The 64,842-nt window shown below is 35.8% G+C and overlaps 2 protein-coding genes across 3 annotated transcripts; both read right to left on the reverse strand.

Moving 5' to 3' along the window:
- Positions 1-30,813: 30,813 nt before the first annotated feature.
- LOC114388564 (cellulose synthase A catalytic subunit 3 [UDP-forming]-like) lies at positions 30,814-39,760 on the reverse strand. Of its 2 annotated transcripts, XM_028349110.1 has the most exons (15): positions 39,255-39,760; positions 38,743-38,976; positions 38,416-38,611; positions 37,456-37,673; positions 37,196-37,307; positions 36,903-37,080; positions 36,294-36,560; positions 35,822-36,167; positions 35,573-35,710; positions 35,073-35,198; positions 34,776-34,988; positions 34,346-34,610; positions 33,428-33,630; positions 32,379-32,729; positions 31,231-31,815 (listed from the first exon to the last, which is right to left on the reverse strand). In XM_028349110.1, the coding sequence occupies exons 2-15, from the start codon at positions 38,764-38,766 to the stop codon at positions 31,231-31,233; spliced, it is 3,222 nt and encodes a 1,073-aa protein (XP_028204911.1). In that variant the 5' UTR covers positions 38,767-38,976; positions 39,255-39,760. The 2 variants fall into 2 exon arrangements, with proteins under 2 accessions (XP_028204912.1, XP_028204911.1); XM_028349111.1 differs by lacking the exon at positions 39,255-39,760 and having other exon boundaries at positions 30,814-31,815; positions 38,743-38,766.
- Positions 39,761-43,249: 3,489 nt separating this feature from the next.
- On the reverse strand, positions 43,250-50,761 carry LOC114386283 (BRISC and BRCA1-A complex member 2-like). Its single transcript, XM_028346240.1, has 11 exons — positions 50,706-50,761; positions 50,275-50,365; positions 47,579-47,614; positions 47,363-47,461; positions 47,150-47,280; positions 46,993-47,041; positions 46,780-46,869; positions 46,640-46,693; positions 44,285-44,350; positions 43,671-43,768; positions 43,250-43,593 (listed from the first exon to the last, which is right to left on the reverse strand). Exons 1-11 carry the CDS (start codon positions 50,759-50,761, stop codon positions 43,530-43,532), a joined length of 834 nt encoding a protein of 277 aa, XP_028202041.1. The 3' UTR covers positions 43,250-43,529.
- Positions 50,762-64,842: the final 14,081 nt, after the last annotated feature.

The following is a 64,842-nucleotide window of genomic DNA, read 5'->3' on the forward strand; positions in this document are numbered from 1 at the left end:
AAGTAGACACTTAAGTGAGTTGGTTAGGATTTAATTGTTTTAATAAGAAAAGATGTGCCTTGAGTAATTACATATAACTAATAATGAATGGAGTAATTAATGAAAAGAATGGAAATAAAGTAAATAAGTAGTTCTATTGGGAAGATTCGAGAAATACTATTTAGATAAGGAAACATATATGATAGAAGGAGAAGCAAGATATTACGCAAAATTGTTAAGTTTATTACGAATAACAGAATTTACAATGAAAGGATTGAAAACTCTCTCGAGTTCACTGAATCCAAAATATACAGCTCCTTATAATGGAGACAACAACTAAATGTCTAACCAAAAATAGTTACAACAAAAACATAGAAAACAATTATAGTTACAACACAACCTCTGTTAATGAACCACCAGATTGGACACTCCCTTCTACATGACTAAAAGCTTCACCAAATTACAAAAGATTGGACAACCAATATAGAAGACAAGAGTACTAGACCAGACGACCATTGTCGTCCATCCTATCTCTATCGTCCATCATCTAACAATCAACAATCCCCACTTTGGTTTAATAACATTTATGAATTACAAGTAACTTAGCTCATTTCTAGCAATCTATGTTAAGTAGATCCAAATAATGCATGAACATGCTTCTTGGAATAGGCTCTGTGAACATATCAACTAGATTTTCCCTTGTATTAACTTCTGGACTTCGACCCTCTTCTCAGAATGGATGAAGTGATATCTAATGTCAATGTGCTTAGTCTTCTCATGATGGACTTAATCCTTGGCTAAATGGTTTGGTAATCAGACCTTTCAGCCAAATCCCTTCCTTTGTTGCTTCTGCCAGAGCCACATACTCTACCTTTGTAGTGTATAAAGCCACTGTGGGCTGAAGTGTTGCCTTCCAACTGACAAGAAAGTTGTTAATCATGAATGCATACCTAGTCACGAATCTCCTAGCATCCAAATCTACAACATAGTCAAAATTTGAGTAATCAGTGAGAGCAAAAGACGTGTCTCCATGGTAGATGAGTCCAATATTAGTTGTACCCTTAAGGTACCTGAGTATACGTTTCATAACTTGTTATTGTTCTTTCATAGGATTACCCATATACTTATTCACAACACTGACTGCTTGTGCTAGGTCCAGTCTGGTGCATACCATAGCATACGTGAGATGAGAGTACCTACATCACTTGCATAAGGAACACAAGACATGTATTCTTTCTTTGATTCTGACTGAGTAGTATTGAGTTCGAATAAACAAATGGACATTGTCAGAGGAGTACATACTGGTTTTGAAAATGTCATCCGAAAATGATTCAACACTTTTTGAATGTATTCTTTCTAACACAAAAAAAAGCTTCTTGTGGATTCGGTCCCTCTTAATCTCCATGCCAATAATCTTTTTAGCAGCTCCCATGTCCTTCATCTCAAATTCACTACTAAGTAGTGACTTTAGCTTCTAAATTACCATCAAATTTTGAGATGCTATGAGCATGTTGTCCACATAGAGTAGTACTCCACCTTGTTATGATAAATAGAGGAGTCATAGGGACTTCTGATGTACCCATTGGAGATAATGAACTTATCGAATCTCTTGTACCACTACCTTGGTTATTGCTTTAGCCCATAAAGAGACCTTTTCAATCTATAGACATAATTTTTGTTTCCTTCCACCTCAAAACCTTCAAGTTGTTGCACCAGAATGTCTTCCTCCAGCCTTCCATGGAAAAAGGAAATTTTGACATCGATTTGCTCTAATTCCATGTCCAGAGTTGTCACTAGGGCCAGCAAAACACGTATGGAGGTGGTTGAACTACTAGAGAGAATATCTCATTTTAGTCATCTCCTTCCTTTTGATTATAGTCCTTAGCTACCATACGTACTTTATAAAGGATGACTTTATTAGTGGACGATCCAAATTTCTTCTTAAAGATCGACTTGCACCCTACTACTCGTCTATCTTCAGGTAGCTCTATTAAATCCTGAGTCTGGTTTTTCTAAAGGGATTCCATCTCTTCATTCATAGCCATCATCCACTCCTTAGCTTTAAAACATGAAATTGCTTCTTGATAAGTGGTTGGTTTGAATGAATCAATTTCTATTGCTACCTGTAGTGCATAAGACATTATATATGCCATATCTTTTAGGAGCTTTGATTTGCCCTTGTGACTTTCTGGGTGTTGTGGTTTTGAGCTGCTTCGGATGGTTGCGACTTGCCCAGTCAATCCTCTCAACAAGTGTTGAATTTTGATGTTAAGGATGCATTTAAAGATCCTAATCAATCTCATAAAGTGCTTCAAACTTCTCATGATCACTAATGTTTCTAATTGTAGAGCTCTAAAATGCCACCTGCTTAGTGACATCCTTAGCCATGCCCAAATCTTCATGAAATTTAGAATGCAACATAGAGTGTTCATCGATGATGACACTATACTCAGAATGACCTTTCTTTCATATGGAGACCAGACTCAGAATCCTCTAGCTTACCTTCACTAAGAACATATAGTCCATTTCTTGTAGGCGCACTAGCATAGAAAACATCATTGATATGAATAGAACAACATTTGTCCTTTATTAAAAATATGAAAACCCTTCTTGTCCAAACAAGAAATATGAATTATGTTTCTTTTAATAGCTAGAATATAGTAACAATTATTTAATTCCAAAATAAGCCCAGACAACAAAGTCAAACAAAAAACCTTACAACTAATATCACAACATTTTGCTCCATTTCTTTACTCATAGGTCCACTTCGCCTTTGGTTAATTTCACCACTATCCTTTACTCTCTCCATATTTGTAAAAATGTGAGAATCACATCTGGTATCCAATACCCATGATGCTGAAGTAGACAAATCAACCTCAATAACATAAATACCAAAAGCAAAAGTCTTACTTCCGCTTCATACTTTTGCACTCTCTAGGTATATCAGACATTTCCTCTTGCAATGCCTAATCTTACCAGATTAGAAGCAAGTTCCATTCTTAACTACACTGCCATCATTCTTCTGGTCAAAAGTGCTAGGCTTTGAGCTTTATATGCCTTTACACTTTCGCACAAAAGGGTGTTACTTCTTGCCCTTGATTTCTTCCAGATTCTACCATCATAATGGCTCTGGATGTGTTAAATTTCTCTTGCCTTGCTTACTCATAAAATTACAACTTGAAGTGTTTGATCATATCAAATGCCTCCATGTTCTTGTGGTGCTTTCACAGCTTTGAGCTCATAGTAGTAAGCATGAGACATTCGAGACTTTTCTCATTTAGCATAATCCTCAAGTTTCTTGTTTGAAGAAAATCCTCAAGTTTCTATACCAATATAGAAAGTTATTTCTAGATAACTTGTCCTTTTCAAGTACCGATCACAATCATAGTGTGTTTGAAGACATGGTAATTTTGAAACATTAAATATGCATATTTTAAGTATCATGACATATGACATGTTTAATAAATACTTTTATTAAATATAATCCCACTATTTTACTCAAATCAATTAATAACCCTCAATTATTGACTCAAAAAATCCCATTGGAAGATTTTTTATTGGACCAAGATCCATATTCTACTTCATCCTTAGTCAGCTTTGGCTAATCACCCAAAACTTAGTTATTTAGGTAGGAAACTCCTTTCCTATTGCATCTTTATACAACTCTTGCATTAGTTGGGTGAATAACTCCTTATTCTAATTTATCTTATAAATTGATGCCTAACTAATGCCTCCAAGCCATCTTATTCCTATTAAAAGACCTGGTTAAGTCAAACCCAATGGTTGGCAATTGGATATTACAATTATCTAACCGCACCTTACCAATATTGATGAAGGTGCCCAACTTTAACATGAGCCACACTTATACAATCCTAGCCTTGACGAGTAGCACATGCTGGGGAGACATTTAAAACGTAATATTAATTGAGGAATTTTACTAAGCGATCTCACTAGCTTTTGTGTAAACATACAATGACGTCTCTCAACATACATGACATATGTATCATACATAACATACATAAGACACACATCTATACATTTCAAAAATTGCATATATAAGAGATACAACCTATATATTTCATACATCACACATATAAAACATACAAGTCACGATGATATCATTATGAATCTTAAGAAATAAAATTAAATCACGACACACAAGCCGTATTTACAACTAATTACGACTCATAAGTCGCCCAAGATAAATTGCGATAGGCAGGCCACAAAAGGAGAATAAAATAAATCATGACATGCAATCTATATTTAAAGTAAACCAAAACAAAACTGAGGTCGCAACCAAACATCATTGAAAAACATATAAACCAATTTTATATATAAATGAAACAAAACACACAGCCATTATACACATAGCATATATGTACTCAAAATAACATGGTTGTGCTCCCAGCCAGAACAACCATTCTTAATGTACAAATGATTGTTCTCTTAATGCATTCCCATAAAACGTGTTCTCATCTAGAACACGATTAAGGAGAGTAAAAAGTAAAAAGAAAACAATTTTATGCGTAGGAAAGCATACGAAATTAGCATAAATCAAATATTTAATGCCAAACAACATGATATCAAATAACACATCAAATATATGAAAAAAATCATGCCAACATGTTTTCTCATACAAAGGAAACCTCCTACGAATTCATGGTAATCTCATGACCAGGCTTTCATACCACTGTTGGGTTTCATGGTCTATATTTCAAAATATTTCTAAGAGATCATGAGCGGAAAGTAAACCCTATCACATGGACAACACATTACACATGAATCACTACTAGAATGTACCTTTGTAGTATACTTTCAAAGAATGTGTTGCCCTTGATCACCAAGCATTGAAAGTAAGACACCTTTACTCAGTCCATGTGAGCAACTAGCGGAGTATGGTCTTGATGCTAGCTGATGGGAGAGCATAGGGATTTGGTGTGACAAACATTTCTCTCTCAAATATTTTTGCGTGGCCACGCATATAGCGTGTCCCCCTTTATCAAGAGGCCTATAGACATAACTCTGACTTTGTAGTAGGGACGAATCCTATCTACATCACTCACATCCCTCAACATGATTCATTGTAGGTCTAGGTACTACCTTTATGATCACCATATTACCGATGACGTTTGATGGCACTAAAGCCTACAACTCTTACATTTAGGAATCATAGTGACTTTAAGTCAAAAGACTACTATCACCTTATGATTACCATGAGAAGCACATATGACACTTATATAACTATTGTGAAGCCTTCTCATAGTGGGTCTATCTAGTATAAATATTACTCCTAAAATTTATACCTGCATGCTGATTTGATATCTCATATCCATGACGTACGAGACGTGGTCATCAGTCTACTCACACAATAGCCTCAATGAATTATTATTGCCCTAGTCAACAATAATACTTGACTACAAATGCTTTTAGAATAACATTTCATTATTCAATGAATCTCACAATCAAGTCTCACTCAATTTGCCATCAAACAAATTGCCCATTTGAGGACATTACTACGCTATAAAACTAATAACAAAATAATTGACATGTCTTACCAAAATCAAGATACAAATACAATATGAAATGGATTGCCCACTAGGGCTAACTCCAACATTCAGGTGATCCCCAATTTGGGAGACTTGTCTTTCTTTGTCACCTAGCTGAAAGGTACACGATTCTTCAACTGGTTTTACCTTATTGTCCTTATGAGTTCTGGGGTCAAGGTCTAGGTCATCCAAGATCATGGGAGCTAACATCTTTATGTAGTTGATAGATTTGTAGTAGTCTTGGTCGAGGGTATTATGTCTAAGTTTTCCATATAGCATTCTTGAGCAGCCTTTTGGTCAGCATGGATTGTAATTATAGTTCTACTGTCTGAAGGGAATTTCATATATAGCAAGGTGCAAGGTAGACACCACGACCAATGTTATAAAAACCGGTTCGATCATTAATTCGGTCGAGGTAGTAGGTCAATGAATCAGTAGTTCAATTGGTTGACCAGTAATTGGCCCGGTTGACCTGGTATATATTAAAAATTCAAAATTATATATGTATCTATTATATATAAGTATATAAATAACATTGTTTGATTAAGAAAAGTCCATTCATACTTCAAAATCCAAAATAACAATTGATAATAATGAAACATCAAAATGGCGTCGTAGAGGTGGTCTATTTTTTTTTGTGCATAGCCTAGTCTGGGTTTGTAAAACCGGGCCAGGTCATCGGGTTCCCTCAAAACCGGTCGGATCTTCCCAAGTCACATGTATGAACGGTCCAATAGCAAAACCGGTCCGGTTAGGCCACCAGGTCCCGGTTGGACGGATATGACCGACCAAGCCGAACCGGGTTTCATAACACTAACTATGACACCTAGCACATTCAAGGAAGGGTGTTTGAGAAGTATATTGTAGGAAGTGTTGGCATGTACCACTATTTAGCGAATCTTGATGGCTTTTTTATTAGGTTCTCCATGACCAAACTTATTATACAACTCGATCCATCCTCCTATGCTTTCCCTTTTGCCAGAAAATCCTACTAAGGGTTTGTCGTAAGGTAAAAACTCTACCTTAGGGATCTCTAGTTGATTGAAGGTGTTCCAATAAAGGACGTCGGTTGAGCTTCCTTGGTTGACAAGTGTTTTTCTAACCATACAATTTACAATTCTCACACTGATTACCACTTGGTCATCTTGAACTGGGTCTATTTACTTAGGTGCTTTATGTGGGGATGCCATGCTTACAGATCTAACAATCTAAAAATGCTTCCTTCTTGCTGAAGTAGTTTCCCCTCCCCAAACGAATCCTTCTAAAATCTTGTTGATTACACGTCTCAATTGGTCTTGGGGCTTTTCTCCCCCTCTCTCTTGACTTGCTTTTGTGCCATTCTGACCAAGAACCACAATCCTGGTCCCGATCTCTGCCCCTATCGACCACTTGATGGTGTGAGCCATATGACCAAATGGCTTATGGTTTGTGGATAAAATCTTTCTGGTGTCCTAACTTGATGAGGTTTTTGATCTTGTCTTTCAAAATGTCACACTTTTCCGTTGAATGACCTTGGTTCCTATGGCATCAACATTGTTTGAAAAAATCCTCCTTTGGCGGAGTATTGGCTCTTTTGAGCATTGCCAAGATTTTGGTGGCTAAAGCTTGCTCGAGGACCCTGACTCTACTTGTATTTGGAAGTGTGTAAAGTGTGTATCGAGGTTCACTGGGCGGGTCTCTACACCCATCATCTTTTGCTCTAATGAAATTCATTTTTTCTAGGTCCTTTTTCATTGAGGTTGCCATGGTTATGACCCAATTTTTGTACTCAGCTAGTTCCTCTATTTGCATGTATTTTGTTGCCCTTTAGCAAAGGTAATCTATATCAGACATAGGCTTCTTGCACAAGTTATTGACAAAAGGGCCAAGCTTGAGGGCGGTCACTAGGTGATGCATTGTGACCGTGGGGTTAAGGTTTTAGATGTTCAACACCACCCTTTTTAATTGTTCCATGAACATCTAAAGAGGTTCCTTTTTCTTTTGTCGAATATTGACAAGGGCCACCAAAGTCAAATGGTAAGGCCGACTGGTTGCGAACTGGATACTGAAGCTTATTGCTAGAGTCTCAAACGAGTTGATCGTGTTTAGGGTAGTCGGGTAAACCAATTGAGGGGTTGCCCTTTCAACAAAGTGAGGAAAAGCCGACACAAGATGACATCATTCGTGGTACACAAACTAACTTGGGTGACATACACGTCGATATGTTCATTCGAATCACTAATGCCACTGTACTTTTCTATAGTTAGGCTTTTCTAGTTTGAGGGTAACGTGGCTTCCATGATGCCAGGGATGAAAATGTTTTTGTATTGTTGCAATTATTTTCCTAAGGCATTCGTAAACAGACTCTGCGTATCTTTCCTGACACTAACATCTGTGGTCCGGGGGCCTACTTATGCAATGGACTCGTCTTCGTTCTTGACCTACATCTCATCTTCTGGTTTCCATGTTCTATCAAGACTTCAAAGTTGCACGTTTTCCTGCTAAAGAAATGACATCTCTTGGGCATGCTGACGACACATCTCAAAAAGTTGTGTTTGCAGCTGCCTCACGATAAATGATAATTCACTTTGGTCTTCAACTTGCACTTCTTCCTCATGTTGTTGTTGTTGTTGTTCTGGTTGTACCATTGTTGTTGTGTCCATCCTTATCTGAGTAATAACCATAACACTTGGGATCAGGAAGTTGTTTTACCAGACCCCATGGTCGACGCCAAAAGTTCCTACCTAAAGATGTTCGGATACCCTTTTTTTGTAGCCACGTTCTTCATCTCAGTCTATTCTACTCCAGTGCTTGAAATGGTGCTTATTTGAAGGGTGGAGTACATGCAAAAGGAACTGCTCAACTAAGGTCTCGACTTTGAACAATAAATAAAGATAATAAATGTGAACGAACGGTATCTTTACCTCGAGAGTCTCATTTCTATTTATATAAACCTTTTTGGAATTTGGACCTTGGGCGTGGTGATTACCATTTAGGTAATTTGACTCTAAGCATGATTAAGGGAGTTAATTTCTCTTGCCTCTTACTAATGACATTTATGTCTTATAAAGGGCCAAATAAGTATTCGACTATCTGGCTTAATACCTATTCGGTATAGAAATAAATTATTTAGGACACAACAATCTAAATTCTCATAGCATCTCAACTTTTCATAATTTTTGTTTTTAGTCCTTCAACTAATATTTGACCCTTCACAATTTCTTAACTATTTTTTATTTGATTTTTTTGTCTCTATCATCAAATATCTCTATTAAATGATGATGTCTCAATTTTTTTAAAATTGTTTTAAAATATTTTGTGATGACTTTAATTTTTCTGACGGCTAATAATGGGGTATAAAAAAAACTCATCAAAGAAAAACCTGTATGTGTGAAGGTTTCATAAAAGAAACAAATTATCATCACTCTTCAATTCAGGTTTTTAAATATTTAAACTAATATCCATAAAATATTCACAACTCTAGCCTCTTTCGAACAATTGATAGTAATTTCACGTGGATCAATTGATTCAATACACGTATTCAAACATGCATAAAATATTCACAACTCTAGCCTCTTTCGAACACGTAAGGACGGCTTCATGCATATTTGAATGAAGCCTCTAGTAAGCAAAAGGTTTGGGGGCAGTTGTCATGTTACAATGATGTCATAAATGAAGATAAAATATATGAAAATATTATAGCAAAAAAAATATGAAAAGAAACATATTTTTAATCAAATGTGGTAATAAATATTTTGTATTTTTATATTGATGAATTTAATTTTTAAACTTTAAAAAATATGTGAATTTAATTTTTCTTAATTTTGAAAATGTCATGAAAATTCTTATATAGGAAGACTAAATTCACATTTTTTTAAAATTTGAAGGTGAAATTTATTAATATAAAAATATAAGAATCTTAAGCTCATTTAACAAAAAAAAATAAAAAATAGCAACTATAAAACACAATTTCCCCCTCTAAATGACTCGGGTTCTAGCACTTCTCTTTATTTTTCTTTTCCTTAACGTGGCCAACACATCCAACCTTCAACTAGTTGCAAACCTGAAATTAAGAATTCCAACATGTGTTTTGCTTCGTGTATGATTTTTATTGTTCCAAATATAATAAAACTACTATTCTGATAAATGATTCATGTTTATTTGGTAGTTTGCTCAATCACTCATTTTTTATGGCCGTTAGGTATATATCATAAAATTAAAAAAAAAGAACATTATTTTAATCATTCCTCATATACTATATTAATCTATTTCTAGTAACTATCTATCAATTGGAATGTGCAATCCCTAAAGCAGATAATGTATTGTAGCTTATCCAGCACGGCTAAGTGGGCTCCTTGCATTTCTCATCAATCTAAATTTTCTTGTACATTGTATATACCCCACTATTGCACTCTTAATGTAGAATAGGGCCTCAATTGGAGTATGTACTAAGATCTTAATTTCTCTTTTTAAAAAATAATCTTAATTTCACCAAATGCTGTTTTTTTAATGAATTATTGAGTTGTTATAAACTCTTTTAATAAAACATTTTCATATATAAAATTAAGAATCAAATTTTGATCAATATATTTAAGAAGGGACACAATTATTTATTATTTGAGTCGGATTCTATTAATAAAAAACCAATCCTTAAAAAAAGCATAATCTGTTAAACTTAATTGATAAATTAATTAGAAACAGGTAGTGTGATAATGAAATTTTTTTACGCTTGTACTATACAAGTTCAAACTAAATATTTACACAAATTATCCCTTTCTCCCACTATAAACATTTTCCTAGATTATTTTATACAGACAAAAAAAAATTAATAAATAGAGGGAAGATAATAACAATTTTATAAAACATCAATGTTATATATTACAAAAAGTGGTTGCAGCAAAACGAAAACAATATGAATCCATTTGTTGTAATTTCATTGGCCAAATATTAAATTAAAATAAAATAAAAACTAAAACATTGCTAGAAATCAGAAGTGGTGGTATCATATAACTGCTTCGTACTACACAAATTCGCGGTAACAAGCATTTCCTTTTACAAAATTAACCCATCATCATTTATCATTTTTTGTTTTGGAGCTCAAATCATTAACATCATAAGGGATATAAGTGAAAAAACAATTGATGTTACATTGAAAAATTAAAATGACAATTATTTTATAATAATTTTTTTTCTTTGATGATGATTATTGAGACAAAGAGGGAGTATATGATTTTTTTAATTGTAAAAGGGGTTGAATAGATTCTTTTAGAAGTATTAGTCAAATCGTTGTTTAAATCCAATTAAATAATACCCCTCATGGTACTCAAGGTTTTCTCAAAAACTTGTTGTAAAAGATTTTCAATTAAAGAAAACAATGAATACACAATTCAATAAAAAAAAATAGAGTTTTATGACCCTTTCATATCAATTCCATTATCAAGGTTGATTAACAACACAAAGGTTTAGAGAAAGACAAAATCACACTTAGAATTTATACTGGTTCAGTTCTCAAGAGAACCTACATCTAAATGTTCTAAGACCCCTTAAAATTTCTACTGATAGAGAACTAAGTACAAATACTATGCATATGTAATTCCCTAAAATTCTACTCTTCCCTTGAACCTTACAAGAGAAGGATCAAGAGTTGAAACCCCATCAACTCACACAAACCCTTGATAACCCTAATCAAGGTAAGAACCCATAAAGAATTCAAAATAAGATTGAATGCACTTGAATGTTTAGATCCCAATATCTCCAAGCTCTTCCTTTCTTTCTCAAACCATGATGAAGAATGAATGAATCTTGATCATCATGAAACTCTTGTTGAAATGAAGAGTGGTTCCCTTAGATGACTCTCATAAAGTATTTTTCAAAAGAGAAGATCGAATCAAGAGTCATTAATAAGAAAAAACAAGTGAGGGTATTTATAGTTTTAACAGATAAAACATATTTAATGAATTAGCAAATTGGGTAATTGATTAACTCGTTCAAATCCCTCTTTGTTTTGCATTTCTAGAAATAGGGTAATCAATTACAGACTTGGGTAATCGATTATCTCGTTACACAAAGAGCTTCTCAAGCTTCTATGGTTTTGGAATAATTGATTATCAAATGTGATAATTGATTATTTCATTACACAGAGAGCTCCTAAAGTTGTTAGGCGCAATGTAATCTGTTATGAAATGTGGTAATCTATTATCTCGAACCTAGAGACTTCTTTATGATGAAATTGGCTTAGGTAATCAATTAATTCGATAAAACTTATCAATATTTCAAGAGAAGTGAGTTTTGATGCTTGTTTTAACACTTTGTAATTGATTGCTAAACTTGGTAATCAATTACACAATGTCGAACTCATTGCTTCTAAGAAACTTTGAGATCAATAAATTTATCTTGTCATGTTTGATTACCACTAAGCATGGATAATAAAAGTCTAAAACACTCAACATGCCTAGTCTAAAAACATATAATACAAATGTCACATCTTTACAGACATGTTTGGCATTGTAAGATTATTAAGACCAAAAGATCCTAAGACTAGTCTTCATGTCTTCCATCTCTTTGATTCAACATTGTAAAATGTGTTGTGAAATTCTGAATTATATGCTTCTATTCATAGAAAATTGTGAATGATACACTTCATCCGTCTTAAAATAAGTGTTATCCTAAGTTGTTTTACAAAGATAAAGAAAAGCTAATAAATAAATGAAATAGAGTAGTAGTTTTACAAAACTAAATTTATTAAATAGATGAAAGAGTAGCACTAATATTGGATTCAAAAACTAAAATGACATTTATTAGAGATATTTATGGTAAATAAGAATTAATATTACATTGAAAAGTCAAATGAGACACTTATTTTGGGATCCAAAGAGTACTTATTATGAATTATATGCTTTCTTAAGAAATTGTGAATTACATGCATTACTATTTTTGGTATGACAAAAACTAGAACACCGAAAACAAAATTAATTTCCAACAAAAATAATATTTCCTCTATTCCAGATCATATGACGTTTAAGGTTTTGATACATGTATTTAGGAATGTAATTAATTTATTGAATTTTAAAGAAAATATTAGATAACTTCCTAATATATCCTTTATCTATCTAATTAATGTCTCATTTACTTTTCCTATACATTACTTTCTCTATTCCATATTGTATTTAATGGAGCATTAATTTTGTAAAATGACATATATTTTGGAACATTTTTTCTCTAAAACATCATATAAATTGGAAGGGAGGAAGTATTAACCACCATAAACACAATTAACCAACTCACCTTTAATATTAAACCAAATTAGTGAAAAATTAAGCCCGATACACATATGAAAGAAAAATAGCCCAAATTAGAAGTTATTATAAATTATTGTTGGTATGAAGATTGTGATTGGTCAGTCATTGCTTCAACTAATTACTAGCGAGTGATTCTCTTTACGTGATGACTAAAGAAAGTGATTCTATTTTTTAATTGGTTCCTAGTCCACTTCAAAGAGTTTTCTAGTAGTGGTTGAACCAAAGTTTCTATACTATGTCGCTCCTATGAAATTATGGTAAAGGAAAGTTGTAAATGGGTTGAAAGCGGTAAAGAAAAGAGATAAAGAAAATTTTAAATAAAAAATAAATGATTGAAAAAGATAAAGTTAATTTATTTTTGTTGGGGAACCTGGTCTATATCGTGTTTTCTACTATTTATTTTGTCTTATAAGTAAGTTAATTTATTTTTGTCTTATGAGTATGCAAGCAGATGTGCATGTGTGTTCGGGATGTGTCGAGGGTTCAATGGAATCTGGTATTTATAGGAGAGGAGTGGAGCTATGCATCCTATTTTATAGGACAGTACATAAGCCCCCAAGCTCTGAGTCGACTTACGGGCAAAAGATGTTGTCTAGTGTTGAAGATTGTCTAATGTTTGGGGTAGTAGCCTTGACAAGTAGGAGGGTGACGAGTTTGTCAAGCCCCCAAGCATGGATGAATGTTTGTCCGATGTCGGGTGTGGTAACCTTGATAGGTGAGATAATTGTAGGTCGACGTGGCTTGTCAAGCCCCCAAGCCTGGACAAGTGTTGTCCAAGCTGCTTCTATCAAGTTGTCTAGGATGGACATGCCTTCGATCGTGCAGACTAAGTCTGACGTGTTAGGTGAGGGTATTCTTTAGATTTGACAATTCTATCATTTTCTGACCATTGGAGGGTGCATTGAAGACAAATGTTACATTCTATCTGTTGTTGTAGGTGTGTGCAACGCACACGTAGTAGTCTTGCATATGTGTCACTAGTTGAATGGCTACATATTGGAGACGCGGTTCATGTGTGAGTGGGACTGCATTGTGGTGCGAAATTTTAGGGCATCACTTCAACTCCCGCCAGTTATCGAAGAGTCTACCTCCTCTTTAAATGGAGGGGACATTTGATTTCGAGTGATTTCCTGTCTGTTGAATCGTCTTACTTTCATGTTTGCTTCTTGGGAGTCCACCATACCAGGTCAATGTCACCCTTTTGAGGGACGTTGGGAAGATACGACATAGGATCACATCATCATTGGTATATAGATTCGCTTGAGTCAGGAAGACGTCCAAATACTCATTTGGATTTGTGGTCTCATTATACCACTCCAGGTTAAGTGGTTTCCACCCCAAGGGTATGTTAGCTTCCATAATGCTATCGACGAAGGGATGCTGACGAGTAGTTCGCCCTGTTGGACAGTTGCATGTGGGAGAGACTTAAGTCATCTAGAGTGTTGACCGTGTGTCGGGGGTGTGATTCCCCTTGGTTCACTCAGGCAATGTGTGAGCGGAAAGTTCGTTGTCCTGGGGGCGTCTGACATGAGCCTCCAGCCGATCATGGCCTTTAGCTTTCTCAGATCCTTCTCATGGCGTCACTTCATCTTTGCAATGCGGTTTTGGAGTTGCTAAAGTGTATTTGTGTCTGTCATAACTATTGGTGGAGGGTTGAAGCCTTCAAAAGGGGTCTCGAGTCTGAGGCCAAACCGAGTGCTAACAATGGATGAACAAGAGAGAGAGATGACAAGAGATCGTGGGTTATGTTTTACTGCGGCCCCACGGTGGGCGCCAAATGTACTTACCAAAATTTGGAACTGGCACACGTCAAGGTGGACGTGGCTAAGATGAGTCCCTGGACTTCACACATCAGCTTTGAGAGTTGCCTTTGTTCAGAGGACAAGAGGGGTCTGTAAAATAAAGGACTTTGACACTCAAGTATACAAGTTAGGAGGATAAGAGAGAGAATATGAATACACGAGTATGCAAGCATGTGTACATGTGTGTTCAAGATGTGTTGATGGTTCGATGAAACTTGATATTTATAGGAGATGAGTGGAGTTGCTAGTCCTTGTTTGTAGGGATTGTTATAACCTTTGCAGATAATTTCCGGCTTATAGATAAAAGCTGGTAGCTTATAGATAATGTTAGAGATAATACGTTGCTTAAAGATAAAAGCTAGTAGATAATTGTACCTTATAGATAATGTGTAGCTTGTAGATAATTGAATATCTGTCAAGAGATAAAAAGATTCAAATATTAAGATGTTAGATATAATTTGTTAGTTATAGAGCCCATCGACTAAGGGTCGGACATTCGTGCTCCTATGCCGGAGCTGACATGAAGAGTTGACACTAGTCTCGGAGTGCCACATATGATTTCACGTGTATTTTGTGAACCTTGAACAATACATCAGCTATAAAAAAAAATATTAAGTTAACCATTGTCTATACCAACATGAATTGGTAGCTTTGGACTCCTTTGCATATAGGATGAACTTAGAATAATAATATTATTTAGTTTTATCGCAATCCTACTTTAAAAATTTAAATAAAATTTTAAATTTATTAAATAATATAATTATATTTATTAATATAAATATAAATATTTTTATGTTATCACTACATCAAAATTTATTTTTCTTTATTATTTTATTTCTTGACGATGTACTTCTTAATCCAACAACGCAGAAACAATTATCAAAATTATTACCCCAATATAGTCCATCACGACAAATCCACACTTATTTTTCTATCGAGGACAAAAAGATCAACTCGATGTGTCAACCCTAATTACTTTTCCTAATTTCAATAATTATTAAATTTAGATTTATTATGTTTCAACACCTTTTATGCATGAGCACTAACTTTTATAATTTGAAAGTTTTATTTTATAATAAATACTTTTAAGTATCCTTAGGATATTAAGTAAGAAAGTAAAAAGTGAAATATTTTTATTGAATTGCATAAAATTATATTATTTATGATTTTTGTGTTTTCTTATATTTTTTATAATAAATATTTTTAAAATTTTTTAATGTAACTCTTATGACATTGATTAACAAGATTCTTACTTTATTTAGTTTAAATTTTTATTTTTCAGGTTTATTAAATCAGAATCCTTTATAATAATAATTTTTTTAAAAATGTCCATATAACTCACAGAATCCTGAGTTAAAAAAGTCTATAACTATAATAATTTGGTTGGTTCTTATTATAAGACATAGTTTAAAGGAATTAATGGTCCTTTTTATAAGACATTTTAAAATTTTATTAAGCATTTAATCTTTTTTCATTGGTTGTCCTTATTAAATATTTTAAGTATTTTTTTTTATTGATAGGGGTGCATCATCTATCCTTATTTATAAGACATAGTCAATAAATTTTTTTCCTTATTATAAGACTTTATTATATCTCTCTTATGTATTAATTTTTTTACTAAAATACCCTCAATTATCTTTTTTCTCTCTCTTATAGATTGGAAAAGATGAGTAGATTCCTAATAAAGTTAAGGATAAATTTAGAAAACTATTATAATTATAGACAAATTTAATATTAATAATTAAATTAATTAATTTTCTTAATAAACACAAATTAATCAACTATATATCTTATAACTAGGGATGAAGGTAGTACTCTTAACTTTAATATTTTCACATTATTCATAACAAGTTAATGATTATTAATAAAGACATAATTGGTACACTCATGACATTTTATAAAAAAAATATAATCAACTGAATTAATTACTTTTGTTGGTATGTGTGGTTAATGTCTAAGTGCCTTATAATAAGGAATAGATGAAGTATTTGTTAACATCATCATTTTTTTTTTGTAAAAAAATGATCTTTGATGAAGCATTAAGAAATATTTTGTTATTAAGAAATAGTTTTTTTTCAATAAACTATTTTATCAAAATATAGTCTTTCCACTAATTGTATAGTGGTAGAAAAAATGAAAATCGAGAAAGCATATCAACGATAAAAATTAAAAATACAAGTTATCAATGGTAAAGATGAAAGGTAAAAGTCATCAACGATAAAGATGGAAGACATAAATGATCAATGGTGAAGATTATTGGAAGTTATTAAAAGTTATGGATAATTAGGAATCTTTGTCTATAAATATTATTCCCTTTGTCTCATTATAATTGTTGTGTAAGAAAAAAAATTGTCTCAAAATAATTGTTATTTTAACTTTTCAATATAATATGGATAATTCTTTTCTAGTTTTCTTTTATAAGATCAATGATGAACTACACAATTTATTAATGTATTAATAAATATATAAGGTTCATTTTATAAAATTATTACTGTTTTTCATCTACCTATGACTTTTTTATTGGACCGTGTGAAATAATCAATGACTACAATTATTTTGAGATAGAGAAGGAGTAGTTTGTTTTCACAAAAAAGAAGTGAGTAATTTGTTTTATTAATAAAACTTATAAACACTCACATATCCTTTAATGTCTCGGTGAGCTTATGGAACACGAGCTATTCCAATGTTCTCACCTACCCTTTAAATTCCAGTTTTTTACTTTTATTGCATTTTCTTTAAATTCTTTATTTTTTTAATTTTCATTTCTTTTCAAAACTCACCACTCGTTTAATTTTTTGCACTCTTTTATTTATAATTTTTTTCTATGTTCGATCTTCAATTTTGATTAAAAAAAATAATCATAAACCCACGGTGAAGGACCTGCTAGAAGGTTAAAAAGTTTTCAAAAGAAGAATTGATTTCTTCCTTAAGTATACTTATGAAATTATATTTATTAACGGAAACAAGAACAAATTTCATTGTTAACGCTATTCATTTTAAAATTACTAATATATTTATTCCATTAAATAAATAAATAAAATCCATACTCATCAAGTGGTGCATGCAACAAAATTTCCTTAAATTTAGTTATTTGAAATGGTGGAGTTGCAGTACAGAAAAAGTCAGAATCAGACCGAAACTGATGCTTAAGCATGCACAACATGATTAAACCCAAGTCTCAGTCAGAGGCTTGGAAGTAATTGAATCTAATGAAAAAGACGCACGAAGAGTTGCATTGCCTTCGTAAAACGACAAAATAGGCATCTTTCATCCTGTGCAGGCGGGAACCAAGAACGCATTGTGTTTTAGGTTAATGAATCATGCTTAAGAATATAATATTATGATAATAATAATAATATTTTTTTTCCTAATTATAATATTGATACGAGTTTGTCTCATTAAAAGTAATGAGTATCAAAGGTCATAAATACATATAAAATAAGTATTCTCTTTCTAACTTAATTTATTTTATATCTAAAAATTAATAAAAATTAAATCCTGAATCACTTAGTTAATATAACAATAATATAATAACAAACAGGTAGACAACCTAACTGGGTTCCTATCTTGAATTTCAATTAATGGTACTTGTATTTATTTATAATAATGGTGTTTCACTCTATGTATCTGGGTAGATTTGTGATTGGAGGCAGAAAGAAGCATCTCAATGGGCATAGGAAAATGACCTTACATTTTTGGACTATTTCAGTTTAGCACCCTCTTAAGGGGTTACATTCCAATGTGGGGCAGCTACACCACCTTTCATGCTTCTATTGTTATCATCAATGTCCTAATCTACTTGAAGCTTCCAAATGAGATTATGCTATGTATCTCACTTCAGACGGTTTTGAAATAGACAAAAGAAGCGATGAAATTGTGTGAAACATGAATAATTTAAATAAGTTCTCTCAACTTCAAGTTTAATTTTAAAAAATAAAAAAAAACTGATATAGAGGGGAGTGCTTCTCGATATAATCAACGCAAATACCTGACCATATGTAAACTTGGAGATAGTAGTAATCCAATTTACACAACACACATTGAGATCAAATTGCGTGAGAGTAAAAAATTATGACACGGTCTCATTAACGCAAAATAATTTAGATATTTTTCGTCTTTTTAAAATACTTAATTAGAGTGTGTTACTGTGTGTGCTGTGTATTTGATGATAAACTTGTGTTCTGATAATGTACTCAGTCAGTTTGGCTCAAACGGCAATATTGAAAGGAGTTGCACGAGTTCTCTTAAAAACTTTAGATTCTTATTCTTGCAATCTTCAACCCTTCAAAAAATGACGGAAGGTTTGATGTTGTTTGGTTCCCTTTTTTGTTTTTCAATATATTCTCTCCTCATTTTCCGTGATGTTATTACTCCAATTCAATAATCTTTCGTATGCTGATGTTAGATCATAAAGACGATGAAAAGTCTTCATGAGGTATTTGATGATGTATGTATTCTGCAGCATTTTCTGGCTTCCCTATCATTCAATTGTAGTCAAATATTTTAGTATATCTCTTATTTGATTACTTTCTATCTTCTTTTTGCCTGCAATGCTACCCAAAAAGACATTATTTTTTTAAAACGAATGAGTGATGCCAACGATGTTGGCGCTAGAGATACTACTCAAGACCTACAACAAACACTAAATTTAATAATAAAAAGTACAAATAATCTCATGGGAAGAACAACCCATGCAAAAGAAAATACAACTGCTATGGCTGAAAACCAACCAAGCTAAAAACAACAATCAAAAGGCAAGCTAACATAATCTATAATTAGGAAGACTAAGCCTATCTCTCCAAAAACTGTCTCTAATAAAGGATGGGGGCTATATCCACCAAGTGAAGCCATTTTCATGAATAGCATAATTGGCCAAAGTATCAGTGCATCCATTACCTTCCCTGAAGATATGGGAAACCCGAAAAGACATAGAATGCGTAAGAACTAAACAATTTTTCCAGCGAGATCTAAGTTTCCAAGGAACCATAGACACTGAATTGACCCGAATCTGTTTGGCATCAAACTTGAACATCATCAACATCCACCAAGGGAATGGTAACAACTTTGATTTCCTGGACTATTCGAGGAAAATGTTGCACTACCAAGGGAGGAAAAACCCATTGTTTATTTATGATAACATCAGCCACCGAGGTTTGCAAGTCACACCAAACCTCCTTGGGGATATTTAAAACTTCAGATAATGGTTTGAAAGCCAGGAATCATTCCATAAGGAGATATGCTTCCCATTACCAAGCTGCCATGCTGAATTGTTTAGAATGATTGGAATAAATGACTTTAGACCAATTCAAATAAAAGAAGGAACATAGGATGTTCTAGGTGCACCATTTTTAAAATATCGACTCCTACCTAAGAAGGTCCAGTGGTCATATAAAGTTAAAAGGGACCAACCAAGCTTGAGCATAGCAGCTTTGTTAATTACCTTGTGAGAGTGAACACCAAGGCCACCCAAATCCGTAGGCAAACAAACCTTTTTCCAAAAAACAATAACAAGTTTTGATCAGTTATCCCTTTCCCCTGTCCAGATGAAGTTTTGAATCCAAGAGTCAATTATGTTCAATAATGTAATCGGCCATGCATAAATGTGAAACGAATAAAGCAACAAGCTCTAAATAACAAATTTGATGAGAAAGCTATTGGGTGATCAACGCTCTTACAAACAAAATTATCCACACTCACAACGGATCGTGAGAATACAACAAAGATTATACCATAGAAAAATAATAACAAATAAAAATTTAACATGATTCGATACATCTTGCCTATATCTACGGAGCTGTTTCAAAAATATTTTTTTATCATAAAAATAATTATAAGATTATAATTCATCCTAAATAGTGTATCACTCTACAAATTCGAGTATCGCATTCAATGGTTACAAGAAATGATAACACTCTCACACAAAGACACTTTTCTCTCAACAAAGTGACTTTGTTTCACAATCTCTCTTCTCACACACTCTCTCTTCATGTGTATCTTCTCCACTAATTCTATTCTCTATTTATAGTGAAGATTGTCACCAATTATAGTAAATAAGTTCTCTTGAAAGTTGAAACAAAAACAACTTCCAATGCATCCATTCAAATAAGTTTCATCTAGTAAAATGCAATATTCTACTTTACATTTAAACTACCTAAACCTTAGTGATAACTGCTAATTATGAGTATATTTTGGGGTTAAATTATATAGAAATTTATAATTTTTCTCTCCTAATTCTTCCTTTTTGAGCAAATAATCGTTAAATTAACATCATTTAAGTTTTTGTGTAGAGAATATTAAAATTGATGAATTTATGATGTTTAGTGAGTACAATAAAGTCCAAAAAAGCAGGATAATTTAGGAAAGCAGACATAATTAAGGAAAACAGAACTAATTTAGGAAAACAAACTAATTAAGAAAAGCAGAGCTAATTAAGGAAAACAGACTAATTAAGAAAAATAGACTAATTAAGGAAAGTAGAACTAATTAAGGAAAGTAGGACTAATTAAGGAAAGTAGGCTAATTAAGAAAAGGAGACTTATTAAGGAAAGCAAGCTAATTCAAGAAAGTAAAGGCGAACTTAGCGTGAGAAGTCCACTTAGCGTGAAGGTTGCGTGAAAACGAAGCTAATCTACACCTATAAAAGAAGAAAAGAGAAGAAAGAAGAAACACACAAAAATTTCAAGAGAATACAGTTTTTTTATAAAAGGCAAAGGCTAGAAGAAAGAGAAGTAAACATTGAGAGTCATTCCTTCCCTCCATTTTTTTTCTTATCTTTTCCCCCTTTACTAAATATTCCCCTCTTGCAATTGTAAAGCTTCTATGACAATGAGAGACTAAACCCTCTTTGTTGGGAACTTGGCAGCCAACTACTCTTTGATGTAATTTCTCTTCCTATCTATTTATGAATATTATATTTGCATTATCTTTTCCTGTGCTTAATATTATTGTTTGTGGCTTTATCACTCATTTGCATGGTAAGTTTTAGGGATAACATTGGAAAACATTATTTTATAATAGAACTGAGAAATGGTATCTAAATAAAGTCATCACTAGGGATATGTTGATTTTTGTTTAGTCTATTATACATCTATATTCTTAACACAATTTACTATTTTAACTCTATAAAGGGATTTGAGAGAGAAAATAGATAAATTAGGTTCTTTCATGTGGGGGACCAAAGTTAGAGTATACTAGTAGATGCAGGTGTAAATTGAAAAAATTATAAATAGAGAAAAATCATTAACATTACAAGCTTTGGTAGGCTAAGTTCTCAACATTTTCATCTTTTGAATTTACTTCTACAATATTATTGGATTCTCTAATTTTCTGTCTTTAATTAATTAATTTAAATTCTTATTTAATTTCTCCTCTTGTTTGATTTAATTTTCTGTCAATTTAAATTATTGTTTTTTTCTCATAACCTTTTCAAATTAATTTTCTTTAACTTCTTTTACTAATCAAATATTCATCTACATAAGTACAAATAAAGTCCTTGTGGACACGATACTCGAACTTTCGTTTTAACTTTATTATTTAGGACGAATTGGTGTACTTGCCAATCGATCAACACTTAGTGATAAAAATTCAATTCCCACTATGAATTAAATGCACCTTATCTTTTGGCTTAGAACTCTAACAAATGATGAGAAAGCTAAACTAGTAAAGTATTATTGATTTTATAAGTTTTGTTTAGTCAAATATTCTAGTATATCTCTTTCTTGTTTGTATTTAATTAATTTTTTTTTCTTTTTTCCTACAATGCTATCCAAAAAGTTTTTCTCTTATTTTTGATGTTTTTATAAAGTAACTTGTTTTGTATGTTTCTTAGGTGTCAGGAATAGAAGAGGAGGATAATCCGATTCATGTAAGTATAATTTTGTTATGACCTAGTTCCTACTAGTTGAGCCCAAAAGAAAAGTTATTAGTCTCCTTTATTAAAAATAGGAAACAATAATAGAAAATAGGTTCTAGAATGAGTTTGTTAGGACTTTTTAGGAATCCGTTTTGCTTACTGCAATTTGTGCATTAGCATATTGGTTAGCAGGTTTGCGCGCACGTGTCTCTCTCTCTCTCTCTCTCTCTCTCTCTCTCTCTCTCTCTATATATATATATATATATATATATATATTCAATTTAACTTTCTATTTTCCTTTCTCTTTCATAAGTATTCTGTGGAGTTCTCCCTTACTCGGAAAGGGTTTTACCGATGGTGCTTTCATTGTACTGTGACTTCTTTCTTTGTTTATTATTAACTAGCCTCTTCCGATTTTGATCTCATATGACTTATTTCTTTAATATACTATGGCTTTAACTCGGCCAGTTTTGGACATCATCCTTTGGTTTAGTATTCTTTAAACTTAGTGATCCAAAAACTATATTATAATCTGAATTTGTCTATTAAAGATGTTTTGCCCTTTTGTTCAACTTGTTGTTTAAATGGTACCTAATTACAACTGTTTTTTGAAGGTGTACTACTCAAACTCAGCAAGTCTCGGTACTCAGTGGTCGATCGAGTAGTCTACTCAAAATCTAGAGAATCTAGTAGATCTATTTAAGGTAAGAGGGAAAATTTATCTTTTGCTAGAAAGATAAAGATATCACCTAAAACCGGAAGTTATATATTATTAGAGAAAAGATAAAGATAGAATAATATCTTTCCCACTATTTATACTATCTTATGAGGAAAATTAAGGAGTGTCTTCGCAAGTACACCCACCACCGTATGCGGAGGAACTCACAGAGGAGCAACATTATGAGGAGGTTTTGCCAAATTCAGAAAGAACATTTGGCACCCATCGTGGGGCTAAAAGAAAACTTTCCTTTTGACCACTACATCATCAATGGCTATAACAATGGCGACACCAATGCCATCAACCAAGGAAAGTGACCATGTGAATAGGAATCCACCGTGTCGGGGATGCCTGTCATAGGAGTTACTATAAAGGAGAACCCAACAAACGTGGTGAGTCCCTCACGTCAAGAGCTTGATGATCACTTGTTGATCATTTGCCTTGCAAAGAGAGATGAACACCTTGAAGCAAAGAAACACGCAGGAGATGGAAAACCTTCGAAAGGAAAATGCCACTCTTAGGGAGAAGTACTTGAGTTTCAAGAGGATTAGAATCCAAATTCAGTCGTGGAGGCTATAACTAGCAGACCCATCCAGCAAGGACTAACAAGGCTTATACGATATGGTGAGAAGGGACTCCCTTTGTCATGCAACCAGTTCAGAGAGCAGCAAATGATGACACTTGGATACACCTCTTTGTTGATGGGATTATGGAGGCATAGCTCCCGCCTAGATGGAAGACGCTGACCATCGATTATTATGGTGGGCTCTCAGACCTAGATGAGCACATGGACGCATTCGTCACACAGATGAGTCTATTTATGAATGACGTCGTGATTATGTGTCAAGTGTTCCACGTTAAAAGGCGCAATGCTTCATTAGTATACCTGCTTGCCAAGAAACTCCATCGACTCATTTGCAATTATGAGGGCAAGTTTCAGAGCGTAGTATGCAACGAGTATACCACATCACTCAACAGCAGTGGCATTTACTAACATTTGACAAGACGAGGATGAATCCTTAAGAGACTTCATGGAGAGGTTCTCATCAATTTCAGTTCAAATTCAAGACTTGAGTCTAGAAGTAGTACTTACCTCAATGCTCATGGCTCTGAAATTTGGTCCCTTCTCAGATAGCCTATGCAAGAAATCTCCTACAACATTGGATGAGTTTAGATCAAGAGTTGTCGGGTTCATCCAAATGGAAGAGATAATTAGATTTAAAGAGAAAGTGTGTGGAGAATCATCAAGTAAACCAACAGAACAAGAGATTAAGACCGAGAGCAATCGTAGAAGAGGATAGTCCAGAGTAGATAGATTGCCTTAGTCCAAATTCAGCCACTACACTTTGCTGATGGAGAGTCAAAGCTGAGTACTAGAGGAAGCATGCAATGTAGAGCTAATTCAGTTGTCGACTAAAAATTGATCTCCACTAGGAGCAAACAAGTCCAAGTATTGTCGTTATCGTCGAGTCGCTGCTCATAACAAGGAAGAATGAACTACCCTCAAGGAAAAGATAGAAAAATTGATCTAGAAGGGACAATTGTAGAGATTTGTTAAGGATAAGGAACCTTCATGAGAGTAAGAAAGGGAACGTGATAGAAGCTGAGAGTTCAGTCAGAACAAAAGCGTAACACCTTGACGAGACTTCCCTACCCGAAACTTGGATTCAAGGTGTGATCAACATGATAACAGGAGATGGAAGCTTGAACTTGGCTTGCAAACACTATGTCCACAACCTTAAGACTACCCCCATCACTTTCACGGATGAGGCTTTTGTGGGGATAGAGTAGATGCACAATGATCCCATGGTAGTCAAACTAGATATTTCTAACTTCTTTGTGTGAAATTTCTTGATTAACCGGGGGAGCTCGACCATTATCCTTTATTGGTCTTCCTTCAAACAATTGGATATTCCAGAAAGTCAGAATGAGTCATTCTCGAAACAACTCATATGCTTCCCAAGGGAGACAACTGATACAATGGGACATATCAACTTGCTAACCACTTTTGGAGACAAGAAGGGTTCCAAAACCATTATGATCAGGTACCTCCTAGTCATTGTTTTCACTTCTTATAATATATTATTTGGGTGGCCTACATTTAATGAATTGGGGGATATTATTTCAACTCCCCATCTGACAATGAAATTCCTAAGTACAAGTGGCAAGATTATCACTGTTAGAGCTGACCAAGCGACGACAAGGGAATGCTACGCTGCAAGTCTCAAGATTGCCAAGGGAAAGAAAGGTGGTAGAGCCCAAAGTACAATTGTAGCATGCACCTCTCTCACCAACAATCTAGGAGAAGCAGAGCTTGACCCTAGAGAAGAAGAGTTGAGAGTAGAACCCACAGAAGAAGTGAAACCATTCCAACTCAGCAATGAACCATCTTATTGCACTAAACTAGGATGCCAAATGAGTAGAGAAGTAAAGGAATCCATAGCCCAAGTGCTAACCGAGAATGTCAACCTCTTTCCATGGTCAACATAATACGTGCTTAGAATTGACCTTGAGTTTCACTGTCATCGGCTAGTCATCTATCTTGAGGCTAGACCAGTTTCATAAGAAAGAGAAAACTCGACTTGGAAAGAGGAAAAATTGTTGATGAAAAGGCAAAGAAACTCTTGAATGCAGGATTCATCAAAGAGGTACAGTACCCCACATGGTTGGCCAATGAGGTAATGGCAAAGAAGTCTAATGGAAAGTGGAGGATGTGCACCAATTACACATACATGAACAAAGCTTGCCTTAAAGACTTGTACCCGCTTTCGAGTATAGATCGTCTAGTCGATGGATCATCCAAATTTCTCATCCTCATCTTTTTAGATGCTTATTTCTAGTACAACCAAATCCTAATGTTCAAGCCGGATGAGGAAAAGATTGTATTCATGACGGATACAACTAACTATTGTTACTCGGTTATGCCAGTCAGGCATAAAAAATGTCGAAGCAACATATCAAAGAACGATGGATAAGATATTCGTCGAGCAGAATCTAGAAGTCTATGTTAATGAAATGATGGTCAAAAGCACGAGCACCACCTGTCAAGCAAAAGACTTAGTAGAGATCTTTACGAAATAAGAAAATACAACATGAGGCTAAACCTTGAGAAATGTATATTCAGTGTACAAGGCGGGAAATTCCTTGGATTCATGCTTACTCATAGAGGAATCGAAGCCAACCCTAAGAAGTGTGTGACCATCATTGAGATGAGAAGCCCAAACACTTGGAAGGAATTCCAAAGGCTTACATGCCAATTAGCAACATTATCCATATTCTCGACGAGAGCATATGACATGGCCAGACCTTTCTTCAAACTGCTGACGAAAAAAGAATGGGTAGAGTGGAATGAAGAGTGTGAAGCTAACTTTTTGAAGCTCAAATAGTTCCTTGCCTCACCACCTATCCTCACAAGACCTCAACCAAGAAAAGATTTGATTTTTCTCTTGGCAGTGTCAAAACACGCCATAAATTCAGTAATCATGGTAGAAGATTGTAAAAATTAAACCATTATTTACTATGTTAGTCAAGTCTTGAAAGATGTAGAGACTCGATATCAGATGATTGAGTAGTTAGCCTTAGCTCTAGTCACTCCTAGTAGATGAGTAAGGTTGTATTTCTAGAGTTATCGGATAGTGGTTCAAACTGATCATCTTATTCAAATGGTGCTGAAGAAACCAGAACTTGTATGCCAAAAGATAGCTTGGTCAGTCGAGATGTCGGAATTAGGAATCAAGTACGAATCGAGGGGGCCTATGAAGGCTCAGTGCCTAGCAGACCTCATGGCCAAGTTAGCAACCACTATAGAGGCAAAGTCATTCAGGTGGAAGCTATATGTAGATGGATTATCAAACACAAAAGGCAGCGGGATAAGAGTGATTTTAGAAAGCCCAGAAGGAGTAATCCTAGAGCAATCCCTTCAGTTCGAGTTTGAAACAACAAACAACCAAGCCGAGTTTGAAGCCTTCTTAGTCATGCAAAAGAAGTAGGAGTCAAGCACTTAAACTGTTGCAATGACTCCAAACTCATCACTAGACAATTGAATGGAGACTTTTAGACTAAGGACCCACAGATGGCAAGATACTTCCACTTAGTTACCTAACTTAAAGAGGCATTCGCTAAGTTCAAGCTCAGACATGTTGTAAGAGAAAACAATGAAAGAGCCATCTTGCTATCAAAACTTGCTAGCACAAAGAAGAAAAGGCAACATAGAACAATTATCCAGGAAACCATCTCAGACCCAAGCCTTAACAAGATGGTGCCGAGTGTAACCTTTGTTGACTAAGAATGGATGGTCGAGAGCTGGGATTTCCAAGAAAAAGGTTCATTCTCGAAGGACACAATAATGGCAAGAAAGCTCAAAAGAAATGTCAGTTATTATGTTATTGAAGGCGGATACTTATATAGAAGAGGCTTCACATCCCCTTTGTTAAAGTGCCTAACTTGAGAGAAGGCCGAGTATATGCTGAACGAGATGCATAGAGGAGTATGTGGAATGCACTCAAGATCATCATCAATGGGCGCCTGACTGCTTAGAGTAGGATACTACTGGTTGACAATAAGAAGAGATTGCATGGACTATATGAAGTAATGTGAAGAATGTCAGAAATTTAGTAACATATCTCGCCTACCAGCTGAGGAGTTACACAGCATAGCAGCTCCATGGTCTTTGCAACTTAAGGAGTAGACACCCTTGGAACTTTTCCTTTAGCAAAAGCACAAGTAAAGTTTCTCCTGGTAGGCATAGATCATTTCACAAAATGGATCGAGGCCGAGCCTGTGGCAACTTTTTCAGCGGCCAATGTTCAAAAGTTCATTTGGAAGAAGACTGTGTGCAGATTTAGAATTCCCAACACTTTGGTATTCGACAAAAAAAAGAAATTCATCGACAAAGGAGTTGAGGAATTCCTTAAAAATTAAGGGATTAAGCACCAAGCGACTTCAATAGAACATCCATAGAGTAATTGACAAACTGAACCACCCAATAAGGTCATACTCAGAGAAGTTAAAAAGCGAGTCAGAAAGGCTAAAGGCAACTGGGTCGAAGATCTTCTAACCATCTTATGGGCTTACTCCTTTACTCCACAGTCGATACTTCCTTCCGATTGTCATATGGATAAGATGCCATGATACCTATAGAAGTTTGAGAACCCTCTATTCGAAAACAAAATTTCGTAGAGAAAGAGAATGATGAGATACTCTATCTGGCACTCGACTTGGCTGAAGAGACTATTAAAGAATTCCACATGAGAGCCAAGACATACCAAAAAAGAGATGATAAAAGATACAACAATTGGATTAAAGTGAGAAACTTTCAAGCAAGTGACTTGGTATGGAGAAAGTGTGGGAAATCCCGGAAAGATGCTAAGGAAGGCAAACTTGCCGCAAATTGGAAAGGCCCTTTCAAATTTGTTAAAGCACTTAGGAATGTAGCCTACTGACTATAGCACTTATCCGGTAAGGCAATTCCAAGAACTTGGAATGCCTCACATCAAGTTCTATTACAGTTAATGTTGTAAGTGGTGATGTACTATTTTTCCTATTGTAGCATTTTTCCCATGATGATTTTTGTTAGAGAGGTTTTAATGAGGCACACTTGAACTTTACATTTATTAAAAGTCTCTTTATTACTATATCATTTGTTTAATAGATTCAAGTAGACCAATAGGTTTCTCTGACTAAAAAATCCAATTTGGCGCATAGATAAGACTAAAATATTTGGCTTACTATAGACCGACAACCATAGTCGGCTAAGTATAGTCTGTAGATAACTTAGCTTTTTGGCTAAAGAAGGACCAAAGAAACTAAGATACTTGGCTAAATATGGATGGTAGATAACTTAACTACTTGGACAAAGAAAGACTAAAGAAGCTAAGTTACTCGACCAAGAATAGATCATAAATAACTAAATTATTTGGCAAAACACTGACCAAAATAGACGAAGTTACTTGACTAAAAATAGACTAAAACTTAAGTCATTTGGCTAAAATATAGATAAAAAACCTAAAGCATTCAGCAAGAACTAGACTAAGTTATTTAGCTAATCGAAAGACGAGACCGAAATCAAGCAATAAGATTTGGTTAAGAATTAATAGAACAGATAAAAATTGGCTAACATGTTTAAGTGGATGTTTCACCAAGTAATTCCTAGTTAAAAATTAGAGAATGAAAAGCAATAAAGCCAAATACAACACTTGGAATAAAAAAGTATTGATTCATTAAATGGTGAAATCAAAGGGACCCCATTCGTTAGGCCGGGTCCCAAGCCTTTACAAAAAAATAAATTAAAAAACTCTAAGCTATAGGTGGAGTAGGCTCTTCAATGGCACCCTCTACTTGAGCTTCAGGAATCAACCCCAATTTGTGGTTCACGTCCTAGTCGATATTGAAGAGAAAAAGGTCAGCTTCCTTGAAGAAGTATATGGCTTATCGAGTAGCCTTGAAATAGTCGATTTCATGAGTCTTAAGGATCTCAACCACAACTTCGTCAAGATCACTCTTCAGTTTCTCCACATTCACCTTGAAGAGAGCAAACTCCTTGTTAAGGCGTTCAATCTCCTCTTGGAGGTCTTTAGCATAATTCTTGACTAAAGTAAGCCTGGCCTACAAAGCCTCCTCTTGAGTTTTTGCCTCTTTTAACTTAGCCTATGTACCTTCAAGAGACTTCTAAGATTTATCGGTCAATTGTAGCAGTGTCGCATTCGCCTTAGTGGCTTTTACCAAAGCTTGCTCGGCTTTGGCAAGTTCAATCTAAGCCTTCCTAGACTCAGCACCAGCCTTCTCGAATCAATTTTTTTAATAATATTTAATAAATTAAGAAATAATTATTAATATGTATTAATGAGTGAAAATTTGGATGTATTTCACTCTAACATATATCTATATCTATATATATATAAATCTATTCTTTAATTTAATTAATTTACAATATATAATGTTAAAATTTGAATTTTCTAATTAAAAATAATATATTTTATAATTTCAACTCATGATAAGAAAATTGACTATTGACATAAAAAAGTTTACCATTAACAATTAATATATGCTAAATTATAAATTATTAAAATTCAATTTATTATTTTTTTTATTAAAAATAGTTTTTTCTCTAAAATTCTATATGCTACACATAAAGAAGACTTAAAAAAAATTTAGCGATTGGATCGAGATTTAATTTTGATAACAACCCTAATTTGATTTAATCATATTTAGTAACTGATTGAAATTTACAATTGACAATAACAGTTTATTTAAATTGAATATTAATGAGTGATTAAATTCATCACATTAATGCTTTTTAAAATAATTTATAATATTTCACTTTAACACAACACAAAAACACGCACACACACACACACATACATATATATATATATATATATATATATATATATATATATTGCCTTTACAAATTTAATCACCAGTTTAGTTTTGAAAACATTGACTCAATTCAAAAACCATTAATTTGGAAAATTTTACAAGTGTTTTTTTCATTATTCCAAAACCTTACAAAAGTTGATGAGGCGAGAGAATTTCATATAATTTATGAAGGTATACTTTCTGTTATTTTTTTAATGAAGGTCATATAAACGCATATCTACAGATGTAGAAGTTACTTATATTTTGTATTGCAAAGAAAACATAAGAAAAACTCATGATAGCAAAGATGTATACAAGGATGTGGACAGTCAGTCTTCTGATGAAAAGTTTATAAATAAAACAAACAGCTTCTTCAAAAGAATGGAAGGTATGTTCATAGTATTACAAAAAAATAAGCAACCTTAAATGATTTGATTCTAATTTGATTTCTTCTGTATGGACCATCAACTGCACATAACTTAAACCTGTTTTCTTCTGTATGGACCATTAACTGCACATACTTAAACATGTTTTCCTCTGTATGAACCATTAACTGCACATAACTTAAACAAGCAGAAGCAAATATCAAAATCTGTAAACAAAAGAATTGGAAGACAAACACAACATTCCATCAGGCTTATGTTGTTGGTTGACACAGGTGAGTGGAAAGCTGTTGTTCAATCTGCCAGCTTTTATTTCTCTAGCAGTTGATTCCACACTGCTCAACATCAGGACCAGTGACTCTTGTCGTAAACGGGTCGATTCGGACCCACAGCAGAGAGAAAATGGATGCAAGAAGAATGGACCAGACTACAACAATGGTTGGTGTTCTGTTCTGGCGACCCATGAGACCTTTGAGGAAGGGGTAGAGATGGATGATCACCCAAAATGCAAAGAAAAGCTTACCAAAGAGGGGACCCCATGATTGGTAACCACTGTTGATGGCATAGGAGATGCCTGCAACAACCCCCACCAGGTTTATGATGAGAAGTGTCGTGGGTGGGATGAGAAGGGTTGTCCATTTGAACAAGTAGAGTTCTGCGAAGTCTCCATCCTCATCTGATGCCTTTGAGGTAACGGTGAAGTTAGTGTCAATTCCAGCAAGCACTTTGAGTAAACCTTGGAACACGGCAAAAAGATGGGCCGAAACACCACCAATAACCCAAAATTGTTCATTTCTCCACCACTCATCAATTCCAACACCACTCCACCTCATCTCAAGGATACCGGTTGCAAAGATGGAAAGAAAGAGAGAGATAAACCATATACTTGCAATGTTACTAATCTGCAAACAAGATAAAAGGTACAATATTGTGTTACACACGATTGCATTTTTGAGAAGTTATGTTTGCTTAAAGAGATGCTACAATATACAAGGTCAAGAGTGGCAGTTTCAAATTTTTGCGTTAGTAGTGAAGGCAATTTCTGGGAGGACAACGTAGGATAATAGGATGTCCTCGGTGATATATTTCCAATCAAGAAAACATACTTATGAATCATCTTGAACATTGTTCGTAAGTCATTTGTTTAACCATCCTAAATTGAAGATAAGCTTACTATATCCTGCTATATTGTATTTCTTCCATTAAAGAAATACATAATTTTTCAACATTTTAATAAACATGCTGTCAGTCCTCAACAGTCAACAATCAACATTTTGACAAATCAGAACCAAGAAACATTAATAGCTCTGTATTATTGTTTATTTTGCTTTTAGTAATATACCCCACCCATAAATCATAACCACAGTAAGGTAATGTGGGAATTTGATCAATGAGAACCGTATCCAAATTAAGACTACAAGGAATATGCTATACACTGAATTATATTAATGAAGAAATCACAAACCTGTGGAATAATGAACTTGTTAGTCAGGAGACAGACAGCAGGTAAGGTACAATACATGAGAAGGGGAATGGAAGTGACTGGATAGATTGTGGTGTTCACATATGCGAACCTCTCGAGCCACTTTAGCCTTCCACTATAACCATACCAGATGGGACAGTGTCGACTAAAAAGAATTTCCACCGAACCTAAAGCCCATCGAAGCACTTGGTTCAGACGGTCTGAAAGATTGATAGGAGCAGAACCTTTAAACGCTGGGAGCTTGGGCATGCAGTATATAGACCTCCAACCACGGGCATGCATCTTGAATCCAGTAAGAATATCTTCTGTGACAGAACCATAAATCCATCCAATCTGTGAAACAGAAGACAAAATAATGATTATCTTTGAAGATAATTATATTAATGCATCTTGTTTCTTCTAAATAACACACTCATTATATTACCAGTCTCCATATTTACTGCAGAAATACTAATAACTAAAGCATGGTTGAGACAGAAAAACAAATTTGCTGTTTGTCTGTTAAATCAGCTTTCTAACTTTTATCTAGAGTGAAGAAACCACAAACTGACAAGGTCACTTTCATGCATAGTGGCCATGAGAAGAGTTTAACAAAATAAATTGGTAATGCAGGAAAAGTTCCCCATAGCTATGGTGGAGGTAGATTGTGGATGAGATGTTCATAGTACTCAAGAACTTCGGTGTTTCTAATGGGTGGGTTGCTAAGCCTATAACCCTCATCTCTTGATCTGTTTCATTAAATAAGTCAATAAGAGAAAAGGTTGGAAAAAATTATGCTTCTAGTGAAATCTCACACACCTTACTTAGAAAAGGAAAGGTTTTAAAGCTCCCCTTTTAACTTTGTATAAAGAAGGTAATATATTAGGGAACTCCAACAGGACAGCGCTATACTGTTCATATTTATCATATTTAAGTTTAATTCATTGGATCTTTGGTCTCTGAATGTGCTAATCTGCTACCAATAATCTGATAACTGGATGCGACTGGGAATAAGAAACATAAACGACCAATAAACATAAGGTAACTCATACCTCACTTCCCCATTCTGTTTTATCCTCATAACCACAACTGATAACATGAATAGCCTCCTTAAGAAGAGTTTCTGGAGTTGCAGACTGAGGAACACCACCATTCTCCATGAGTGTAGAGGCAACAAAGACAGCAGACTGACCAAACCTTTTCTCAAGGCTCATTTGTGACATAAGTAGTGATTTCTCATCATCAAATCCAGCACCTAAATAGAAAGGTTGTATAAGAAAATGGTTTATCAATTGAAACAACTGAAAATAAATTGCCATGCTAAGAATACTCCAAGGAAATTTTAAAATAACTAGGAATAATGTACAAGGTTAATAAGGTATATGCAATTTTACAGATAGCCCTGTCAGTTAAAGACATTATGGGAAGTTTAAGTTGAAACTCTTGCAGAACCCCAAAATCAAGCTACCATGCTCTTTTTTTTTTTTGATCAGCGAAGATAACTATATATTAATATAAGTACCAGAGTTACAAAGTGTACAAAATAAAAGAGCAGACAGTTGGTTTCAAAACAGACTTAATGTAGTCTTAGAAGAAACCAAATGCTGAATACAGTAATGAGTATATTTACTACTGCTGTTATATTGTTCTATCCTCCATTAATACATAAATCCTGATCTAAGATTGCTCGACCAGTGGTTGTGGTTTATCCCAAAATCCTTTTCCCAACTCATTAACCATGTCCAGAGTAGAAAAGCCGCATCATCCATCACTTTGTTGCTGTTGAATGTTTCATTTGAAAATATGATCTTGTTCCGTTGCTCTTCTTTTTAGAAATGGAATAGTAATAGATATAAAAATCTTAATATAACAAAATGTGGCAAGAAACAGTTTACAAGGCAGACCTACCAATGAAATGCACACAGAAGGCCAAAAATTAAAAAAATAAAAAATAAAAATGACAGGCATACCTTCCACCCCCTCTTCTATATCCTCAAGACTAAAGATAGGCACAGTTGGGTCAACATTCTTGCTAGATTTTTTCTTGTCTGAGCCTTTCTTGCTAGATTTTGATCTCTTCTTTCGGTTACCACCACAGAGTGAAGAAAGCAACCCAGGCTTTTTATGCTTGGGTTTAATAGGAGGCTCGTAGCCATACAAAGCTGTTCTATTAAAGACACATCCAGTACCCACATAAACAGGACCTTGAATGCCATCCAAACCTCTCAAGTTTATCTGTTCAGAAAGACACAAGTTGGGAAAATAAGTAACACAAAAAAGTTAAGTAAATATATGTGAGGTACAAGGGATCATCCTTGCAACAAGAAGTTGACTATCATTAACATAATCTTTGACCTAAAACCCAAGAGAAAACATATTAATATGGTGCGCGATGCTTACATCAAAGAAAACAGTATTGCGATTGGCATATCGATCATTCCTATCAATACCATCAAACCTCTGTGGAAACTGGACATAGCAAACATTTTTCCCAAGGTTGGGATCCATCATAAAGCACATAGCTTCCCTCAAGGCTTTACTGTTGTTTATGTAGTGATCACAATCAAGATTCAATAAGAAAGGTCCATTAGTAAGGACTGCTGAGACTCGAACCTGAAACAGTTATATGAATCACCTGTGGTGAGACAAATACGTGGATGCAGATAAGTAATTTCCACATTTTCTATAGTTACTCACAAGTGCATTCATGGCACCAGCCTTCTTGTGATGTTGGAACCCTGGACGTTTTTCACGAGAAACATAGACTAAACGTGGAAGTTCATTACCCTCGGTGTCAAGTCCTCCACTTTGGCCCAAGAAAACCTGCAGATAGAGAATGTGAACTTAGTGAATGATCTGCTTATAACTCCCTTGAATTCCCGATCAGATTCTAACATAGGCATGGGATAAGCTGTGTCAAATGTAATTAACTACAGAAAGTAAGAAATATCAAATATACAAAATATCATTTACCAGAGTAAACAATTTTTAAACAGAAATTCACAAGAGTAGACATTAGAGACAATAGATGATATTAATTTCATCCCTCTAACATTTACTCCATCTAGGTTGATGAAACAAAACTTTTGACAGATAATTCCAAAAATAATGAACGAAGCACAAAAGGTTGTTATAAGAATTGGTTATCACGAGAATTCAAACAACACAAAAAATAAGATAATCAAATAAGCAAATACCTGAATCATTCCTGGATGGTCTCTAGTGTTGTTTCCAGGCCATGGCGTACCATCTTGCATCACCCATCCTTCTTCAGGAACCTTTTGTGCCTTCGCAACAAGTCCATTGACGCGAATTTTAAATTCTTCATATTCTCTCTGTGAAGCAGAAAAAGGAATTGACCTTAAAAATTCTCTAAGAAACATTAGAGTAGGGCACATGCATAACAGGACCACAGAATGATCCACATTTGGAACTCAATCTCTCACCTTCATTGCTCTACGATCTTTGACAAATGATGGTTGAACCTTATCTTTCAAGTAGTCAATCTTCTGTGCAAAATACCACTCAGGTGCCCGAGGTTCAATGCTATATTTCTTGCTGAAAGGAACCCATTTCCTAGCAAACTCTGATGTCTCAGCCAGAGCTTCAAATGTCAACATAGCAGCACCATCATCAGAGACATAACATGAGACCTTATCCACTGGGTAGTCAACAGAAAGAATAGATAGGACAGTGTTCGCGGTCACAAGTGGGGGTTCTTTTAATGGATCAACAGTACTGACAAAAATGTCAACAGCTGCTAGCTGTGATGGTTCCCCTTCCTGATCATATCTGCACTCACATATGCTTGTATTAAAAAAGTATCATAATGAAAAGGAAAAAAAAGAAAGAAAAAAAAGAAACATGTCAAATGAAAGTTTGTACAGAGAGAAAATTGTGATCATAGAAAGGCCCTACCTTAGTGCAAGTCTGTCAAGATAGGTTTCACGGTTCACAGGGAGCCACTTGGGGAATTGATCAAATATCCACGATATGGCAAACCAAATCTCACATATGACTGATATCAACCACAATGCATATGCATTGGGCACAGGATTTGTTATTCGATAATGCAGAAAAATGCATAGGATAACCAGCCGCAGAGCAATGACCATACGATATGGATTGATCCTAGATGATGGAATAGAAACCTTCCTAGAGAGGGGTTGCCGAGCTTCATCATTCCTGCATAATAGAAACAAATTATATAATCCTGTCTCACAGAAATCCGAAGACAAGGGACAAGCATTGGGCTCATAACAAGACTTTTGGATGACTTTGCTTATTCAACACAATTATACAAAAAATTACAACAGGAATTACAAACTCTCCAAGTATCAGTCATGATATATTATCACTCAATGAGATGATATTCGTAACTGCCAAAAAGCAGAATAACAGTGATTATGGTATAAATCATACATGACATTCAAAATAGTTTTTTGATACCGACATAGCTAGAAGTAGAGAGCTCATAACAGAAATTAAGCAGCATATATTTTTATAATTAAATAAAGAAGTACTCACAACAAGGAATCGTCCACAAGCACATCAGTACTAGCATCAATATCTCCAGCTCCTCTTTCAGAAGTAGCTTGGCCTGTGCTCATTGGAGCAACATTCTTATCTTGCTTCATTTTCCAGCCATCAACTCTTTCTTTCCATGCCACATTACCCAATCCAGGATCCCCAACCCTAATATTTGCTGCACAAATATAATATCCAGACGCCCAAAATCACAACCAAACAACTAAATAAAGAAGAAATATAATAATGACACTACATGAAAATGTGCATAGTTCAAGAGGGGGAGGAAATACGTGATTGATTAAGGTCAGAGGAATATTGAAGATTATGGACACGCTTCCCTTGGCCACCTGGAGATGCCATTGACAGTCTCTCAGGTGAGGCTGCAGATAATTCTCCAGAAACCTGAAATTTAAGATAGACCAAAGAAAATCAAATTTCAAACTTCATTCAAAGATACTTGCTAAAAGGGGGATGATGGAGAAAGTGGACATTTTTAAGGGTTGGGTGTGGGAGTGGAGAAAAACATCACAGTGGAACCTAGTTGAACTACCTCTTGTCCACCAGAGAGCAGAGGAATGTGATTGTGAGAAACTTCCTTATCATAATTTGGAGCAACAGCCTCCTCTACTCGCCCATGTGCCATTTGCCAGCCCAACATGCGCTCAATCTTCTGTTTTTCATTCTGATTTTCTGAATTGTAATTTAAGTCACTAGCACCCTCATCAGCACCCCCATCCTCTTCCTGGTCTCCAAGAATTGCAGGACTTCCTAGAATCATTAAAATAAGCAGGGAAATTACTAATTAGAATGAAAAGGTAGAGACTCTTCATATATGGACTGGGTATAGCAGATCAAAACTACAAACTTTACATAATGACATATCCATTGTGTGCAAGAATAAATTTATCTTGCAGGTAAACAATCCAAGTGGTGGAAACAAAAGGATATTAGGGGGAACCAGTGTGGAAAGCAAAATTCTCAAGCATAAATCTAATTATTCTATGATTTTGTATTGCAGTTTGCACTATGTAGTTAAGAAATTACAGTCATAAAGATTATCAAAGCCAATAACTTAAGTGGCTGGTGTTTTCTCCTAATTCTAGATTAAGCAGTTTGAATACGTCATCAAATACAGATGTATTCTTCTATGAACTATTTATACACTCTGCAGATTTGGGATGAATAAAAAGGTAAGAGTGAAGTACTTGCTTGGGTTTACAGGCTTTGTTTAGTGATTTTAGTCTAAAGCTTGTCATGGCTATAGAAGTCTGAGTACAGTTCATTGAGAAAATGCTCTTCCAGCAAAAGGATATATTTTCTCCAAAATTAGAATATAGTCCTAGCATCTTTCTCGCTCAATCCATATGAAAGAGGTCAGTTTACTACCAAGCAAACTTCATATTCTCAAGCATATCAAAATCTTCCCTTTTGCTTTACAAATCTTGAATTATATGCTTAAAGAATATTGAAAATTACATTGTAATATACAACAGACTTTATCCCCGCTTACCTTTGTGCCTCTTGTACCGGGTCTTGCACTGAGGGCAAGACTGATTTCCATCCTTCCTTTCATATTCATAGCACGCCCTGCAGACAGGGAAAGCACAAACATTGCAAGCAATGAAAGGATCGCCATTCACATTGTTCCCAATATTATCACCACAGATCTGGCAGACTTGGCCACCCAATGTGTTCATTGGCTTTGCCTGCACATTTGAAATGACACCAAAATGTGTCATTAAGCATCAAAAAATAATAATGGCACCCCTACAATAGCTTCTCATACTAATTGAGGGAAAATCAAACAGAAATTTTATATAATGACATTACAACTCACCCCAGCTTCTTCTGACTCCGTCATTGACTCTTACTAAGCTCTATCCAGATGCCAATAACGGATCAAAAGATAGTTGAAGCTCAACAAGATGCACACATTACTTAAAAGCCTTGTGTATTATCCAATTGCACGGATCAGTTTGGAAGATTCCTCTCTTCTAATACACTCCTAGTCAAACTTCAGAAGCAGCTCCTTCTCTTGGTATAGAAATTGAAGTCCGGATCTGAATAAGACCTGTGGACAAGACCGTGAATCAGATCATTAGGTTCCATCAATCATTATCAACAGTTTGCAACATAGAAAAAAAAAAGATCTCTAAGACCCCAATAAGTATATGAGAAAAGGTAGATGAAAATTGAAATCAAATGAGCGTCAGACTTATTAATGACTGAGGCAACAATGCACTTTGACTCACTAAAGGCAACAATGTTCTTTCTTTCCTTATGATGCCAAATCTACTTCAAAGAAACAATACATAAACCAACATTTTGAACATTGCATCAAAGACTCACCTCAAAAGAGCAATCTTTGCCACAAAAGTAGATGGATCACTCAGATTGTGACAACCCCAGATGATATTCCTGGCCAATGAAGTCAATAACTGGATCACAATGAAACTCAAAGAAAGTGAGAGAGGAAGAGACAGAATCAGGAGCAGCCCAATTCAGCAATTCCCATCAAGGAATGAGACAACACTCCACAAGGTTCAGAACTGAATAAAAGAGACCCGGATCGAAAAAAATTGACCGACAGAGAGAGAGAGAGAGTGTAATGATAGAAAAATGTTTCTCTCTCTGTCTGTTGTGTCTATTCTCAAAGTTTAAGCTTTCTTTTTTCTACTTCCATTGCATGTGCATAGCTGTAAAATGTATATAAAAAATACTCAAATGGCTTAGGCATGACGAAAGGGACAATGTAATTACGAACTTGACTAATATGCCGACACCGACAGCTTCATAAACATAGAGAGGGAAAGTGTGTGGAGTTGAAGCTTAAAACCTAACGGATCTACATTCTACATCATACCCTCAATCATTTACTTCACCAACCCAATATTTTCTTCTCTACAAAAATCTCAACATTATTAATAAGGAATATGATATAAGATGACAAAAGCAGTTATAAAAGAATCCAAATAAGATAGCAATTATTGTATAGAGAAATGTTAATATAATTTCTTTTTTTATTTTGACGAAATGTTTAATATAATTTCTAACATATTCTTTTCAAACATGTGTTTTTTTATTAATGATGAAGTTTATTAAGAAATTAGAAAATTTTATGAGACCTACTTCTCATTTAATGAGCATTATTTAAGATTTTATAATTTTTAAAAAATATAACTCATGAAATTTGATAATTCTAATACATTTTAGTCAATGATAAAAAGTGTATTAAAAAATTGTAATGTTAGTAATTTTTCTTTAATAGAGATTAGAGAGTTAGCTAGAAAAATATGTTAACCTCCTACTACATCTACCTATTAATTCTTCAATTTATTTTGCATGATAAGTATTGGTTTTTTTATTATTTCCAAGACATTAAATATATTTATTTTATTTTATATTTTTATAAAATATTAAAATTTATAAGAAAGTAGTATAACATTTCTCCTTCTCACTAAATCTTTTTCCAATTTTTCCTATTATCTTTTATGATAAATGTTTATATTTTCAAGACATTCAATATATTTACTTTTCATGCAACATTTATATAAGTAAAAAAAAATGGTAGGAGGTGAAACATGAGGATTTAGATTTATTCGAACATCATAATATATTTTTTGTTTAGAGAGCGAAGGAGTTGTGTTTTAGACTTGAGAGTCTAGAAGGGTGGACTGCCAAGTAGACAACAGCTGGAGATTGAAACACGGCAAGGCAACTCAATAACTAGGGTAAGTACGAAAATACCATCCCTAATAATACTCATTAGCTGTATAATACACTAGCTAGACAATATTTGTATTTAGCACGGATCATTTATAAATAAAAATATTAAATGGCACTTAATATTTTTTACTATTTTATATCAATTAATATGTGAGAAAATTAAAATGAAAGAGTAAAATAAAATATGGGGAACCAATAAGTTGTTGGTCCAAGTGATATTAGACATTTAGACTTGACCTCCTTAAGTAAGATCTCGCATTTCAATCTTTTGAATAAAAAAATATGATTGAGATAGGAAACTCCACTAAAATTGGTCAATTGGTTTTTTCGACAAATATTAGTTATTAGTAAAGCTTGGTGAATACTTCACATTAATGTCATGGTACAAAAAATATTAAAATTCTAAGAAAATAAAAAAATAAAAATTAATATTGTGATTATTAATAAATTTAATATTGATAAAATAAGTTTAAATACTGATTAAAAATAGAATAAAAAAGAAACTAATTAGATTGTAAATTAAAGGAAAATTTAATATTGTTTTTATGTTATTTAGTATGAAAGTTTAAAATACTTAACGAATTGTTAAATATTGTGAAAGACAACTACACAAATCGATGCAAAAACTATATGGCTAATTGTAAAGGCAAATATTACAAGAAGAAGAGGAGTTGATTCGTGTTTTTAAAAACCTTTTTTAAACCAACAAAGTTTTTCGTCTATAAAGATAACTTTGTAATAACAAATCACAAACTTTATTACAATAGCACTTCAGATAATGAGAAAATTGAGTTTGCAAAAACCCAAGATATCCTCAAACGACTGAAAAATAATTCAGACCCAAGGTCAGCCAAAAGCAGAGAGAAAGCAAAGAATAAACAAACACAATGAGTTATATTGGTTCATCTTTATCACTAAGACTATATCAAGTTCTTGGTAAACCATTAAGTTTTACTAACTTTTCACACGTTACAATTATTATGTCACAACTACTACTTCTGGCTCTTACAAATCAGAAGGGTCGTTGGGTGCATTTAATGCACGTCCTTTTCTCATGCAATGAAATTTTTGTTTAAGACTTACATCTACAAGAGATTTTAGTACGTAGTCACATTTTTATGTCAGTTTCTGTCTAGTTGAACTCTTTTGACAGTGAAGATGACATATTAGATCTTGATTTCATTTATTCTTCGTATGATTCCACAAATCTTAAGAGAATGTTTTTGCAAATAGAATCTCAAATACAAACTAATATATGCAATTTTAAAGGTTACATCACATGCAACATCAAACCATGACTATATTACCTATTATTTGAAAACATCAAATGGAAATGTTATAAAGACATCAGACACATACCACACAATATTCTTACTTTTGTATTTATATACATCTAATCAAAATAAATAAGAATCTTGATTAAGACATAAACATCATTTCTACTCAACACTAATTTTTATTTACATATTGACTCTTCTAAAGCCAATAAAAGTAAAGCAAATAATTCCAAATGTTGTTAGAAAAGCTAACTACACATAATATTGTTTGTTAATTTTTTTATTACCGACTGAGATTACTTATTTTATAATCTTAAAAGTAAATAGCTCCCCTTAGAAGTTAGATTCATATATTCATATTCTGTCAAAAAAGATCAATGATCAATGATTGAGCTTAAAATTAATTTTAGAGTTTGTTAAAACATCTCCCATGATACAAAACTTCAACAAATCTTCTTTCCAAAGATGCAATCCTTGTGAACTTAAAAGTTAAAATAAGTTCTATAATTGTCTCACGAATATGTGACTTATTCTTAAACAAGAACTGTCGCATCAATTATTCCAATGATTAAAACTATATAAACAGAAGATTAAGTTTAAAAACCATTGAATATTACTTCATCACGATTCTCTCATGTTAAGTTTCTAATAAACAATTAACTTCTTTTAAAAGAGCCAAATCCACAAACCATCCCAATGTTCTACAAATAATAATGTGTCTGAATTAAATTTTTTATCAACAAATATTAATTTTTAATAACTAATTTTTTATTAACAAAAAAATTAAACACACATTTTTCTCTCTCCCTTATCATTATACTACTAAATCAACCTTATATCTCCAATGTATCTCATTCAATAGTTATCAATATGTTGCTCAATGAAGGGAAAAAAAAGAAGAAAATGTTAAAATTAACTCTCATTCAAGAATAAGGAAAGGAAACATATAGGAGTAAACTTAATTAAAAATTGTTAAACAAATCATTTCATCAGAAGCTTGGAGTTAAATAAGATAAAGTTTGAATAGACAATCAAATAAAAACTAATAAGTTTTGAATAAATAAAATAAAAAAACCTTCTATGGACTGCAATTAATCAAATGTGGCTTGAATAATTTAAACAAAAATCTCGACCAGGTAATGAATAGTTATTTCCTATTCTTGTCTTAGTCCATTTCTCTTCATTTAAACACATTTTGTTTCATTTTGATTTCTATTTCAGTTTTTTTATGGAAAATAGTGAAAACAATAAAACATTCTCTATTTTTTTCCTAGAATCCTAACAAAAATAATAAAATTAAGACATTTTACAATCATTAATAAAATATATCAACACAAAAAAAAACTATAAACCCTTCTTTCTTGCCCATGTTGATATGCCTTTTTGATAATACACCCATGCATCCTAGTAAGTTAGTTTTTTGACAAAGACATACATACATTACGAAATACAAAAAAATGACAATGGCACAAATACAAGAAAAATTCCCACGGCAATTCATTTAAACTCAATCCAAAATAAAATTGCATTGACCAAGAGGAGCAAAAAGACATTTTTCAATTAACAGGTCTAGAGGTTGCCACAACATTGGAATTGAGCTGAACATGCTCTGTCCATGTTACTACTGAACTTGACCCTCACTGCATTGCCTCTTGAAATTCAAGGCCTCATCTGCCAGAAACTCACTATAGAAAACGATTGGAAAAGAAAAGAAGTGTTAAGCATAATGGCAAAAATCAAGCAAATAATACAAAACACTCACCAAATACGCTCGGCCATCAGTGATGGTTCCCATCTCGGACTCCATGGATAATCAGACATAACACGTGACTTCATAGGTGCCATTTGTGAATTAAAATGCTACACAAAAAGGTAATAAGGAAATCACTTATACATCATGCTCACATCAGAAGCATACATTTTTTTTCTACTATCCAGCTTAATCATCCAAACAAAATAATTTGTGAGGAGAGATGAATAATCACTTGCCTTGTCAAATAAAAGAACGTCCATGTTAACCATTTTAAAGTACAATGCAATAATTTTTTGAAGAAAAAGAGCACAATAGTTTCTAGATCTACATATTATCGATGTTTTCTAGACATATCCCTCACTATCTCCAACAAAAGATATATGGGTGGGTATATAAAAACTATACCATGTTAACAATACAATTAGGTCACCAAACTTATGTACATTAACTACGTGACTGAAAGAATTCAGTGTTAGACATTTGACATTTTTCTGCAACTTGATTAAATTGCTATATAAGTATAAACAGCTTATTTAGCAGTCACCTTCATTTCTATACAAAAAATAATGCTCAATCTTAACTTTTCAAACAAAAACATGTAGGAAAGTGGAAACAAATATAACCTGTGAACTTTGAAGCATAATAGCCGGCTGTTGCTTTGGAAATTGAGTTGGAATTAGGAGGTGTACCTAAATAAACAAAACCATCAGAATTTGGGTCAAGTGCAAAATCAATAACTACAAGAACCTATGAAATGAAGAAAAATTTCATACAAGAAGATATCAGCATGAGCCTTAGAACATAAAACTATCAGAAGACTGAATTCAAGTATTCAACTTTATAATTATAGGCAGTACCACTTGTATGGATGACGAGTCCAGAAACACTGATATTAGGTTATATGCCATTTAGCAAGTATAATACTCTCATGAGGTTAAGAGTAATTGCATTTGGTACCCCTTTTGTTTGTAAATAGTAATACCCTTCCTAATAGTTCGTATTGTAAAACACAGTTAAGGGAAATTGCAAAACTTCTAACACACACAGAGCCGTGCCTCTGTCCTTATCTCTCCTGTGCATTTTCATGGCTTTACCAAGAATTAATGAATTCTCCACCTGAAGCATGCCCTTTCACTTTTGCTTTCTTTTACTATATAGATTTTGTTAGCAACTATTCTGAGCACAGAATGAATGAATTTTCTTTGGGCCTTTGGCGCTGCCAAGCTTGCATGTAGACCTGTTATATCTAATTAACAGTGAATATTTCCTCTATTGTTCCTCTTGTTCTGTCATACAATGGTATTTCCTCCAGACAGTACCCAAATAACTAATAGTATTCCGGTTAAATACTTTTACGAATCATCATCAAACTTGAAAATTTTGTCAGACTTCCTCTTGTTCCTCATACTATGATATGCAATGAAAGCCATCTTTTGCAGGAAAAATACATGGCTGTGTCAAATAAACCATGCAGCATCTTTTTAATATGCATGACATGAAACTTAGAGAAAAGCAGTTAGCTTATGCTTGACAGAATAGAGAGGGAATTTTACAATAAGTAGCAATTAGAGTTAGAAACTTATAACAATGACATTTTTTGCAGATATTCTAGTGGTTTTATAGGTTATCTGAATTAGATTAGTTTGGTCCATGATCTAAATGGCCTTTCTGAAAATAGTTTTTGACAGAGTATGGCCTCATTTGATCCCTGTTGCCAACCTCACCATGTGAAAAAAAAGGCTTTTGTTGTATTCAATTTTTAACAGAAGTGACCATTGATAAGTACCTTAGGAGAACCACACCACAAAAGCTAACCATTGTAGGTGGAGAGCCCAAGTCTTTATAAACACCACACAAGAATCTCATACTTCTAAAGTGGGACTCAAGTCCCGTACTTTGCAAATGGATCCTAACATCCCACCATACTCTGCAGTCCTAGTGCCCATGTAGGCTGGCTATGCACGGGCCTTTCGACTAGTCCTGACTGAACAGTGCAATGTGGATGTAATCACCCACGCTGCTGTTTTGTAGCTGAGAGACATAATGAAAAGCTCTAATACCAATTGATAAGAACTTTGAGTGAATCATACCACAAAAGCTAATCATTGTAGTCAGAGAGCCCAAGGTCTTATAAAACCCACATTAGAATCTCATTACTTCCAATGTGGAACTCAAGTCCCATATCTTGCAATTGGATCCCAACATTTCTGTCACACGGTATTTCTTCTGCTTCTGCAAATGAGCCCATTCATTAGAAGAATCTCATCCAACAAGGAAAAGAAAGTCTGTGAGTCTCCATCATTTAGTACATTGATGAATTTCTGCACATGAACAAGACAATGTTGTTGCTAATAGTAATAATCCTTAGGCACTGATCTTTCAACCTTGCAAGTTGCTCAATGGCAGCACACATATTACATAACATCCAAAATCTCTAAATGGCCACATCATTCACAGATAGAGCCATGGTCTGCACTAATCTACAACGGAGAAAGGAAATTACTCGGACAGGTTTTTCAAGAAATGGGTTATGAAAATAAGAGGTAATATTATCTTTTTATTTGACGATGATATACCCACAACTGGTAGGATTTTTCCAGTTTCGAGGCTAACAGATGGCAAGAGAATTTTGTCATGTCAGTGCAAAAACTAGGGGCAAGTGGGTAATTCTCAAATGGGCACCACATGTACTTACTGTCTTACTCTATACCTCAAGGAACGTGAGTGCAATTTACTCAAATTTCTCTTTTGGCCAGACATGAGACTTCCGTCATGTCAAAAGAAAGATACCAACAATTGATTTCTGCCCTAACCTAGTCACATGTTATTGTTACCGATGTCTTTAACTGAAAGAAGTTATCGCATAATTAACCTTAAATTATGTGATAAATTTCATGGGGGAAACATTTTAATTTTTCAAAAGCATGCTTATGTCACAACAAATACACAGACATCAAGTAATGAGTGTCATATATTACCAGGAACGTGAAAACACCAGATGCAGCAAGAAAAGTTGCCTTCCTGCAAAAGACCTAGAAACAGAAAAATCAGAAGTTAGCAATTAATATAAAAACAAAGCAACCCTAGCAATTTGAGAATAAGTGTCACGGGAAGATACAGCGTCAGCTTCAACTGGCCTTCCAAACGGACTGGATAATGCTTCAATGAAGTGCCTTCTAACTTCAATCAATGAAACAGCCTCTAAGACCTAAGTTCAAAGCATATTTAAATATTTATATTAGTTTTAACATAAACAAGGATGTTCATTAAGCATTAGAAAGTGCATATTAAACTAATAATAAAATACACAGTAAAGATAATGTTAGCTAACCTGCTTCCCAAGATATTCTTCCAGATTTGGGAGATATTCTGCCAAACACCTTTGGAAAATAGATCAACCATAAAAGCAAAAATATTATAAGAAACTATCTCAATCTTGTATATGCAGCTGTGTGGGACATACAATAATAAAAAATTAGAAAGCTTACATCCCATCCAACCAAGGAGGTAGCTTGACATCATCAATGGAAAATACGGCTTTCAGCTCAGGAGAAGATACTAACTTCAGGCGAGCAGCTGAAGGCGCTGACATATATTTTCTTCCAACAGGATATACAACCTAGGGTTAACATATCATAAGTTGTTTGTTTGAAAGCGATTGAAAATTCAGAAGAATATTTAAAGAGAGAAACAAAAGCAACCTGTAAGAATATCTTCTGGGAATATCTCCAGGGACAGCAAGCCACCATCTTGTTTATGTTCATGTCCAGTAGGGGCACAGCAAATTTAACCTCCTCTGACTATACTAAAATGTATAGTCACAGAAGCCGAGAATATAGGTCAAAGGCTACATTAATTTGGTCATCCATCCATGAGTAGATCATTGAAATATTAGCACATTTATTCTGAAGAAATACCTTCTCAGCACCAGAACTCATATGCATTTCTATTCCCTGCAGCAGAACAATTGTGCAATCAGGTCATGTTTTCAATTAAGTAAAAGATCAATTTTACCCGTTAAACAAAGTATACTTCAGAATTCAGGTGTGTTTTTCAAACCAAAGGGCTGGAAGGGTACACACTGCACAAGCTAATGCCACCAATAACTATTTATATCAAAGTCAGATACAACAAGGACACCTCATTATGAAGGTTCAGGTAGGCAATATCAATCAATCACCAAGATTTGATGGAAGGGTGGTATCATGTCCTATCCTAAATCTTTTACTGGATCATTCATATCATAGATATCTAGTCTTAGCTTTTGGGGTTGAGCTAGATTTAACCTAAATTTTAGAAGATATATTTAAGTTCTTGGCATAGTTCATAGATGTTTTCATCTACACATAACAGCTGACTGTTGTTTGCCGCAATCTCTTGGATCAAATTAATACAAGACCTCGGTTCCTTGTTTCTTCGGCAAGTTTTACTTCACTGTCAAGTATGCTACTTTCTTACCTCCAGTGTCGCCACATAGTCAATCTATTGACATATACAATGGAAACAGTTACAAAATCAGTTAGTTATCTGAAATTTGTTGTAACAAAGTTCAACAACCTTATAAGAGCTGAAGTGAATTCACACATGTGCAACATACAATCTACTAAGATCACATAATCAACATGCCACAACATACTCTTCCTGACATTATCTCCGTACAATAATTTACTAATATCATCATATGTTTCTGTTGAAATTGCTACAAATTTCTAGAATATTCTTAAATATAATATGTATGAATATGATAGAACAATCTAGAACTATAGTGTGTATGAATATGGTAGAACAATTTAGAACTATAAGTGTATGTATAAGATAGAAGAATCTAGAACTATCATGATACTAATCTATCATGAAAACTCTAGAAAGACTTAAAGTAATGTAGAAACATTCACCACCATTGAGAGGTTGGTGACTTGAGCCTATAAATAGGCAATTGGTATGTTGTAATTGATCAATTCAAGAAATCAATGACATAGCCTTCTTTCTAAAACAATTCTCTAAAACTATCAACTATCAACTATTATCTAATCAACTACCAACAGTTGTTTTTTTTTAGCCTACACTTTACATCAAGTCTCAAGGTCAGTACACTCTCTTACTCTCTCTATATGTAGATGATCTTATCTACACGGGAAACAATACTAAGATGATGATGGAGTTTAAAGAAGACATGATGAAGACCTTTGAGATGACTGACCTTGGTTTGATGAGTTACTTCCTCGGCATAGAGGTAAGTCAGAGAAATGAAGGGATATTCATCTCGCAAAAGAAATACACAGAAGGCTTACTTAAGAAATTCAAGATGTATGGTTGCAAACCTGTTGCTACTCCACTCATAACAAATGAGAAACTACAGAAGAATGATGGAGCACCAGAAGCTGATGCATCCAAATATCAAAGTCTAATTGGAAGCCTCCTATATTTGACAGCTACACGACTTGACATAATGTATGCTACAAGTCTTCTATCAAGATTCATGCAAAGCCCAAGTCAAATACACTTTGGAGCAGGAAAAAGAATTTTGAGGTATCTACAAGGAACAAAAGAGTTCGGTATATGGTATACTACCGAAACCAACTCAAAATTACTTGGCTACACCGACAGTGATTGGGCAGGTTCGGCAGATGACATGAAGAGTACCTCTGGCTATGCTTTCTCACTAGGATCGGGAATGTTCTCTTGGGCGTCGAAGAAGCAAACTACAGTAGCACAATCAACAGCAGAAGCAGAGTACGTGGCAGCTGCTGAAGCAGCGAGTCAAGCTATATTGCTTCATAGGATACTTGAAGACATGGGAGAAAAACAAGATGAGCCTACTAAAATCAACTGCGACAACAAATCAACAATTGCAATGGCGAAGAATCCAATTCATCACAACAAAACAAAACACATAGCAATCAAGTATCACTTTATCAGAGAAGCTGAAGCAACTAAAGAGATCAAACTCGACTACTGCAGAACAGAAGATCAAATTGCAGACATATTCACGAAGGCTTTGTCGAGACCAAGATTTGAAGAATTACGAGCTATGCTCGGAGTCACAAAAAATTGCATCAAGGAGGAGTGTTGAAATTGCTACAAATTTCTAGAATATTCTTAAATATAATATGTATGAATATGGTAGAACAATCTAGAACTATAGTGTGTATGAATATGGTAGAACAATCTAGAACTATAAGTGTATGTATAAGATAGAAGAATCTAGAACTATCATGATACGAATCTATCATGAAAACTCTAGAAAGACCTAAAGTAATGTAGAAACATTCACCACCATTGAGAGGTTGGTGACTTGAGCCTATAAATAGGCAATTGGTATGTTGTAATTGATCAATCCAAGAAATCAATGACATAGCCTTCTTTCTAAAACAATTCTCTAAAACTATCAACTATCATCTAATCAACTACCAACAGTTTCCATTATAAATTGAAAGTTTAAAAGAATAAAAAGCGAGATCCTCATACGTAACTTTTCTCCATTGGAGAGGATTACTTTCCCCTCCCCTAACACCTGTAACACGTGGTAATCATGAAATGAAATTTACCATGGAAACTAAGATTTCTGAACATTGCCAGCAAATGAAGAAAAGTAAAATTGAAATTAAGTTACCTCCCTGGACAAGATAGTGCTGGCTTCGAATGTTAACCGGTCATCGTCAACTTCTCCGACGCGCTTTCTCTGATGCAACACATATTGATCCCTGTCAAGGCAGAAAGAAAATGTACGTCACAACAAAACCACCATTACAAAATTACCATAACCAAGAACTGTAAAAAAATGGCAATGGAAAATGGAAATTCAAAGGGATGATTTTATTGCCTTGACAGCCTCAGTCTCTCTCTCTGATTCCCACACTTATACTAGTCTAAGAAGCCACAAGTTTTGGTTGAAAAGTAAATTTTCTTTGTCTATAAGGTACAAAAAATAATTATCTTTTAAATTTATCTTATTTTATGATATCATGGTATATCTTTTATGCCTTATTAATGTCTTTCTTCTTCTGTTCTGCTATTCTGCCATCGACTACCATTTGCGGTCACCAGATATCATTTTCAGCAACAATGCACCCTTTAGTGCTAATGTCTTCCTTTCTCATTTTTGTGCATCATACAAGAAAATTTATTTTTTCATAATCTAGGCGGTCAAAGAATAATGAAATATGAATCTATGGTAATTTTATACAATCCACTAATGTTTTTTTTTGTCACATCATAAATCTTATCATATATATGTATTTTTACTCTCTAGATATTGGATAGTATATTAGATGTCTACCAAACATTTTTTCTATTCAAAACATGAAAATAGTATTCACAGGTCACGATGCATGAGCAATCAAACATGATTTCAAATTGATTTACTCTTAAATACTTTATAACTATTTTAACTAATTCACTCCCTTTAGTTAATACCTTAAAAAAATAATTAATATAGTAGTAATATATTGGGTCTGAAGAGTTTTTTAGGAAACCTTAAAAAAAATAGAATTGAGATGGGTTCGCATTTAGTTGACTATCTTAAGTGTCTAATAGACTATATTGGGTCCAAAGAGTTTTTCACTTTCGCAAATAGTCAACTACATGAAAATATAATCAACTATTTTTTCTTCAGGAAACCTAGGTGATGCGAAGAACAATGTAGTTGACTATTTCTATGACTTAATTGACTATTTCTATTTTGACACTATAAAAATGAGTTTTTCAAAAGAGCTTTGAGTGATTCCATTCTCTCATATTTTTTATTGTGATTTTCATGGAGAGAGCTTTATAACCTCTAAGTGTCATCACCATTATGATCCTTTGATTGGAAACTCATTTTTACATGGAATCAATGGATTTATGCATTAGATCATGAAGAGAAGTTGATACCAAATTGGAATTGTTTTCAAACTTTCACATGTTTCACTTATCTGATGAAATTGTTAAGTCAAAAGACATTTGTGTCTTTAAGACAAATCAGAATCCTTAATAATTTTTATTAGATATAAACAAACACAAAGGTTAAAAGCTAAGTCTCATGCGCTATCAGAACATGCCTCGTAAAATCTGGGTTTAATGTTTCAGACCATAGACACATAGAAGCATGATTTGATATGAAATTAAAGATGACATTTAAGACTCCATTTAATATTCTCTGTCTGAGATATGTTTTTTAGAAACATTTTCCTAGAATCTATCGAATCCTATGGAGCTTAAACGAAGTCAATACATGAAATTCCTCAATCGCCACTAAAGGAAGAGCTCAGCTACACAAACATGCTTTGACAAAAAGGAAGTGATTTCCTATTGTAGTTGTCGCAACCTACCCTTCGGCGGGAGGGCGACGCGTGACTCACGGGATGCGTGTTCCACGAAAGGAATACGCGCGGAGTCGCCACCAACGTTTATTCGAGGAAAACGTCGGAAAAACCGGAAAAGACGCGATCTACGAACTTTTAAGTTGAAAGGTTCGGGAGTTGTATTTACGAACGGGGAAGGTATTAGCACCCCACACGTCCGTCCCAAGGGACGGCAGCCTTTAATCGAATGTGCAAACATGACTTTGATTTTTTATGTTCCCTTTTTATGTTCTTATATCCTTTATACCCTTTTTATATTTTTTCCTTTTTGTGGTCGACAAGGGTGTTTCCCTTTGCTCCTACGTATTCCTCAATTGCGATGAGGAAATCAGACCTACGTAGTTCTTTCGGAACAAAGTGTTTGGTTAAGTTGTTTTTGTCTTTTTTGCAAAATATGTTTTTATTGAACAAAAGGTCATTTAAGGTGTTGAACCATTAAACGGTCTTTTGATTTTGAAAGGGGAGAAACGTTAAGGCGTTGGACCATTAACGATCTCTTGTTTTTGAAAGGAGAGAAACGTTAAGGCATTTGGACCATTAACGATCTCTTGGGGTGGTCGACAAAAGCGGGGCTTTTGCTCCTACGTATCCTCAATTGCGATGAGGAAATCAGACCTACGTAGTTCTTGCAAAAGCGGTAAAGTCACATGTTGATTTTATGCTTTTGAACGGTCCATGTTAACCGATAAAAGCAAAGAGGACCGTTTAAGGCGCTGGACCTTAAAACGGTTTTTAGTGATTTTTCGGAAAAAAACTTGATTTGTGAGTTGATTTTAGTCTTAGTTTCACTTTGGTTTATTAATCAATTCATTCAAGGAAACTTCCAAAGAAAAACGTCTGATTGATTTTTTTTATTATTTTATTCAAAGATATTTTGATTATTTTATTATTATTTTTCAAGATATTTTGATTATTTTATTATTATTTTACTTTTTTTGGTTTAACCGAGGTTATAGCGTGAACGATCGGTTAGATTTCGTTTTAACAATGATTAAACGAGATTACAACACAAATGATCGGTTGAAATTCATTTTATCATTTATTAGACGAGAAAACGGCTTAAATAAATGGTTAAAGCACATTAAAAACGGAAGAAAAGAAAACTGAAAGTAAACGAAATTAAAGTGAAAGTAGACAAAACAAGAAATGAATTGAAAGTCTCGAATTCGAAAACTTACCCGTTGAAGAACGAAGAACGAACGAAGAACGGATGAAGAACGGTGAAGAACGATGAAGAATTTCCACAGAATCGCTTACGGAAGCGTTTCGGAAGCGCCTCGGCTTAGATTTTCTTCACGGAAACGATTTTTCCAAGCAAATTCGAAAGAGAGAGAAGTGCCAAAGGGGCTGAACATTTTGAAACAGCTCCCCCCTCCCCTATTTATAGAAAAAAAAGGAGGTGCTTGCCGCCCAAAGACTTAATGAAGAAGATTTCTAAGCGCACCCGAATTACTAAGTTCACCCCCCTTTTCGTATTTTACGGAAAAGTTACGGAAGCCTTACGGAACTGTTCTCGAATTTGATTTTCATCTTTTTTCTCTTCCCTTTCACCAATGTTAAGTGGAATATGCTTACCCAAGGTTTTCGGAAATTTTACGGAAGTATTACGGAAGCCGCAGAAGCCCCGAAAACCATTTTTCAAAAACGTGGAGGAGCTTGCCGCCCAGTTGCTTCCTCCTTAAGCAACCCAACTTCCAAAATGTTCTAGAAGGGCCTAGATTTGAATTGCTATTTACACCCCTATCTTGATAAGTTCACCCCCTTACCTTTTTTGGTGATTCTTTTTTCGTAAAGTTACGGAAACTTACGAATCTCGTAACGATACTTGTTTTCTTTCCATAATGTTACGGAACCTTGCGGATTACATAATCATCCCCCTTTTGACTTACGGAATGTTACGGAACCTCACTTAATTATGCAACGATGCTTCCATTTGATTTCCGGTGTGTCACGGAAACTTACGGATTGTGCATCAATATATTTTTTTTGGTTTTTCGGCATGTCCTGGAATTTCACAAATTGCCCAATGATGGATGCCAAGCACCTCACAAGGACCAAAGAAAGGTCGCATGTCATCAAGCAAAGGTCCCCGGACGAAATTAGGGTATGACAGTTGCCCCTCTTTACTTGTCTTTTATTGGAGATAAAAGGAAAGTAAAGATAAGACACTAATTTCGTTCCTCTCGATTTGACAAGAGTCGCGGGTGACCATAAAATCTCCACATGCAAATGACTTGTTGTTCCCGGATTTTCACAAATTGCCTAATGATGGGTGCCAAGCACCTCACAAGGACCAAAGAAAGGTCGCATGTCATCAAGCAAAGGTCCCCGGACGAAAATTAGTGTATGACACTAATTTCGCTCCTCTCGGTTGACGAGAGTCGCGGGTGACCATGACTTGTCGTTCCTGGATTTTCACAAATTGCCTAATGATGGGTGCCAAGCACCTCACAAGGACCAAAGAAAGGTCTCATGTCATCAAGCAAAGGTCCCCGGACGAAAATTAGTGTATGACACTAATTTCGCTCCTCTCGGTTGACGAGAGTCGTGGGTGACCATGAAATTTCCGCATGTAAATGACTTGTTGTTCCCGGAGGAACAAAAGGTGCAGAAGACTATGTCAGCCTCTGCATGCTATCAAGCGTTCTGTCTTACAGATAGCAAAAGAATGTTTATACGGATAACCACTCGGGTATTTCCGCGTATCATCGGGCCCGCCGCCTCTGGATGATACAAGGGTGCAGAATGACCAAATTTGGTCTCTGCTTGTCATCGGGCCCGCCGCCTCTGGATGACAAAAGGGTGCGGATAACCGTAAGGTATCTCCGCGTATCATCGGGCCCGCCGCCTCTGGATGATACAAGGGTGCAGAATGACCAAACTTGGTCTCTGCTTGTCATCGGGCCCGCCGCCTCTGGATGACAAAAGGGTGCGGATAACCGTAAGGTATCTCCGCGTATCATCGGGCCCGCCGCCTCTGGATGATACAAGGGTGCAGAATGACCAAACTTGGTCTCTGCTTGTCATCGGGCCCGCCGCCTCTGGATGACAAAAGGGTGCGGATAACCGTAAGGTATCTCCGCGTATCATCGGGCCCGCCGCCTCTGGATGATACAAGGGTGCAGAATGACCAAATTTGGTCTCTGCTTGTCATCGGGCCCGCCGCCTCTGGATGACAAAAGGGTGCGGATAACCGTAAGGTATCTCCGCGTATAATCGGGCCCGCCGCCTCTGGATGATACAAGGGTGCAGAATGACCAAACTTGGTCTCTGCTTGTCATCGGGCCCGCCGCCTCTGGATGACAAAAGGGTGCGGATAACCGTAAGGTATCTCCGCGTATCATCGGGCCCGCCGCCTCTGGATGATACAAGGGTGCAGAATGACCAAACTTGGTCTCTGCTTGTCATCGGGCCCGCCGCCTCTGGATGACAAAAGGGTGCGGATAACCGTAAGGTATCTCCGCGTATCATCGGGCCCGCCGCCTCTGGATGATACAAGGGTGCAGAATGACCAAACTTGGTCTCTGCTTGTCATCGGGCCCGCCGCCTCTGGATGACAAAAGGGTGCGGATAACCGTAAGGTATCTCCGCGTATCATCGGGCCCGCCGCCTCTGGATGATACAAGGGTGCATGTCACATGACCTCAGGGTTAGTATGACAAAGATTATGGGGCGGCCGACAAAAGCAAGGCTCTTGCTCCTACGTATCCTCCAATGAGGAATTCAGACCTACGTAATTCTTGATAACTTGTGAGACTTGAAAAGTCTCCATCGGAAAATGCTGACATCTCCGGAAAGGGCGCAGATGACCATATTGGTCTCTGCTCGTGAATCACACTTGGGGTCACTGAATGACGAGGTGCGGATAACCGTAAGGTGTCTCCGCGGGCTACCAGCTCTTGAGTCATGGCAACAAAAGGCGGTGTGGTCGACAAAAGCGAGGCTCTTGCTCCTACGTATCCTCCAATGAGGAACTCAGACCTACGTAGTTCTGGATAACTTGTGAGACTTGAAAAAGTCTCGGTGTTTTCTCCACTAAAATGCAAACATGCTTTAGCAAAGAGACAAATATTCCAACTGATTTAGAGCAGCATATGCTTTTTTGAGTGAGAAACAATGCGTCTACCGGGGAAGGAGAGTCTGCTGATGAAATCTCCCATAACCATAAATGAGATCTTGGATGTTAGCATTTCGTTTCTAAATGACCATTTAGAGGAAACACTGGGTTCGACAAAAATAGAAGAAAATCACTCAAAGTGTATCAATCTCGCACAGGTAAGTGTTTCATCCTAATTCCGGGCCATAGATATGTCATGACTTGACTTTGCAAATTATTTCCTATCAAATCAAAAATTACATGCGTGATCATGGATCAATAGGGCTTCCCTTGGGAATGGTTTTTTTTTTTGGTGGTTTTTTTTTTTCGGCTTTTGTGTGTTTTTGGCCTTTGATTTTTCTGGCTTTTTTCTTTTTCTGTTTTTGTTTAGTGCGGGGCGAGAGAAAAAAAAAAGTCGCTAGCGCACGGGATTTTGGTTGGTAATCAAAGGGAGAAGACCACTTTAGGTCATGGTTTCCTTTTCTTTCTTTTGTTCATTTGGTGACAATTCTGTATTGTTCAGATATTGTCTGGTCAAAAGACCTTTCTGCACATTTCTTCTAGTTTCTTTGATCAAGAACTTTCTTTCCTTCCTTTTTTTACTTTCTCCCATTCTTTGGTTGGGAATTTTCTTTCTTTTCTTTTTGCTTTCTCCCACTCTTTGATTGGGAATTTCCTTTCTTTTCTTTTTGCTTTCTCCCACTCTTTGATTGGGAATTTCCTTTCTTTTCTTTTTGCTTTCTCTTTGATTGGAAATTTTCCTTCTTTCCTTTTTTGCTTCCGAGGGTAAGGATTATAGTGAGTCATGATTTTGGCTCAAGGTTTGTAGAATGGCTAGACATGATACATGTCGGGGTTTGGTTTGGCTCAAGGATAAAAGGGGTGCCCCACATTATTTCCATGACACAAATGCAAAAATGATGATTTGGAAACTTTATGCAAAACTGGTCATGCATGCACCTATGCGGACACTCAAGTGTCAAATTTTTATGGTCATGTGATGCTAGGGCTCAGGATTCATTTCCTCTATTTTAGTCAACCCAATGTTTCCAAAATATGTTCTTTTATCCATTTGTGCATTCATCCAAGTCCATTTCGGGCGTCCGGGAAAATTTCACAGCATTCACCCTTCAGGTTTACACACATTTTTTTTTTCCAAAAACTAGCTATGATCAGCGAATTTTTTTCAAAGAAAAGTTGGAAGTCATCTCTTTTCAAAAGCATGTTGGCTTTTCAGCTAGACAACTTATTTTTCTTTTTTCTCTTTTTTTCCTTGTTTTTTCATTTGTTCATTTCTTTTTCTTGTTTGTTTTTTTTTGTTGTTTTTTTTTTAGGTATTTTGCTACCTAAACATGTGCATATTTTTGTGAGGTATTTTTGCTATATACATGCATATCCAAGGTATCTTGCCACCTAAACATACATATATATGTTTTGTGAGGTATTTTTTTGCTACATACACGCACATCTAAGGTATTTTTCTACCTAAACATACAAATATATATTTTGTGAAGTATTTTTTTGTTTACATACACACACATCTAAGGTATCTCTCTACCTAAACATACATATATATATTTTGTGAAGTATTTTTTTGTTTACATACATGCATATCTAAGGTATCTTTCTACCTAAACATACATATATATATTTTGTGAGGTATGACTACCTTCCGAGCTTGCGCTTGTTTTATTTAAATTCCCAGGATCATGAGCAACTAGGTGCGTCCTACTATAAAAAGTGATCAAATAACAAGCATAGATTCAAAAGGTACTAGGTTGCCTCCTAGTAGCGCTTCTTTAACGTCTTGAGCTGGACGCCTTATGACTTGTCGGTCACTGACCTAGTACTTTTCTTACATTTGGCTTTGGACTTGGTCGCCTATTGGTCGGCCATGTTGTGTAGGCAATACTCAAACCTTTTTGTGGATGAGTAGAGGTGAACTCTAGAGGTGATGGCGGTGCGTCTGTTTCCCGCTGCCGACCATCCCAATGCTACTGTGGTGTCTCGCCCTGCGCCCGTTTGGGGGCGCAGTACTTCTTGATGAAAGCTCGATTAGTAGGGGGCCTGATGCCCTTGCTGGAGGTGACAGGTACTCCGTAGAACTGACAAAGACCCGTAATTAGAGCTTGACAATTCCAAGACCCTGTTGGACTTCTTCGGGTCCACTAGGTGTCTTGCAGTCGCGATCCCTGCAAACAATAGATGAAATCAGAAATCAGTTGAGCGATGTGCATACTTACCTATGATGACGTGACCTTGCCGGGGGGTACGGGCACCCTGTAGGACTGATAGAGGCCCGTAACTAGAGCTGGAAACCCCAGGGCCCTGTTGGACTTTTCCGGGTCCACTGGGTGTCTCTTGGGTGCGATCCCTGCAAACAATAGATGGTATCAGAAATCAGTTGAACCATATGCATACTTACCCATGTCGGGACGACACAGACCAACTGATACTTTTGCAGGGGGAGATTGGCATTGCGGTCACTGGGCAGAATGTTGCTAAGTAGCAATGTCATCTATATCTGTGTAAGAGTGGTCATGTTGGTGCGCATGATCCGCACTCGTCTCTTTGCAGCGGCACGGGTGAAATCTTGCCCCGGTATGCATAGTAGTTGTGTGATAGCCTCCCTCTCTGGTTGTGCTCGCATAGTTGGTCGTCCTCCAATATCAGGGGGTGGCCCAGGAACCGTTAAAAGGAAACTACTGGTCCCTTAACCGGGAGTGCAAGTCTTGGTTAAGCATTTAAGGATAGAGGACCTTAAATTCTCTTAAGGTGCGGATGTGGAGCACACTGAAAATGAGGACACGTAGCCCTCTAAAGGTGAGGGTGTGCAACCCTCTCAAGGCGAGGATGTATAGTCCTCTGGAGGTGAGGGCGTGTAGTCCTCTCAAGGTGAGGGCGTGCAGCCCTCTGTTGGCGAGGACGTGTAGTCCTCTAAAGGTGAAGGCGTGTCGCCCTCTGTTGGCGAGGACGTGTAGTCCTCTAAAGGTGAGGGCGTGTAGCCCTACGAACGTGAGGACATGTAGTCCTCTGATGGCGAGGGCGTGTAGCCCTCTGAAGGTGAGGACGTGTGGTCCTCTAAAGGTGAGGGCGTGTAGCCCTACGAAGGTGAGGACATGTAGTCCTCTGAAGGTGAGGGTAACTAGTAACCAAGGCAAGGGCGAGTAGCCCTCTCAAGGCGAGGACGTGTAGTCCTCTGGAGGTGAGGGCGTGCAGCCCTCTGATGGTGAGGACATGTAGTCCTCTCAAGGCGAAGACGTGTAGTCCTCTGGAGGTGAGAGCGTGCAGCCCTCTGATGGTGAGGACATGTAGTCCTCTCAAGGCGAGGACGTTTAGTCCTCTAAAGGTGAGGGCGTGCAGCCCTCTGTTGGCGAGGACGTGTAGTCCTCTAAAGGTGAGAGCGTGTAGCCCTACGTTGGCGAGGACGTGTAGTCCTCTCAAGGTGAGGGCGTGCAGCCCTCTGTTGGCAAGGACGTGTAATCCTCTAAAGGTGAGGGCGTGTAGCCCTACGAAGGTGAGGACATGCAGTCCTCTGATGGCGAGGGCGTGTAACCCTCTGAAGGTGAGGACATACAGTCCTCTGATGGCGAGGGCGTGTAGCCCTCTGAAGGTGAGGACATGCAGTCCTCTGAAAGTGAGGACACACAGTCCTCTTAAGGTGAGGGCGTGCAGCCCTCTGTTGGCGAGGACGTGTAGTCCTCTGAAGACCAGGGTACTAGTACCCGAGGGTCCATCCTTATGAGAAAGCAAGAGATCGACTCATCGAGAGAGCCGGTCATCCCAAATTCAAAAGATTTGGACATTTAGATGTAGGGAATCTATGTAGTTAACATGATTTTGAGGGATGCAAATGCATGCAACCTTTGTTGTGAAATTTGGGTAAATGCGGACTTTATATGAAACAATGCAATGTAATGGAAAGTTGTACAATGTTCATGGCATTCTTTCCCTATTTTGTGATTTTGATTTTGATTTGATTTTTTTTTTTTTTTGGAAAACACAGATTGACTGCCCTTTTGAAAAAGGTGATAATTCATGCAACCTCGTCCTATCTTTTTGCAAATCTCTCCGGGAACTCCCTCAGAGTGTATGTTCTTTTTGATTTAGTCACTTGACCATTTTGGAGTGACGGCAATGGAGTCGTTTGATGTTTAATCAATCCATTGAAATCCTAGGGTTTGTCCCTTTTTTTTTTGTCAAAAACATCGATGGGTGAGAACTTTTGATCGGCCCCTATGTTCACTTGAGGCTCATGCACGGTGCCCCTCATTGCCCCAGTGTAAGGCTTTGAGGTACCAATCGTTTTCTTTCGTCATGACCTTGTAGGAGGGAACCTATTGGGTGAGAACTTCTAATCTGCCCCTAGGTTCACTTGAGGCTCATGCACGATGCCCCTCATTGCCCCAGTGTAAGGCTTTGAGGTACCAATCGTTGTCTTTCGTCATGACCTCGTAGTGAGGAAGAATGAAAGAAGCAGTTGATTCTTGCAAAAAAGAATTTTCCAAGGACGAGAAATAGTTGAAGGATTTTTTTCAGTTGATGGATTAAGTCAAATGACTCCTATGTAGAAGCAAGATGTTTTGATGATGCCAAAGGATCAAGTGCTTCCAAGTTTTATTCAAGACAAGAATCCAAGAAAATCAAGATATATGATCAAGTTGATCTCTTTAGAATCTTTAGGAAGAAGTTTCCAAATTGAAACAAACAAAGGTTTGACCAAAGAATTCTATCATTTCAATTTGAGATTTGCTCTCTGGTAATCGATTACCAGTAGTTAAAAATGTTTTTATTCAAATTTTTTAAAACCTGTAATCGATTACGTAAGTCTTGTAATTGATTATCAGAGGGGATTTTCAGAAAATAATTTCCAAGAGACATATCTATTCAAATGTTTTATGAACGGCCATTCAAATGTTTTAAAGAGAGTTTTCATTGCCCAAACAGTTTTATCCTCTCGAAAGATCAAGAGTTTTTCTGAACTGAAATGTCTTATCCTCTCAAAAAGATTCCTTGGTCAACCACTTGCATATTCAATAATGAATTTTGATTGGTCTTCATTGTACAATCTATCCCTTTTAAGAGAGATTTCTTCTTCTTATTTCTGAAAAGGGATTAAGAGACCATGGGTCTCTTGTAGTAGAGGATTCTTGAACACAAGGGAAGGGTTGTCCCTATGTGCATTGTTAATCCGAAAAGAGAGAGTGAAAGTTTAATTGGGGAATAATATTCGTATCTTAATTCAATCCCCTCTTCTTCTCAAGGTAACTAAGGCCATTTGTCCAACATCCTATTCTTGATAACTCACTTCTCTCTAAAAAGACAAACTTTCCAGGATGATAAAATGAGGTCACATGAACGTCTTGAAAGCACAGTCAATCAAATGTTTTTTTTTCTTTTCTTTTTGAACACTTTTATTTTATTTTATTTTGAAACTTGTTTGTTTTGAACTTTACTCGTTTTTTTACGGCACCCCCACCAACGTGCAAGACGAGTAATCTCTGATTGAACAGTCTTGGAAGTCAACACTCAGGAGCGCAGGTCGCTTGAGCAAACAGACCAATGGCTTGCACCCACATTCCGATGAAAGTTGAATAAGCAAACATGCGTTTGTGAGAGGATGAGGGACAAAGATATCAACTTTATCCATTTCATTTAACATTGTAGCTGTGGTTTACAATAATGGCATAAACTTGGAAACCCTGATGAGTCATTAGGGACACCTAACAACAGCTTTCAAAATTGCCCCATGTGTGGCATCTCTTGTCAATGTCAGGATTTACACGCAATTCTCCTCAAATTTCAGCCAGCCCGCATCAATTAGACCTTGCACCTTACGCTTCAGAGCCCTACCATGCTCAATGGAACGCCCCGGGGCTTCTCCGTGACAAGCACACGTTGCGTTTGAGTCGTATTCTCGGAGAAATGGAGGTTGATGAACCTTGGCTAGGGTTATGGCTACCATTGAATTATCAAGTAGATATGGGAGCAAGTCAGCATAGGACACTGGAATTGGGGTGAATTCTACAGGCTTTCTTGCTGCAAAATTCACTTCTTGGTTGGTGTTTTTGGTTTGTGCTAAAGGTGGTGTTCGTCATTGGAAGTGCGGTAGACAGACTTTGTGGTAGATTTAGGGATGGCCTTTGTGGATAACTGGGTGGTGGGTAAGGAGAAAGTTTGTTATTGGCTGAGTAAAAATATTGTTGGGTTGGTGGGAAACTTGGCCGTACAGGAATGGCAGCTATAGCATGGGTTTCTCCCTCATCCTCACCCTCTTTATTTGCCCCAGTTTTCTCAGTCGTCCTAGTAGGATGATCAAATTTGCCTCTTTTCGGATCCACTTCGATCTTTTTGCTGGCGAAGACCAAATCTGTAAAACTTGAAGGTGTGTAACCCACCATTTTTTTCATAGTAGAACACCGGTCACGTGTCTACTATCATTGTGATAATCTCTTTCTCTGTTTTTGGGGGTGCTACTTGAGTTGCCAATTCTCTCCATCTTTGGGCGTATTCTTTGAAAGATTCGTGCCCCCTTTTTGCACACTTTTTGTAGTTGCATCCTATCCGGAGCCATATCAGAATTGTACTGACACTGCTTAATGAAGGCAACCATTAGGTCCTTCCAAGAATGGACTCAAGAAGGTTCCTAAGTTAGTATACCAGGCGACAGTTGTCCTAGTAAGACTTTCTCAGGAAAAATGTATCAGCAGTTTCTCATCTTTTGCGTATGCCCCCATCTTCTGACAGTACATCTTTAGATGGTTCTTGGAGCGAGTAGTCCCCTTGTACTTGCCAAAGTCCGGCACCTTGAACTTGGGAATGACCATGTTTGGGTATTAGGAACAACTCTTCTAGGTTAGCAAAGGCATAATCTTCACCTCCTTCAATGGCCCTGAGCCTTTCCTCTAGATGATCCAACTTTCCCATTCCTGCCATAGTCATGAGGGTTTTTTAACCGCTGTGGAATGCAAGAGGTGCAGTTGTGGGTGATACTGAGGGCCCTCCAAAGGGTTTTGTAGGGGTATACCACCAACTGCTTGCCCTTCAGTGGTATATCCGAGCCAAGGCTCGAAGTCGGCTAGATTGTGATGGGGAATTTCATGGGTCTCTTCCACGGTTTAAGAGACATGTGCATGATCAGTTTGGGGTTGCTGGCTTTCAATGGGTATAGGAGTGGAGTTATTGACATTCTTATTGGGAGTGTACGCCACATTGGGTGGCGTATAGTTGAGAGGCAAGCCATATGACGGGAAGGCGTGCTCGTTTTGAATTTGCACATCATGGGGGCTGCCCGTACTTCCCAAATCTTTGCCTACCATATCTGAGGTTGGATGATTCGTTTGGTTGATGCCGGATGGGGAGCATCGGGTTCACCTTAGCGATAGCACTAGTAGCGGCAACTATAACCGCACTGGCTTCCATTATCTTCTTCATGCTCATCATGGCCTCCATCATTGTGGCCATTTGCTCTTTCATGGCCTCCATGTCGGCCTTCATCTTCTCTTGCACCTCCTCTGCTTCACCCATTACTCTAGCTCTAGCACGAGTTCGGTAAGGGCGCCGTAAAGCGTGTCCTTTTCTTTTTGATAACAATGATTAAGTTCATTTTATTTTATTTTATTTTATTTTATTTTTCAACGAAAGAATGCAATGAGCAATGCAACCAATGAAAAGCATGGATGTATGCGAATGATGTACAGTTGAAGTATTGCGAATTTTTACGCAGGATATGGGGTTGAATCAATTTAGATTTTCAACATGGTCCATGACATCTTTGTCAAGGTGAAACTGGAAGTAACAAGGACATCAACAATCCTAAATATGTTTGGTAGTAGACGAAGCAGTGATGTGACTCGATTCATCTTTTGCCCCAATTTTGCAAGACGGTTACTTCCATATTTCAACTTGACTTGATGAACCTTTTTGTAAAAGCATGAGCTTGGTTCAACCCCGTATCCCAGGGAATGGCAATTTTGATCGCCAATACTTCAACAACGTTTCATAGGGATGAAAGACTCGAGAATATGCATGCTATGCATGGAAAATGTAATTATGAGATTGAGATGCCCGAAGAAACACCCTTTCTTAGTTAAACATGCATCAGGTACCATGTTCAATCATTTTGTTTTTAAGTGAAATGGGTTTATGATCCCAACATGGTTGGCTCATGGTATCGAATATATGCAACTAAGAATGCAGCGTGAATTTTCGTACTTCCCTTTTTTTTTGTTTTTGTTTTGTAGAGGAAAATACAAGGATCATGTATGAGCAAACAAAAAGTATGATGATGCAATGACTCATGCAAAATGTGAGGCTGGAATATGATAACGGACAAATGCAGGAACGATATGTTCATTATGATATTATGAAGAGATGCTTATGCGATGCATGATATGAATGCATTTTACGGACACGAGAGCCCGGAAAATTATCTCTTCTTACTTGCGCATTTGGGGGCGCAGTGCCCCATGTGTACAATTAAGAAGGTGATATGGACCTTCCGGCTTCCCGTGACAAAGGACGAGACCAACATACAATGCATGCTAGAGATAAAATGTGGGAGTGACTTGATTCGCACTGATTTTTGGAGTAAAAACGTGGGATAAACTCATTTTTTTCAAAAAGTTATAACTAGTCAAGATCTGAGCGACAATACAAACTTCCTAGCGGTTTCTAATCATATGGTCCATTAAGTCTATCATATGCTGACAATAGCTGAGAAGTCCGTGGATCTCCTCGGGGG

The sequence above is a fragment of the Glycine soja genome, chromosome 15 (assembly GCF_004193775.1).
Source record: "Glycine soja cultivar W05 chromosome 15, ASM419377v2, whole genome shotgun sequence".
NCBI classification, from domain to species: Eukaryota; Viridiplantae; Streptophyta; class Magnoliopsida; order Fabales; family Fabaceae; genus Glycine; species Glycine soja.

Coding starts and splice junctions, on each gene's coding strand:
- LOC114388564 (XM_028349111.1), bottom strand. CDS start 38,766: ATGACGGAGTCAGAAGAAGCTGGG. Junction 37,081..37,195: donor CTCTGACCTTAATCAATCAC/GTATTTCCTCCC, acceptor ATATTTGTGCAG/CAAATATTAGGGTTGGGGAT. Junction 34,989..35,072: donor CTGGTGCCATGAATGCACTT/GTGAGTAACTAT, acceptor TAACTGTTTCAG/GTTCGAGTCTCAGCAGTCCT.
- LOC114386283 (XM_028346240.1), bottom strand. CDS start 50,761: ATGAGAAAGGAAGACATTAGCACTAAAGGGTGCATTGTTGCTGAAAAT. Junction 47,615..50,274: donor GCACTATCTTGTCCAGGGAG/GTAACTTAATTT, acceptor GTTCTGCTGCAG/GGAATAGAAATGCATATGAG. Junction 43,594..43,670: donor CTGATGGCCGAGCGTATTTG/GTGAGTGTTTTG, acceptor CGTTTTCTATAG/TGAGTTTCTGGCAGATGAGG.